This window comes from Myotis nattereri, assembly GCF_964212035.1.
Source record: "Myotis nattereri genome assembly, chromosome: 10".
Taxonomy (NCBI): Eukaryota; Metazoa; Chordata; class Mammalia; order Chiroptera; family Vespertilionidae; genus Myotis; species Myotis nattereri.
In genome coordinates this window covers 64,210,186-64,282,274 of record NC_138085.1, presented here as the reverse complement: position 1 = coordinate 64,282,274, position 72,089 = coordinate 64,210,186, and the positions used below count along the sequence as shown (strand labels likewise).

The following is a 72,089-nucleotide window of genomic DNA, read 5'->3' as shown; positions in this document are numbered from 1 at the left end:
GGAAGCATTTCGGATTGTCAGACAGGAGTCTTAAGTTCAAGTCCCAGGCTATACTTTTGATGAGGTAGGCATTTGGCAAGGCACTTTACTTATACCTCTGAATCTCGGTTTACTTATAAAATATGCAAGATCTTTTAGTCTCTGATATTTTGTGATTTTTTAAGAGGCTTTAATGCAATGCAGTGGTTAAAAGCAGAGTCTTTTAAAATCAGATAAAGCTGGGTGTTAGGCCTGTGTCAGCTGCTTGTTAGCTGTGTGATCTTGCAAAACTCGGACTTCCTTTTCTCCAATTTTGTCATCTGTAAAGCTAGTACAACAGTAATAGCTGCAGCCCAAACTTCTTATAAGATTAGCATAATGACTGGCACATTTATACTCTCAATAAACGGGATCTATTATAAGTATGTCTTCTTGTTACCCTTAATACCATATTCTACCTAACCAAATAGAGATACAGGCCGAAAAACAAAGCGTTTGACAAAATTTTATAGAAAAATGAAGCAAAATACTTATCCTCAGGTAACATTATTTTCAAAAGTACTTTGCTCTGATGTCATGCTAACATACATGAGGAAATGATGCATTAATAGCTCAGTGCCAAGACTATGGTTTATTTCTAATTTCATTCAGCATTCACTGAATGTCTTCTAGGTTCTGGACATTCTCCTGGCCTCAAAGATAACAAGGCAAATATGACATCTTTCTTGCTATTACAGGGCTTATAGTAGAGAGGGCAGAAGTGGACTTAAATGATATTGTCACATGACCATGTTCACCAGGTCTTTCTTTCCTTGTGCTTTGTGGAAATCTACTCAAATTTGGAACTCAGAGGCTGGTGCCAGTTTTTAAGGTTGCCCCAAAGTCAGATTTCTCTGTGATCGCCTTTGGTTCAGATGTGTCGCTGCTTATATTGTCAGTCCACACAACTTCAGATCTCCTGTGTTGAAGTTTAAAATTGGTAGAATTCTTCTCTTTCAAAAAAGAATTAATTTGAAATAATATTTGGAACAAACCTGGGGAATGTGCAGATGTCTGTACAGTTTTTTGAAACATGCATGCAAACAAACAAAAGGAGAGGGAGCCATTGGGTTTCACTTTTAAAAATAAAATGTAGTTAAATCCACTTCTGCCCTCTCTACTATAAGCCCTGTAATAGCAAGAAAGATGTCATATTTGCCTTGTTATCTTTGAGGCCAGGAGAATGTCCAGAACCTGAGCACTCACTATGGTAAAAATTCCTTAATCCTCACAACAGCCATAGTAAGTGGATTCTAGGATAATTTTCCTGGCAAGAAAAACCAAGGGACAGATAGGTTGAGTAATTTGCCAGTCAAACAACCAGTACATGGCTAAGTTGGGATTTAATCTCTTGCAATCTGACCAGAATCAGGCTCATATCCAGTAGTTTCTGAATGGCATGAGATACTTGTAGGCTCTTGCCGGGTAGTTCAGTTGATTAGAACATCATCCCGATACACCAAAGTTGCAGGTTCAATCCCCGGTCAAGGCACATACAAGAAGCAACCAATGAATGAATAAATAAGTGGAAGACAAATTATTGCTTCTCTCTTCTCTCTCTCTTTTTCACTTTCCCTTCCTCTCTCTCTCTCTCTTTAAAATCAATTAAAAAGAGATACTTGTAATAATTTTCTATTGTTTTATTAAATATTGAACTCAAGAAAATTAAATCACGGCAGACTGCAAATATAATTCAAACTTTTATTAAATGTCAGAATATTGGATCTTTGGAAGCATTTCACTGCTGGGCAATTATCCAGGTTTGAAGCATATATTTTCGTATTTGCTGCTATGATTATTGCATTGAGTTATAGTGACAAATCAGATTACACAGTGAGAAGAATCTCATTACTGACACTCACTCTGAGGAGGACACCTTTTGATCTTGGTTTGTGAGTTCAGATGTTGCCTTATAACCAGCAGGCCTTCTCCAAGCCTGAATATTTCTTTTGAACTACCTGCTCTGTTGAGAGAGCTGTCATTTCACTTGGAACTGGTGAGTTCTGAAGGGAAATTTATCCTTTTTTCCTTCACCGAGGTGCATGCCCACTGTAAATAAATGCTCTTGGTTTGTGAGTAAACCTGGAGATCCTATCTTAACAATTTTCTGTTTTGTTTGGAAAACCTACAATTGCTAACTATTCCACCATTTTTTCTTCTGGTCCCGGACTTAGGCTCAGGCAGAGGTCAGAGCTATCAGGGTCGACCAATTGGGGCGCCCACCAGGTGGGAACGTAGCAAGGCTTGACAAAGGTTGCCCAGGGTTGCAGGGAGTTCGGGAAATAAAAGCTCGTTTACTGTTGGTCTTACTATATTACAAAGAGTAATCTTTAAGTCTCTATCTCCTCCAAGACATCCACATCACTTACTTCTTGTACCTATCTTTCTTCTTCTGATGTTGTCCCCCCTGACTCCTTTAAGCTGGATTTTAAATGGTACCAATTCCAACCTCGTGTTCACTTCAGTTCCAAAATCAATTCTGGCAGGAAGTGTATCAGCCTTGCTTTCAAATTAGTTCACATCTCCAGCCGGGATTTCCAGGGACAGGCCACAAAGGTTAGGCTCTAGTGTTGGCTCTGAATTCTTCCTCATCGCCCAGTACCAAGCAGCAACCTCCTGCCTGACCTCACCGCTGAGCCTGCCCTAGGAATCTCTTGCTACTGTGTTCCTCCCTTTGGGCTGAAGTTCTGCGTGGCCACAAACTCTGACCTGTGCCTGACTTCATTATGGCCTTGGATGATTATGCCTCAAGAATGACTCTCACTGCCGAGAGCCAAGGGCCAAGTGTAAGCTGGGAAGGTTGGGCTGAATGCTCTGCTGCCAATGGGGGAAGTTACAGGAGTGAGTTCCAAAGACAGGCTTGAGGGACCACGATGCTCACAATTCTAGAAAAGTAGTTGAAGCATCACCAAATGAGGGAGAAGAAATGCCATCAGCCTAGAGGTGAAGGGGTGGGTTGCTATACAAAAGAACAGGTGCCCAGAGGTGCCCAGATTGAACCTGGGACTGGAGTGAATGGCTGGCAAGCACAGAAGGCAGTGAGAGATCTGGTGGGAGGTGGGGTGGGGTGGGGTGGAGATGAGTGGGAAGAGTGACTCTTGCAGCTCTTTGACCCTTTACATGTGGGCAAGTGTGCACCTGTCAGACTGGACTCAGGATCATCACGTTTGCAGCTGGCCCTCCTTGTACTCTGGCTCATGATGCCCATTCCTGCCTGCCCTTTGCTGCCAAGGTCTCAGCGAGCCTCTTGCCTGCCAGAGTCTGGGCTCTGTCCCATTTTCAGTTTAATAGAATTGATGTTACCCAGTGCTCCCAGGACACATGGCATTGCTGTGTTTGGCTCTGGCCCTGATTACAACAGAAGGGAAAGAGAAAAGAGGACTGCCAACAAGGCCATTTCCTTCGACTGTAAGTCCCACTGAGCCCCCTGCTTCTTATGAGTGACAAGCCTGAAAAGATTCTGAGTAGGATCTTTGAATTAAAAGATTTTATTTTATGTAGTCTATCAGAGAACATAGGTAGCAGAGGGATGAGATAATCTTTAATTGAATTCAGCAAGTGTTTATTAAATGTCTAGTATTTATCTGTATTACTTACATCTATAACCCTATTATAGAAGTCACAGAGGCAAAAATAATATAAAATGTGGTTACAAACTTCAAAGGCATACCCAAAAGTCATTATAACTTACAATCATCTGATGCATATGAAATGTAACTCATATTTCAATATGGTTCAAAGATGTTGGTATACTATGACTCCAAGGGAAGTCCTGCCTGACTTTATATATATATTAGGGATTTTTTTCTTTCTTTATTGATTACGGTATTACATATGTGTCCTTATCCCCCCCATGGTGCGTCCCCCCCACTCATGCCCTCACCCCCCTGGTGTCTGTGTGATAACCTTTGTTTTAGTCTTACTTTCCAGTATCAGTCTTTACAAAAACTCTAACTTTATGCTCTAAAGTTCAATGAGTACACACACACACACACACACACACACACACACACACACTTCTAACAAGTCGGATCGGCCATAAAACTGGCCAATGAATAGCTACTGACTAGCTGGATGATCAGCCCATACATTGTTTGGCAAATTGGATCAAGTCACAGAAAAGTAGTCTCAGATAAAGCGAATGATTTAACATAATTTACTTTCTCATAGTGAGAGGCTCTATTTAACTTTCACACCCCTGTGTCTGATGTCTTTTCAGGAAATATTGTAGTCTACTTTTCAAAACTTCCCTGCTGGTGAAAGACATGCCTTTATTTTTTAATACATTCTTAATTTCCGATCTATTGGAGTAAACCAGGCCTGTGGGAAAGAAATGCATCGCATGAATACACTTTGTGAAGGTAAACACACAGAGGCATTCTGCTTTCTGTTAATTAATGACAGCCATGCCAAGCTTTTATAGGAAACCAATTTTACTTTGAACACCAGGGAGATCTTTGAACATAAGGAACATTTCAATTTAGAAAAACTATAGCACAGCCAAAAGTCCAAATGTAAGAGGTGAATTACAGTTGGTCTAGAAAACTGGATCCATCGGAATCGGTCCATGAATGTTCAGCAAATACAAATGGACTCCTGAAAATATTTTCTTGAAGCTGAAGACTACTCTAAAAGTTGGGAATTGTTCCAGCATTTTCCCAGGCATTAGAGTTCAGATAAATAGGCTTGGACTGTGGGAGCTGAGAGGCTGGAGTTGGAGCAGCCCACGGGGTAGAAGTGTACTGTGGGCGGATGAGTGATCGATATTCTCTGTCTCCAAATAGACTGAGTTTGACATTTTTGCAGAATGGGAGTTTTGTCTTCCTCTTATTTTTATTCATTAGAGAGTTATTTATGAATGCGCTCTAACTGTGACATGACCTCCATGGTATATTTAAAGCAACTTAGGCTAGTGTTGTCAAAAGTTTCATTGTACACACAGATGCCACAAGTCAGCAGGAATGCGGAGTTGGGCAGGGTGAGAGGCAAATGATGTGAAGGTTGAGTCATTCTGCAAAGCCTGCTAGATAACCCCTCTTATGCAACGCGTTCTATTCTAGTGCCTTTATGGACTCTGCACCATCCAGACTGCATCTGCCTTGGGCTTGTGCGTAATTGTCTGCCTGGAGGCGCAGTGGGTGGGAAAAGACTGATAAAAGTCAGGCAGGACAGTTTCTTAAAATGAAAACAAATGTCTAGGTTCTCTGAGCCCTCCCAAAGGTGTCTACCCTCTGACTTCCAGGAATCAATTCTACAGAAATACCCAAACACGTGTCCACTAATACATAACAATGAAGTTAATTATCGCACCACATATAAGAATGATAAATTGGAAACAACTCTAAATGGGAGGGGGCCATAATGATGATTAATTCATGAAATGGAATATTATATAAATGGAAAAACAGCCAGACAGTTCTCTATAGATAAAGTTGTCCATCATAGATTGCTGAGGCAGAAACATTAAATTACGTATATGAAATGTGATCCCATTCCTCTGTGTTAAAAACTGTATATGTAGCCCGGCTGGCATTGCTTAGTGGTTGAGCATTGACCTATAAACCAGGAGGTGATGGTTCAATTCCTGGTCAGGGCACATGCCTGGGTTGTGGGCTCGATCCTCAGTGTGAGGTGTGCAGGAGGCAGCCAATCGATGATTCTCTCTCATCATTGATGTTTCTATCTCTCCCTCCCTCTCCCTTCCTCTCTGAAATCAATAAAATATATTTTTTAAAAACTGTGTATGTAACAGTGCTACCTTTGGGGTTTGGAGTTGGGGAAGTTGAGGGAAGGATCCGGCTTCCCATGTTTATGTTACTGGAAAGTTTACAATTAATATGTATTACTTCTGTAACTAAATATATATTTGCAAAAGGAGATAAAATAATTTAAATGCTTTCCATTCAAGATTCCCACAGTAATTCCGGGATTACACAGTAGCCAAAAGGAATAAATCCATAATTACAAACAGAGATTCTCTAGTAGCTCTAGGCTACTGGATGAAACTTTTTTCCAAGTGTATTTCTAGGATATGTGTTCTGTCTCCTGAAAGAAAGTAGGACTATGACTCTGCATTGTTTATTGGGGGCTCCTTTGTTCTAGTGGCTTCATGATACTATTAATAATATACATTATTCATTTTCTATTTTGTAGTTTACAAAGCACTTTTTGCTTGAATCTTGAATAATACAACAAAGCTGTGAAGGGGTACTATTATCCTCATTTTCAGGAAAAGTAATTGAGGTTTAGGGAAATTAGTCGATGTGCTCTAAATCACACAACTCGTTGGGGCAGAACTGCAGTAGAAGGCAGACAGGGATTCCATCCCCAATTAGCCATTAATTCTAGATACATTACTGTTTTTCTAGGTCTCTGGATCCTCAACTATAAAACTGGGGTGGGGAAGTTTTCTAAGGATTAAAGTATGCAATTATTTAGATGAAACCTTTTAGGCACTTTCTATTCCCCACTGAACTTTGGGAAAATTCCATGGACGTGTTTAAAAATACTTACGTTGTCACTAAAAAAAAAATGCTTATGTTGTAAAGACAGGGCAGACATTCTTTCTTTTAACACATTTATGTGTAAGGTAAAAGTCTGTATGTTTGTGGAGTGATTTAAAGGACAAATTACTGCAGATGGTTGAAAGGAACCCAAGGTGATATGGTCACATCATTCCTGCTGTGGCACAGACAGGAACCTGGGAAGCTCCCCGACATGGTCCATCTGGACTAACTCAGGTGGTCCTGGCCCACCAGAGGTGGATTGTGGTTCTTCTTTCTTGGCCTTGGTAGTTTCAGCTTGCTTATATGAAGATTCCATTTTAATTAGAGAGATGGCTTTACGCAGATCTAGTTGGTACATGGTAGCTCTAAAATGTTTGCCAAACAGCTGAATTTGCAGTGTGAATATTTGGCAATGGGTAAATTGAGTTTTTTTAAAAAAAGCTTTTCTTATGACATCACGTAGGCTTTCTTAGTACCATCTCCCAAACAACTAAATCCTAATCTTTAATCAACACAATTTTCTTGAACCTACACCCGCAGAGCTGTGTTTCAAGATGTTTAAGAGGTTTTGTTTTTATTCAGGTATGCTAAGGCCCATAGATCAAGACATGACTGTCATGGAAAAGACAGTTTGTTACTCACAGTTCCCAAGGGGAGGGCCTATGTCATGCCTTGGGGTGGATGTGGAGCATATAGTGCAGCACCAGGATCAGCCAGAAGGTAGAGGGAGCAAGGAAAGCTTGGGCAAGAGTCCTTGTTGTGGTTTCCAGGAAAGAAACAGGTGAGGCAGGGATACAAGTTTAGGATTGGCTAGTTTGAATAATACCAGTGGGTTCTGGGGAATAAGGGCTTTCTATTGGGTGGTACATAGCCCTTAAAGCAGAGTGATAGTGGCTCAGGATGTGAAAGCTCAATAAAGGACCGGGTTGGACTGGGATCTGGATTGGTTGGTTTGCATATGAAAGGTGTGCTCCCTGGGGAGTTCTGTACCATCTCTAGGAATTGATTAGCCATGGGAAGGGCAGTCAGCCCCTCCAGAGTCAAAGGCCCTAGATGTCAAAGCATCAGAATATAAAGACATGCTTAATACTGGCTGATATAAATGCAGTTAGACTTAAAAAGAAAGCAAAGAATTGGCAAGCAGGAGAGTTCATAAAAATTGGATTGCCCTGACTGGTTTGGCTAAGTGGATATAGCGTTGGCCTGTAGACTGAAGGGTCCCAGGTTCAATTCCAGTCAAGGGCATGTACCTTGGTTGCAGGCACATCCCCACTAGGGAGTGTGCAGAAGGCAGCTGATCGATGTTTCTCTCTCATCGATGTTTCTAACTCTCTAACCCTCTCCCTTCCTCTCTGTAAAAAGTCAATAAAATATATATTTTTAAAAATTGGATATATAACCTATTAGTCTGTATAATATTATGTGAACTAATGTATCACACTTATACTACAGATCACTGGTTTGGCATTAATAAGTATGGGAACATTTATATGTCTTTTTTTCCCTCCGAAATCACTAGATTATCATTTGAAACAGTTTATTTTTTTGGTTTTCCTGAAATTAAGCTATACAATTCCCAAGTGGCAGTGCATTCCTAATGGTGGGATTTCCTAAACCCCTCCCATCTCATCATATATATATATATATATATATATATATATATATGACATATGTTTACATATATAAACATATGTAACTCACTTGTCAAGTTGAGAAGCAGTATGTATTTACAAATGTGTATAACTGAGTGCAAGTTGATATAAACACACAAGTTTCATTGCCTACCTTTCCTTAAGGGACAGAAAGGTACCATGGAATTTCAACAAAAACGCATCTTACAGTTGAAAAAGATATATCACATTATTGCCCCTCCAACCCCACCCCATGCCTGCCCCTTCCCTTGTTTAGTTAGAGAGAAAAGGTCCCTGAAAAATGTACAGATAAGCACACATCTTTCATTTTTTTCAGGAATGATTTATGTTAAGATATCATTGGGATCAATAGATTTGTTTTCTATACCTTAAGGTACCCTTAAGCAAGTCTCCATCAAAAATTAGACAATGGAAAATTGGTTTTGTTTTTACAATGAATGATTATTGCCATTGACTCTGTTCTCTTCTATAGGCAAGTGCCTGGGTGGGAGCATCCTCCTGAACACCAGTGAGGCAGGGCAAGCTAGAGGCTGCCACCAATGCTTTGTTCCTGGGCTGGACTCTGCCAAGCACTAGGGCATTGAACGGCTTCTTGGCCTGTGTGCCAAGGATTTCCTTCCATGCAGGATGGGCAAGACAAGGCTTATATACAAAAAACATTTTTTAATACCTGTACCCATTTGCTTGTTCAACTTGAGAAGTAATAGGTCTCCAGGCCAGAAGCTCTCTCTGCTGGAAGGTTCCGAATTAATCCTTTATTTTTTTCTAATATATTTTTATTGATTTCAGAGAGGAAGGGAGAGGGAGAGAGAGATAGAAACATCAATGATAACAGAGAATCATTGATCAGCTGCCTCCTGCATGTGCCCCCCCATGACTTCCTGGTTCATAGGTCAATGCTCAACCATCTGAGCCACATATGCTGGCCCAAGTTAACCTTTAGATGTAACTGATTTCTTTCTCTCATGACCATATGCAATTCATCCCAAACCCTACTCAGATCTCCTCTCAGAATGGTGTTAGATACATGTAGCTCAACTTCTAAAAACGAATGTACTTTTTTCTTATCAGAACATCATTAACAAGGGGAATAAGACCCAATGCTGGGGCAACAGAGACTGGGGCAGGTGTAACTCAGCTTTAGTTGAACCTCTATGGTCTATGCTTAAACCTCAGTGGTGTTCTTGACACCTTTCACTTTTATGATGCTAAGAATATAAACATTCTTCAGTTTCTCCTTTTTGTGTGTGTGCTTTTTGGCTGTTTCTCCATAAGGCGTTCATGACCTCTCCACATTCCTCTAAATTTATTAACTTAGCTCCTTTTATTTCTACTAGTTAACCTTGATTTGTTTGCTATACCTTATGGTACCCTTAAGCAAGTCTCCATCAAAAATTAGACAATGGAAAAACAAACCTCTTTTCTTCCTCCTGTACAATAAATTCCTCCTCTGATCAATACACTCACTCAGTATGTACCTGCCTTAAGTAACTCTCAGAGAACTTGGTGTTGGTTTTTTGTTGTTGTTTTTTTGTCAGAGTCCACCTTCAGAGTCTAAAGGCGATCTCTAGGGCCATGATAACTTGGGTTCAGGTTAGTAGGGTGACAGCCACATATGCTTCATTCTGTTAACTGCCAGGTGGAAATTCATTCTGATTGAATTCAAAGTGAAGATGAAAGAAAAAAACACAATCTTTTCAGCTCATTGTTACAGGAAACAGCTCATGGTTCTGCACATCTGAAGAACGCACCGAAGGCACCTTTCCTGTGACTGTAACAGATACAATCACTGCACTCAGGCTTCTCTGTGGCATCCTGGAGCATCCACCGCAAGCATTTCTATTCCTGGATGGCAGATCGAGTAGCACCTTGGGCGAGGGAAGAGTGCTCGGCTGAACTAAATGCCTGAAAAAAGAGCAAGCCTGGAGTTCAGGAGGATTGGCTCAGACATTCACTCTCCAGCTGTTAGGAATTTTAATTGTCCTATCTTTATGAACTCAGTAGACCCTTGGAGCATGATTAAAGAGGGAGGAGGGGAAGTAGTGGTGAGCTGTCTGGGAAAGGAAGCAGTTTAACCACTGTATTTGTTTCTGATTGCTGCTATAACAAATTACTACCACCTTAGGGACTTTCCAGACAATTTATTATCTTATAGTTCTGTAGGTCAGAAGTTCAAAATTAGTCTCACTGGGCTAAAGGCAAGATAGTGGCAGGGTTAAATTCCTTTCTAAAAGCTCTAGGGGAGAATCTGTTTCCTTGCCTTTTCCAGTTTCTAGAGGCTCCTGTATTCCTCAGCTTACTTCCTCTATTTTCAAAGCCAGCAACAATGCATCTCTACCCTTTTTCCCATTGTACACCTCTCTCTGACTATAGCCAGGGAGGAGGTTCTCTATTTGATTTCTTTGTATGTAGAATCTAATGAACAAAATAAACTGATGAACAAAATAGAATCAGAGGCATGGATACATGGAACAGACTGACAGAGGTGGGGAAGTGGGGATGGGAGGGACTGAATAAAAGAACATATTAGCCAAAGAACGTATATGCCTAGCCCATGGGCACAGACAACAGTGTGGTGATGGCCAGAGGGAGGGGGGGGATGGGGTCTGGGTGGAGGTAGGTAAAGGGTGTGAGATGAGAAACATCTGTAATAGTGTCAACAATAAAATAATAAAAACAAACAAACAAACAAACAAATAAATGCTTGGGGTTAGATTGGCCCTACCTGGATAATCCAATATAATCTCATTTCAAACTTGTTAATCACATTTGCATAGTTCCTTTTGCCTTCCTATATAATAAAATGCTAATATGCAAATCGACCGAACAGAGAAATGACTGGTCTCTATGATGTGCACTAACCACCAGGAAGCAGATGCTCAATGCAGGAGCTGCCCCCTGGTGATCAGTGCGCTCCCACAGGGGGAGCACCACTCAGCCAGAAGCCCGGCTCACCGCTAGCAAGCGCAGTGGCAGTGGTGGGAGCCTCTCCTGCCTCCACAGCAGCACTAAGGACTGGGAGAGGGCTGAGGGACACCCGCTCCTGCCCCTCCCCCCCATGCACAAATGTCATGCACCAGGCCTCTAGTATAAGATAACATTTTCACCAGTTGAGAGATGAGGGGAATTATTCTATCCTACCACAAGCACAAAGTTGATGTCCTTACTGAGATAGCAAATAGAAGCTTCTACATTTAGACCTATCTTTTTTGTTTCCCTCATATCTAATGAGATATTCATAGATTTTTTAAAAAAATTATCTATTTGACAGCAAATCAGTCTGTGACAATGAAATTTGATTAAAGGCAAATAATAACATTAATGATACCATACTTTTTCTTTATTCAAATTATTTAATTTCAGTTTTAGGGATAACTTTGGTCTTTCCTTCTCTGTGTCTCTTCTTCAAACACACATGACCTTTCTCTTAAAAATATATATATTTTTTATCTTCCTGACCTCTCTAGGTATAGAATGAGTCCTCTCCTTTCTTTGACTGCCAAAGTTCTCAATAAATTAATCAACATGTATTACCTTTTATCCCCCTCACCTTCTGGTCATCCCTCAGACACTGGAAGTTTGATGTGTCCTAATCTCTCTATTGGCACTGACCTGCTGAAGGTCCCAGGGGTCATGTCACTAAGACCCAGTCTCTCCCTTCTGCTGCCAGTTGGATGTTCCTACAATTCTCAATACATTGACCAGGCCCATCTTGAAACTCCCCATTGCTGCCTTGTGTGGCTCTCCTGATTCACTCTCAAAATGCTGCCAGACCCTGGTTCCCCATCCTCCTCCTAGCCCTTGCCTCCACACATAGCCTCTGCTCTTCTTTTCTACACTAACTTTTCACAGACTTCTCTACATAGCTGCCTCTATGTGGATATCTACCAAATCTACTTTTCTAACTATCTGGTGTTAGCTTAAATTTCCAAATTTGTTCTCTCTTCTGTTTTATTTACATACTTGCTTATATGAAGGTTATTTATTTATTTATTTTTGTCAACAAATCCACCATCATCTTAGTCGTCTTGTCTGAATCTCCAGCATTTGTGTCTGACTCTCTTTTCCCCCTTTAGTTGACATATTCACTATTTTCATTCAAACTGTTTCTGGCAGCTTTTCCTTTCCTTGCAATGCTGCCATCATGACTCTCATCATCCAGGCCTGGGTGATCTCAAGTTCTCCTCACCAATTACCTTATCACCACTGCTAGATTAATTCCCAATCTCTCTTCTTCTGTTATGTCATTCTTCTTTTCTTCATTGCCTAAGACCCAGTAATGTTTAAACTCTCTGCAGTCTGAATCTAATCAATATTTCCAAATTTATCCTAAACTTTCCAATTTCTCCAAACTCTCTGTGCTCACTGTCTTGTGAACATGCCTTGTTCATTACTTTCTCTGGGTTCACATGGTTTTCCATTCCTGAAATACTTTCTTTCTCTCTACCAATTTACTCTCATAAATCTTTCAAAGCTCGAGTTCCAGTTTCCCCAATCAATACTTTTTTGGCCATCTCTACTTATAAAATTTCTCCTTCCTTTGAACACATTAACATTTGCTGCACACATTATAGACTAGCAGAGAATTTCTAGAAGGTCTAGTCATCTACCCAACCATCTTCCTGCAACTGTCACGATGTCCTCAATTCTTTCCACTGTTACTACAGAGAAACTCTGCCTAAGACAACTTCTCCACTAGTCTACCAGATCCCTTCCTTCTTGCCCATTCACCAAAGACCTCCACCTTGCTGAATTCAATGCTTAATTCTCATTTCTTACTTTGTTTGACCAATCAGAAACTTTGAGACCTTGATGACTCTCTCCTATTTGAAACCCTTTCTTCACTTGGCTTCCAGGACTCCCATCTCTCTGGCCACTCACCCTCAACTTCTTTTGCTGGTTCCTACTCATCTCCTAGATCTCAACTAGTAGCAGTTCCTCTTCTCTTTTCTATAATCAGTTACTCCCTGGGTGACATCATCCAGTCTCAGGGTTTAGAGTACCATTTATATGTAGATTCTGTTGGCATTCAAATTTATACCTTTAGCCTGAACTTCTACCCTGCTCACTCAGCTTCTCCACTTAGATATACAATAGGCACCTCAAATCTAGTGCACCCCTACTGAGCTTCTGTACTTTATAGAGTCTTCCCCATGTCCACGGAAGATACTCTATCCAGTCCCCTTTTTTTCCTCTCTCACCACGTATTGTACATATCAGAAAATCTTGTTGGCTCTACTTTCAATATATATCCAGAATCCAAACCACTGTTGTCACTCCACTATTATCATCTGATCTCTGCCATCTCTGTATAAATGATGCAAATAACAGTAAGAGTGTAGGCCCTGGAGTCACATCTTGTAGGCTTCAATCCCCCATCTGACACTTCCTAAGAGTATAACCTTGGGCAAGTTATTTATCCTCTCTATGCTTCAGTTTCATCATTTGTAAAATAATAACAACAATAATAATAATAATACCACTATGGTGGTTACAAGTGTTAAATGAGAAAAACATAAAGTGCTTAGTAGAGTGCCTGGCAAAAGTATGTGATCAGCAGTAGAGTGCCTGGCAAAAGTACTCAGCAAATGTTAGCCACATGCTATTAGTCTACAAAGCTATAAAAACTCCATGACAATAGGTGGAAAGTAGTAGACAAGAAGATCGGGGTAATGTGAAATGGCCATTCTCCTAAGCATAAGCCATCCAAATCTTTCAATACCCAAACCCACACTGAACCAGGTATGGAATTATCTTTCCAACCCATTCTGATCTGTGCCTACTGCTTAGTTATGTTGCTTATTTTTCACAGCTTTTACTTATAGATTTAGAGAATAATACAGTTGACCCTTGAAGAACCCTAGGTAGGGGCACCAACCCCTGAGCAGTCAAAAATTCACATATAACTTTTGACTTCCCCAAAAGTTAACTACAGTTATCCCTTGATATGGTTCTAGTACTCCTGTAGATACCAAAATCCGCAGGTGCTCAAGTCCCTTATATAAAATGGCATAGAACAATGCATATAGTTTGACCCTCTTTATCCATAGACTCTTAACTATGGATTGAAAATACTATTTCCAAACTGTGATTGGTTGAACCTGCAGGTGCAAGAACCAGGGATAAGGAAGGCCATCTATATATTTATTTTAAAAAATCCCCATTGTTTTCCAACTTGTGCTGTTCAAGGGTCAACTGTAGTGTAGCTCACATTTCTTGATCATGTATTATTTGCTATTGTCACCTCTTTTTCCTTTGTCTTAGGAGTAATTTCTATAGCTCCTCTTCTCTAAACTTCCTTTCAAGTCCCAGGAACCTCAGACAATCTTCTTCCTGATTCTGGCTATCTTCTGGGCTGACCTCCCACTTTCAGGATTCCATATTGAGTTTGCTGTCATTGTTGCAAATATATTATTTAAACGAGTGCTCTATAAACCCAGTTAACAATACTGGTGTGAGAGCTGTTTTAAGTTCTTACTTTATTGACACAAAGAAACTGGGTTTCTTGGCAAAAGTGGTTGATCTGGAATAGAAAAGGGTAAACTGCTGGGTGAGAATGGAAAAAACAAGTAATTAAAATTATACCCTGCCCTGGCTGGTTTGGCTCAGTGGATAGAGTGTTAGCCCGTGGACTAAAGGGTTTTGGTTTCAATTCCTGGTCAAGGGCACATACCTAGGTTGCAGGTTCAATCCCTGGCCCTGGTCAGGGCACAAATGGGAGGCAACCAGTCAATGTTTCGCTCTCTCTCCCCTCCCTCCTCCCTTACACACCCTCTGAAAATCAATGGAAAAAATATCCTTACTCCTAAGGTGCGAAATTTAAAAAAACAAAAATCGTAAAACCATGCCCACAAAATGTAGGACAAAAAAGAGTCAGACAGCTTCCAGAAAAGGAAATTGAGAAACTAAATAATTTCCCTAAATATCCAGAAAGTAACCTCTTGAAATTAGGATGAAACTTCAATGTTTAAAACTTTGGGGATTTATTTTGGCTAAATCCAAGGATCCTTAGGAGAAAATCCCTTTTTGTTGTACTTTTGTTTCAGCAGGATTCATAAGGGCATATGGTGATCTGGTTGGAAAACACTAAGAGACATCTCCCCCACTGCCAGCCCCTTCTCTGACTTGCCACTCAAATGATCTAAGGCTCTTGATCACATACAGATTGCAGACACCAGATAAATTAGGCAGATGAAACTCATACATCAAAGCCACCTACTTGGATTCCTTTTTGGCCATTGGTGCATTTCCTGTCTCTCTCTCTCTTTTAATTAACCTCATAAATCTGACCCTGACAAGGTCCTACCTCTCCATACCAATAGAGGAGGTGAGATGGTAATTTGTCCTCAAGCTTTCATTTACTTCTCCACTTGAGTGACTATCAATGCCCTGTGGCACCCATTCATTACAGGGGCTCAGGTGCAGCTGTGGGGAGGTGTGTGCCAAGTCCTGCCAAACTGGATACTCCTTCCAAAAGAGCAGGATGGGGCCTCCAAGCACTGTGCACATCAGATGATCACACTCCACGGGGCCTGCTGAAACCCTGGCATGCTGAGCGCTGTAAACAACGTAACACATTGTTATGTATTCTTCAGAGTATTTGACTTGCAATGGCTATTCACATACTGATGAATGATTACCTGGACTCAAGGAATTTTTCAAGAGGTTTATCCAAATCAAGCATTGAAGATAAAAACAGAGTTGTCCAGGTTGGGGGCCTGGCTGTGATGGGGGACCTGTGTTGAATTCATCATTTTTAGGGACATCTGACTCAATCTTTGTCTCCTGGTCTTGACAATGGGAATCTGGAAGGTTGACCTAGCTCATGTGGGCCAAGTTTGAATTTCTCATTATTCCTGGAGAGCTGCCTTCTATGTTCTAGTAGCTGCATCTTGGCTGAGTCTTGGGTCATTCCTGAGTCTTCCCCTTTCTCCCTGCCCTTGTAAGAAGGAAACTATCTCTTTTTCTTCTCTCAGGTGGATGCTATCCGCAGTTGGCTTGGTGCCTCCTTGTCCTCTCAGGGCTTCCCCAACCCCTTGCATGGGGAGGGGAAGGTCGGGCACTCCCTATATTCCCCTAACATGATTTGCATCCCCCAAAATGCAGTAACTATGAGCAGGCATTCTCTGCAGAGGCTTTTCTATCTAGTCCATTTAAAGTCCTTGAGAAATGGAGATACCTCATCGCACTCTGACAGCTTATTTCGGCTATTCACAAAGCAGTATTAAACCTCTTTTATGGGCTCATAACAGCCTATTGAGAGAGCATAATGGTTTCTCATACTTTAGAATGCCCACCATTCCACCAATACTATAGACAATTTATGTTTTTAGGGGCCTTATGGTAGGCCTCCATGCTTTTCATTAGGGCATAATTCTTGGGAGAATAATGTTCTATACTGCACCTGAGATCATGGCTGGCACATGTGAGCAGTCACCAGATATTGGTGATGATAAATGACAGCAATGACAACAGCTGCCATTTATATATGGAGCACTTACATGTCAGCCTTTACAGTCACTCTGTGCTAAGTGCTCTATATTGTTCTCACAGAAACTTTAAGAAGGGTAGTATTACTCTTATCCCCATTTCACAGACAAGAAAGCAGAGGCTTGGAGAGACTAAGTAAATCCCTCCCCCCACACTAAAATTTGAACTAAACTCTCTATGACTCCACATCCCAGACTTTACAGTGTCTTGTCGCTGTCATTATCGTATATCCTTAGACTCCCCTGTCCTGGCTTTGGGTACATGCATTTTCTTGGTTTTCCTCCTACCTTTCTTCCCAATCTCCTCTCGCGATAGAGCTCTAAGTGCCTCAGAGCCAGCCTTGACCTGAACCTCTTCGTTTTCTAGCTACACTTTCCCCTAAGCCAGTGGTCGGCAAAGTCATTAGTCAACAGAGCCAAATTATCAACAGTACAATGATTGACATTTCTTTTGAGAGCCAAATTTTTTAAACTTAAACTATACAGGTAGGTACATTGTTATTAACTTAATTAGGGTACTCCTAAGGCTTAGGAAGAGCCTCACTCAAGGGGCCAAAAAGCCGCATGTGGCTCGAGAGCTGAGAGCCGCAGTTTGCCGACCACGGCCCTAAGCAATCTCATCTAGTCCCGTGAATTTAAATATCAAGATACATATAACACCTTTACGCTGACATCTCTAAAATCTAATCTTCATTCCAGACTGCTTCCCTCACTCTCAGTTTCATAATTCCAATTGAGATTTCTAAATGGCATCTCAAACTTAAATTCAAAACAGATTTTCTTTTTTACTTCTCCTCCAAGCACGTTCCACTTCTCAGCGCATGATACCACCATGCAGGCACTCAAACCTGAGGTGTAGGCATGGTTCTTCATTTCTCCTTTCCCTTATGTGGAGTCACAGTAATTCTGATTTTGATCTCTACACCTCTCTGTTTCTGATGCAGGCTCTTTAGTCTAAACAATTAATACCCCTGTCTGGACTATTACAGTAGCCTCCTGGCTGGTGTTCCTGCTTTCCACCCCTGGTCCCAATCCATTTTTCACATAGTCTTCTGAGTGACATTTAAAACATGACTCAACTCATTCCCTTCCCCTGCTTAAAACTCTTCAAAGATTTTCTTTTGACTAAAGTCCAACTCCATCAGATGGCCTTCAAGACTGTGTATGATCTGGCCATTGGCTGACTCTGCAACGGAATCTCATACCTCTTGCTGCCTCGCTCACTGCTCTCTGCCTATGGTGGTCTCTTTTCAGTGGCACAGAGCTCCATGCCTCAGGACCTTTGTACTGGAGGTTTTCTCTGCCTGGAGTAGAACTCCCTGGCCCATGAGTGCTCAAATGTTAGTTGAACAACTGAGAATAGTAGATTGCCTCTCCTTATATGAATAATATAAATAATAAGCACATTAAAATGTTATTATCAACTTATTTAGCCATTTGTATTTATGACACTTAAATTATATGGGCTTGACATAATTAAGCAATGCGTTTTCTAAAGCATGTTTATATGTTTACATGAATGGAGTAGGGACAGGAAGGGAGCAGGAGTGGGAATGGGAGGAAACGTTAATTAGCCTGTGATAATCATGAATCATTAATCCTGTGAGACAGATGTTAATATCCATGTTTTTCAGAACCGAGGTGATTAGAAGCGGTTAGGTAAGTAACTGGCTAAGGGTGAGCAGGTCGGAAGCAGTGGGTCTGGAATTTACAGGTGGTCTGACTCCAGCAAACACGTGTGGTCCCCAGGTCCTGGAGCCTTGGAGCAGACACAGCTGAGAGCTGAGGTTTGAGGGTGAGAAAAAGGACACACACCTGGAAACACTGGCTTTTTTGTTCACATGGGAAGCATCACCGGCTGCGGTGAGCTGGAGAGACTGGACATCTTAGTTAAATCCAATTCTGCCTTGGTTGTCAAACACGGCCTCCATGAGCTGAATCAGGCCGCACCTTCAAGACACGGTATCCATACACACAGATAAGGTGGGAATACAGTTAGGTATGACAATTAATAAGCCACCATCTGCTAAACATCACACTCTGAGTGGGACTTAACATGGTTATGGGTTTCTTTGAACATTTTTTTTTCCACCATATGTGCTTAAAGTCTCTAAAAAGGAAACAGCTTAATCCAGGAATGTGAAAAAGAATGGTGACATTCTGTAGTGTGTCAGTGAAATGAGAAACTTATCAGGCACTGTCTATTTCGGGGGGGTGGGGGGGTGGGTTGTGGTATTTTATGGTTCCAGGCTTCCAGTTAGTGACAAAATGGCACTGCCAAGATGACTTAGCACAAGTGTGGGGTGGAGAAGAGCACTGCGGTAGGTGCTACTTCTAAAAGTTACTTTTGGCTTTGTCCTGGACTAATTTTGACACACGTACAGAAAATAGCCCTTTTCCTCCAAAGCCTAACTGAAATAACATCTAATCGGCTTGGCTTACACATATTCTTCCTGATGGATAGTATCTCTCTGTTGCATTGTGTTTGCACCTCTGTGCTAGCACTCATCCCAGGCCATCTCTCTTTTAGCCACTTGCATTTCTATCTTCTTCCTTCTCCACTAACCCACAGCTCCTGAGGGCACAAACCATGTTTTTTTCATCTTTGCATACGTCAGTGGGACTTAGCACAATCACTTACACTGGAGGTACTCAATATGCTTTGTTGAATTAAAAAATAAAATTATTTTAGGAAAAACAATTTAGAATCATGACTGCAACACAACATACCTCAATTATTTACAGATATGACACACTGTAGATCAGGAACATAATGGGCTATATCCTTACATTAAATGCTAAAACAATTTTACCAAGAAAAAAAAAATCTCCACTCATTATGAAAGCCGGTGTGTGGTTTAGGTTAAGTTGCATTGAGTAAATTTTGTGGAATCCAAATGTTTGAAATAAAGAGTGATGTTGCTTTTGGTCTTGGCCCTGGGGCAAAGGGTGAAAGCCTTTTAGAATATTCATGGTTAGCTTAGCATAGGTATGTCAATAAATCATGGCCATAGCTCTCTGATAATCAGGTCTCTCTCTCTCTCTCTCTCTCTCTCTCTCTCTCTCTCTCTCTCTCCCTCTCTCTCTCTCTCTCTCTCTCGACATTTTTATAGAGAAATTATTTTAAAACTTCCTGACTGTAAAGAGAAATACAATGAATGTCATAAAGCACCTATATATTATGATAAGTGTGTTTAGAGCAGGCAAAGTATTTTGTTTTCTAAAAATTTAAACATAGCCAACACATCAGTTGGGATGTTAAAATGCCATGGGAATACTGACAGCAACAAAGAAGGACTTTAGAGCAAGATAGCAGATAATTCTCTCTAACCTAGAAAGGAGAGTGGAAGATGAGGGATTACATAATCAAAGTCACATCTGAAGAAGATGCATTTGGCAACAGTATACAGGATAACTGCAGGCAGGGTTGCTCCTGGAAGGGTGGGGACCAGGAGGAAGCTGTAATAAGAATGCAGATATGAGGTGAGAGGGGCATAATGACAGCAAGTAGTAGATACGTAGAGGAAAATTTGGCTATAAAAGACTCGTGAAAGAAAAAATCCCCACGATTTTGTGAATGTGATAGATATTTCTAAAATAGTGAGCCTGAGTGACTTGAAGGATTTGTCAATACAGGAAGTAGGGAGGGGTAGCTGAACCATAGGGAAATATGAGTTTACTTTTGGACATGTTGAGTTCAATCGTACAGTGAGACACCCAGATGGAAATTCTCTGGCTCTCTCCTGTCATTTTAGGACATTGTTGTTCTCAGAGGGATGCATGGGGGATATCAGATCTGCAGACAGCAAAGAGATATTTAGGGCAAGTGAAGAACAAGCTAAGTTTGAAAACGTTGAGGTCACAGCACAGCCACGGCTGAGACATGCTACAGTGGTCTGGCTGGATATTTGATGTCACAGCATGCTGCCTCCCTGCCAGGCTAAATGCCCTCATACATTGACTGTATTTGGGCTAGACTTCTGTTTCTACTCGTCTATAAGTACTTAGCTTGTAGTCAGGCATTAGAACATGACAACTTTAGAATGTTTTAAATGTAGGAAAAAAATCCTTATTTTACGGTGGCCCGAAATATTGAAGCCTCCAAATTTGCAAGGTAGACATGTAAATCAGAGAGTTAATATTATGACTGTAATGACAAGATGCCTGATCTAATCCTCCTGGTAAAGTTTAATTCATCCTTTGAGAACTAACTCAAAGGTTACTGTCTCTAAGCAGTTTCTTGACTCCCCAACAGTTAATTTTTTTCCTTGTCCATAGTCCCACAGCTCTTGGTTCTTATCTCTACTAGAGCACATAGAACAGTCTATGTCTATGGGTTGCCACTAGACTGGTTGCATCTTGAAGATGGGAACTATTTATCTGTGTATTTCCCACTTCCCTAACAGAGTGGGGTTAGTGGGTGGCATTTCATTGTTGGAAATACCCAAAAGAGAAGTTTTAAGGACACGGATGGAGCCATGTGCAGCTGCCGTAGCAAAGCCTGTGCACGCATCATATGTCACATCCCTGCTGATGGCGTTAATGCTGCACCAGCAGAGGCAGTGCGCTCATTACATGCTGCTGGCCCATATTTGTAATGTGTGACATTTTTTAATGAAATACTGTCAAGGGTAATTCATCATATAGTAACTTTTGGATTATATGCTGAGACGGGTCTTACACATAGACACATTGCACTTGGAGGATAATGCTGTTTTCAAAGGAGGGTCTGATCCTAAGGGTCTGGCTAGGAAAATGCGGCTGAATATTAGGCTCTTTTAAGTTCATCAGATGTGCCTGAAAAAGAGGTTTCATTTTGTCTACTCCAGTTCAGGACGGTCATTGTGTAAAGAGAATCAGGTGACTCTGAAATGGGGCAGACTATTTCTTTCCTGCAGAACATCAGTGTTTGAAAAGGGAGTGGAGGCTTGCTATGGGTTTGTAATCACTTTATCTCAAGAGGCATTTTAAAAAAATAAAAGGACTCATGACAACTTGAGTGAATTTCAGATGTCAGCCGTTAAAGGTGTTCTCTCTGCGTATCCACACAGATCTAGGACTTTACGCCTATTACAGAGAATAAGTAAAAGGAAGTTTCTAAGTCTCATCATTTTTGTGTAAGTCCAGATAAGACGCCTTTGATGAGCTTAGCATTTCCTTTTAAGGGAGAGCTTATAGGTGAGAGGAACACTAAAATTATAATTCTTTGTCTTCCTTAATTAGACTGGAGCTTACCATAGATCTTGCTGAAGCTGTGAGAAAATCCAAGCAATAATTCACATTGTCAGGCCAGCAGAAATGGGCACGGGGGTCCAATATGACTGAAAGATTTGCTTAAGTGATCTGTCTGTTAACTGAACAGCTCAGAAGGGGTACGAGTCTTCATTGGAAATATACCCTCTGAAGATAGTACAAAGAGCAATGAAAAAAATCTGAGCAAGATTCTTATACCACCTTTACAGATGTCATTCCAGAGGAACTGTGTAAATCACATTAATACCAATTGATGTGGGGGCACTAATTAATAAGTCCCATTAAATGGTGGAGTAATGACATTTAGCATCTAATGACTGCCTCATAATCTTTTGATCATTAATATTTCATAGCATAAGAACACAAGAACTGGCATCCCTGGGTTCATGCAGCATGGCTCTCCAATCTCTGACATGGCCCCAAGAGGACTAAGTGGCACAAGGACTAAGGGTATTGCACCTCTGATGTAAGGATGCACAACACAAGCAATTAACTCTTTCAGTTCCGTGGGTCCTAACATTTCCTCATGTGAGAAAACTGTGCATCTGCCTGCCATTCTCAGAATTAACATCTGTGACTACTGGGTGCCCTGAAGAACAGCAGGGAGCTGACATGTGGACTTTGGGGTGGAGCATTGCTCTGTTGCTGACCCTCCCAGCTCATGCAAGACACCTGCACAGGAGAAAAAGGCATTACTTTGATTTATTACCAGGGCTTTCCTTATTCAAAGGCAATGATCACCTCACAGAGCAGGTGCCATAGCAAGGGTTTATTGATCCGATGCCCTCCTAGAAATTCCAGGAGGATGCCACTCTGGCAAGAGATGGAGATGGTTAAGGAAAAGGAAGCCCTTCCCGGAGCAGGCTGCAGTGAAGTGGAAGAAGCTCTCTGGCCATGGGTCTACCGCTCCAGGGACACCCGGGCTCTTTTCTTTCACAAGAGGGGCTGGAGCAGAGAGAACTCAGAGCTTGCAGTGGGCAGGTGAGAGGGAAGGAGGAAGGCGACAGAGCTGCCAGGGGCGGGAGAAAGGGTCTTCAGCTCCAGATCAAGATCCCAAAGAGTTAAATGCTACCAAGCAGCGCGACCTGGGTGGGATTTGCTTCTGGGTATAAAACAGGACGCTGATCGAAATCAAGTGGGACAAGTGACAAGGCTGAGTCTGATGTTGGTGGATGTCTTTTCACGTCGTTGGAGGGCAGAGGACCGGAGGCAGGCAGTGGGCTCAGCCAGTCCAGGGCAGGGACCAAAAGGGACGCGGAGCCGGTGAAAAGAGGGACACATGGGAGGAGAGAAGAGGGAAAGAGTTGAAGAAAAGTAAGGGGAAAGTGGGAACCGGGGTAAGGGTGGGGGGGCGGGGGGAGGATGTGAGAGAGAAAAGCGAGGGCGGCGAGGAGGCATTAAGAAGGGAAGGGGGGTCGTTGGAGAGAAGGACCGACAGTTCGATCCGGAGGAGGGGAGAGGGGCGAGGGGCGTGAGCGCGGGGTGGGCGCAGAGAGTGAGCAGAGGGGCTGGAGGAGGAGGAGGGTGAGAAAGTGCGATCGGCTCGGCAAGGCGCGGGGAGGGGGGTGGGGGCGAAGATTCTGGGCGGGGAAGGGGACAGGAGGGTGGTGGGGAGGAGAGATAAGAAGGGGAAGAGGGAGAGCGCGGGGCCAGCAGCCGGGTGGGCGGGGAGGCCGCGGGAGGGAGCGCGGAGGAGAGCCGAGGCCAAGTGCATTGTGTCTGGCGGCGGCGCGCGAGCCCACCGGCGGCGGCGGGGCTGCGGCGGCGGGGCTGCGGCGGGGCGGGGAGCCATGGAGCCGCGGGCGCTCGTCACGGCGCTCAGCCTCGGCCTCAGCCTCTGCTCCCTGGGGCTGCTGGTCACGGCCATCTTCACCGACCACTGGTACGAGACGGACCCCCGGCGCCACAAGGAGAGCTGCGAGCGCAGCCGCGCCGGCGCCGACCCCCCGGACCAGAAGAACCGCCTGATGCCGCTGTCGCACCTGCCGCTCCGGGACGCGCCCCCGCTCGGGCGCCGGCTGCTCCCCGGCCGCCCCGGGCACGCGGACCCCGAGTCCTGGCGCTCGCTGCTGGGGCTCGGGGGGCCGGACGCTGAGTGCGGCCGGCCGCTCTTCGCCACCTACTCCGGCCTCTGGAGGAAGTGCTACTTCCTGGGCATCGACCGGGACATCGACACCCTCATCCTCAAAGGTGAGCGGCGGGCGCGCCTCGCTCCCCGGGCGCCCACCCTCGCGCGCGTGCTGTGCAGCCCGAGCCTCCCGGGTCACCTCCCCACGCGTGCCGGTGCCCGGGCTCCCTCCCGGCACATTCTTGCCTCCTCCCCAGCCGCCTCCTCTCCAGATCCTTTCCCCCTTCTTCCCCGTTCTCCTTCCTTCTCCCACTCCCGCACTTGATTCTTCCAGAACTCTCTCCTTTCCTCCCCATCCTGTTCTTCCTTTTCCCCTTCCCTCGGTCCGTGCTTTAGGTCCCCCCCCCCCCACGCCTTTCTCTGCCGCTTTCCTCCTTTGCCCTCTGAGTTCCCTCCGCTTTCCCTCTCCTCCGCCTCCCTGTCTTGTGCACCTGCCGCACTTGGAACGCGTGTCCATTTTCTGGAAGCGGCTCCCCACTGGGCTCCCAGCAGGCTCCTTCCCTCAAGTTGTGCTTTCATCTTTGAAATAACGGTTGGAAGAAAAGTGGTGCAAACCTGGGGAGCCGGGGAGAGGGGCTTTTTCCGTACGGAGCTGATGCTGGCGGCAGAAGGAACGGATGTGGTAGCTGCCAGGCTGGTGGGGAGCTCAGGAGGCCCGAGGAACCGGCCCCCAAACCTCCTAAACTGCTGGGTTCTTAGGGATTAGACCTCAACGATAGCCTCAAGGCGTTGGTGGAACTCAGCCGAACACAGATCGGACATCTGCTAGTGCTTTGTTCCACCTCGGCGAGGACGCTGCACACCATCCTCAGTGTCTACTCTAGACACACCTGGGTGAGGAGAAGAGAGAACCTGCCCAAACCCTTGCCAGTAGAGCTTTCCGGATTCGCGCGTGGAATCTCTGCATGATCACTCTCTGTTACTTTTGTGCCAGCTTGTAAGGCTGCTTCGGTCGTTGTTTTGTCATGTGGCACTGAGTTGTAGAGCATCAGTTTGCTCTTCTGAAATCTATGCATCACCTGGGTCCCATGCATGGAATCACATAGTTTAAAAAAATAATCTCGTTTATTCAATGTGACAATCCTATTGGGGAAGCTCATTTCTAATTTTCAGAGCTCCGGCCTTAATACAACATTTTTGGAGATGCAATAAATAAATAAATAAACCTTTCTCTTGGACTAGCAAAAAAAAAAAGAAAGAAAGAAAGAAAGAAAGAAAGAAAGAAAGAAAAAGAAAAGAAAAAGTCTAAAATCAGTACATGTTTGTATTTAGTAGCCATTCGGGAAAACAAATGAACAGACTTGTGTTGAATTCCACTTTGGAATGGAATTGCTTAGAAAGGAGGAGGTTAATAATATTTTGGCCTTCAGAACCTTGTTAGTTGGCATATTCTTCATTTCTCAAATGTGTTGACTTCCAGCTTCCCATGGCTCGCTCAGCTGGGGTCTGCCATCTGAAACCTGTCTGTTCATGGAGGGACTCCAGAGCGTTGGGGGATCAGACACAGGAACCTTCCCTTGGAGAGTGCACCTTTTTCTTTCCTCTCCTAACTTGCATCCAAGTCTGATTTCTCCTCATGACGATGCTGCATAATTAATTCTGATAGTAGCACAGCACATGAACAAACTGTAAACGCTGGATTTGGAGGCTCAGTTATGGAATGCTCATTTAGGCAAGGCAATTTAGAAAGATAAGCAGTGTAGTCTGTCTTTGGAAATGACAGAGCTGCACTTCCTTGCACTCTTTCGATGCCTAGAGTATCTGGTTGCAAGTAGATTGCATATAGAGTAATGCCTGTACCGTCAGGCAGAGGCCAACCCAACTGCAGCAGAGGGACCCCTCCAGGACACTGCGCATTCCCGCCTCTGCAGGCGCCCTGGCTCCCTGAGGTGCTTAGTTCCTGGGTAGTCCAGCATCAATAATCCTAGAGACAGAGGGACTTAGAGGTCATTGAATTCTACCTCCCATCCATTGTTCAAACTCCCTTCTTCTGCCATCTTTCTGACAAATGGTTGTCTAGCCTAGTGCTTTCATAAGACAGAATTTATGTACTTTAAAGAATTTTATTGTTCTTGGTATGATTGTTTTAGGTTAAAACAATCTCGGGTTTACAGTATTGATGGTGTGTAGCTAATCCTTTATGCAGAACCCTAAAAAGTCCTAGTTTGTAGTCGAAGACATGGGCTCAATTGCTGACTCTGCTGCTAAATTGCAGGATAGCCTCCAGCAGGTGGCCTGGCCTCCTTGGCCTTCAGTTTCTCGTCTATAGTATTAGGAAGGCTGTCTATTCTTTAGGTCACTTTCTAGTTCTGAAAGCTATCACTGATGTAATAATAACAATGTAAATTTAGCTTCCTGGGAAATTAATGAGCTGACATTATTAAGACATGAGGAGTTTGGAGAAAATGACAAGACATCAGCACATTATAGAATCGTAATTTGTTGTTTGGGAGATGGCCAGAAATGCCTCAAGGACTTTCAACATTGCTACTAACCTACCTTAGGCTACCTAAGTCAAAGACTTAGGTAACCTAAATCTTAGACTTACTAGTAGGTAACCTAAGTCTTCTGGATCTCAGGCTCATCTGTGAAGTGAATGGGTAAAATGAGCGCTTTAACATTATATGAATATTTTGAGAAAGGAAAATATTGCTGACATTTTCCTTTCTCAAACAGATGATTTTGGCACCTGTATTAGGTAAACAGTATTACCTTTGTTTTGACATCTGACATTAGTGGCTGTGGTATGAATTTCTTTAAATGAGTCATCTATAATTAGAAATTGACATCACATCCAATTAAAAAGTTGGATAAGTAGGGTCTCAAGTTCCATTCTTATTTTCTTCTCTGAAGTACCTTGTTTATGAGTTCTAATATTTAAACATTTTAATAATAGGAATTCAAAAGAAATAGACTCAGATGGCAGAGTGGGGAGGGGTGGGAGAGGGCTTCAAGAACCACCTGGAATATTTAGTGAGCTTTTGAGATAAAAGGAGATCAGCCTTTCCTCATTTGGACTCAGAGGGCAATGCCAGGAGGTGAGTGAACATTGCAGAGGAAAATGCTGAGTTGATACTTTGAAAAACATTCTCACAATTGGAATTGGTTGCATTTCCTGTTACTGGAGGCAAGTATTTTTGAGAGATGTATAGTAGAGTAGATACAAATAGTCAATATGGACAGTGAGAGGTTAGTTTAGAAAGGAAATGTGGAGACTCTATAGCAGCTGTTCTCAACCTGTGGGTCGCGACCCCTTTGGGGGGTCGCACGACCTTTTCACAGGGTTCGCCTAAATACATCCTGCATATCAGATATTTACATTATGATTCATAACAGTAGCAACATTACAGTTGTGAAGTAGCAACGAAAATAATTTTATGGTTGGGGGTCACCACAACATGAGGAACTGTATTTAAGGGTCGCGGCATTAGGAAGGTTGAGAACCAAGGCTCTATAGTCTTAATCCACCTACGAGAAATCACATGAGCCAGAAAAGCATTGATCTTAATGGGACAAATACAGTAGTTGGGAAAAATCATCAAATCCTGATTGTTAGCCTTTCATTATGATTCCTGTTCACTTCTAGCCCAGAGTGACCCTCGAAGGTCTAGATTGGGCCTTCACCCAGGACCTTCAATAAGAATAGAGGTGCATGAGTTTGTGTGTGTGTGGGGGAGGTTGGGGGTTAATGGGGGGGGATGAGGACACATTTGTAATACCTTAACTAATAATAATAAAAACAAAAACAAAAACAAAAACAAAAAGAATAGAGGTGAAATTATTGATAAACCCATAAAGAACCAAGACTAGAACCCTATGTTACTCTACCAGGCTGACTTTTGGTGCTAAGGAAGTTTTGCTGGTCAAAGTAAGGACTGTCTCTGATAAGTATGCAAATGAAGTTATCCTCTACTCAGCAAGAAAAGGGTAGAAAAGTTGAGGGAGCCTAGTGGTAGGAACTTGAGAGAATGGACTTTGGAGCCACAGGACCCTCAGTGCTTCTGGGGCTGTCAGAAGAAGCCTTTGAAAGAAGCCTTTATATATAAAAGCTCAGAAAGGCAGACAAGTAGGAAGGTGGTATGGATTGTATAAGGAGCCTAGGATATGAGAGGAGGTGACCTAAAATTAGGTTCTTTATTCCACATCACTTCCCTATCCTGAAGGTCAGGTTAACATTAAATTATGGCCTTCCCTTAATGAGATTCCCTGAGTCTTTGTTAATCTGTAAACTGGGACTGATAATACTTATTTTATTTCATTCATTCACTCACTCAATTTAGTTACTCAACAAATATATATTGAGTGTCAGGAATTGTTCTAGGCATAAAAGATACAGGAGTGAACAAAATGGATAAAAATCCCTGCCCTCATAGAGTTTATGTCAGGTAGTGGAGTTATTATACTGTAACTACTCTTAGTAGGTTATTGGATGAGCACTTTGGGAAGGCTGCTAGCACTGGTAGGCAAATGACAGAAAATATAGTGCAAAATGATGGAGTGCTTTGAGGGACGCTCAGTCATTCTGTTCTAAGTGCAATTCTTATGTTTAAACTACTGGATAAACAGTAAAATAAGAGGACAGATGGAAAGAGACTCAAATGGAAACATTATATAATGCTTCTTTCAGTTACTGAAAACACTGACTTTAATAAATAAACATCGATGAGACTAGTGAGTAAAGAAATTAATTTTGAATAGGAATTTGTCATTGAAATTATATCAAAAGTTCCAACTGTTCTTGCTAGCCTTAATATTAGACTTTAAAAATTTTTTAATTAAAATTTTTCATTAAAACAATTAACATTACTTTTCAAATATATGTACCTTATTTATGTAATTCAAATTCTAATATTACATATTGCCTGCAATAAACAAGAGGAAAATTAATGCTGTAGTATTTTGTTTTTATGAAGTTTAAAATGAAAGCATTCCAGAAATGTGAAAATTGTAATTCTGTATGCCTCATGTTAACTTGTATAAATCATTTGGGATTGAATTCTTGAAACTTGAAATAAAACATGTCCTTGTAGTTTCCGAAGCATTTTTCCTCTAATGAGATAAACAGAGATGTCAAAGACAGTGGGACATGAATACTTTGTCATTTTGCTCTCTGCAAGAAAAGGAAAGGGAAATTGGTAGGAATTCACTGGGTCTGCTCTTCACTCTGCTAATGATTTATCTGTTTCCCTTGTTGCTTATTTTCCATGAAATTAATAGTCTGTACAGGACCCACCAAGTTCTACCTGACATGGAAATAGATTGATGATTTTCTTCAACTCATTTGTAGACCAAAGTCTCATTTGTGTTGGAATAATTATCTTCTAAGAGCAGATCTATCTGAGAGGCGAGGCACTGTTCTCCTTTCTAATCCCCTCGTTCATGTACTGTTCTCTAACCTTCTCTTGGACCAGAAGATGCTGCTGACAACAGTGCTGGGAATACCATTCAGAGTTCCTTTTTATTTCTTTACTTCTTAAGGCAAGTGGTCTCTGAAATTATTATTATTTTTAATATATATAGTTAATTGATTTCAGAGAGGAAGGGAGAGGGAGAGAGAGATAGAAACATCAACGATGAGAGAGAATCACTGATCGGCTGCCTCCCACACACCGCCTATTGGGGATCGAGCCTGCAACCCAGGCATATTCCCTGACTGGGAATCGAACCGTTACCTCCTGGTTCATAGGTAGATACTCAACCACTGAGCCATACCAGAAGGGCTCTCTGAAATAATTTTGAATATCATTTCTTATGTTTAACTTATATTTTATTCATTTTTAAATCATGTGTATAGACTGTGCTAACAGAGAAATCATTAAACAGAAACAAAAGCAAATTTTGAAGGGATGTGGTCATAAATAGATATAAGTGGCAGTTCAACTATCTCACCCCCATTCCAAAGGATTGCTTGTGTACTCTCAGGCAGGTACACACTTTGAAGATGGCTTCTCTCACTGCTTATTAGAAGAGCCAAGTTCTCATCTGAGCAGAGGAAGGAGTGATTGTTCCTATCATGGCTGAAATTTATAGTGGGTCCCCCAGTGCACTGTTACATCATACACATTTATCTTGCACAGGGGAGAGAAGAAGATGCATTTTATTTCTTTTTGACATTAGACACAGGATTAAATGAACCCTTTTCATTTAAACAACTGCCAGCTCATAGTACAAATGATTAGATTTGTAGCTTTGTCCCGCAGTGTTTTGAGGCTCACTATACCCATGTGTGATACTGTGTTTCCACACATTCTATTGTCACCACTCCTGAAGGTTATGTTGAACAGAAATTAAATTCTTACTTGCCATTCTGTGCTCAGAAGACAATACTTGCTCCCATTCTTTCCATCTGAATACAAGAATTGTCTTTTAAAAGTAATTCATAAACACAAAAGTGAGTGGTGCTTTAAGTGGTTTGTGATCTCAATTGCCAGAATAAATGACATTTGTATCCTGCATGGATAACACTCAACCATGGCCTTGAGGGGAAAAGAAGAAGAGTTTTTGCTATGTCATAGAAAGTTCACATCCAATTATACCCAAGTTGCTATGTGTTTTTTTTCCCTAGCTACTGATTTTTCTTCTTCAAAGCTCAAAAAAGAGCCCTCAAACTCCATCAGGCAGACTGCTCATAATTGCAAGTGTTCTTGATTGCCATAGAAGATAGGCTTTTGTTGGGGGAGCATCTGGATGTTACATTCCATTGAAGGAATGACCCAGACTCCCAATGTCAGTGCAAAGTGGGAGGCCGTGAGGAGTGGGAATGTTGAACGAATTTAGGCTGGTCATAGGGTTTTCACACTAGTGACTAAGAGTCTTTGAGTGCACCTGCAGTATACCCCAGATTACTGATCTGTGACCTCTGCCAAGAAAGCCTTGCTTGACATCAGACGGACTGTCTCCTTATTTCATGAGCTCGTCTTTCTGTGCCCACCTATGTTTCAGAGACAATCCACTCTCCTTTTTTAATACTCAATTGTGTGAACATCTGGGGCTCTTTTTTTTGTATTTTTTGTTGGTTAAGAAGAATAAAAATAATCAGATTTGGTCATCCTCCTCAATTCCCACCCTCTTGCAAAAACAACTGGTGAAATGGAAGGAAATAGTTGAAGACAACCAAACTGGAGGATTGGCAAATATACCTATGTTGGAGTAAATCATTAGCTCACTGTTTTGGAGGAAATTCAGATGAAATCATTTTAACCATGTAGACGTGCTTTAAGCTAAAAAAAAAATTGTTTTCCTACAGTTATTATTTTTTAAAACCATCACACCATTGATATACAGCTTTGCACAACTGGTTGTAAAGATTGTTATCAAAATAAAGAGATTTGTAAATAGAAAATGGTCTTTATCTTCAAAACCTGGTAAAATTCGTGACAGTTCATTCCCCCCCCCCCCCCCCCCCGCTCTTTTATAGTGTTTCCCTGTGGTTAAAAGTGATTGCAGTGATTAATCTGTTTTACAGCAAGTTTTAACTAAAAGGAAGTAACTGAACTTGGAGCATGAGCGAGCCAGCATGAAGCTGACAGCCTTTGTTTGCTGCAGAGTACTGGGAAACTGCATGCTGCACTCCATCTTTCTTGTGACTCAGCCAGATAAGCTGATTGCAGACCAAACAATAATGTCATGGGGACACCCATCAGGGAATTCATTAGCAAGTGAAAAAAGGGGAACACTGCAAACCAGATTTTAGTTCCCATTATTTGAATTACTGACAACACACTGAATTATTTTCTATAACTTGCAGGATGTCCCCCAGTGTTTAGACTTTTTATTATTTTGTTCATTGGTATATAAATCAATCAATTCATTCCTCCTTGAAGGATCTAAAGGATGTAATATGTTCCCTTTGGGTTCTCCAAGTTATTTGACACTATGCAGGTAGACTGGGAAGAGATTCCAGAAATACAAGTGTATCGGTAATTCCAGAAGGCTTAACTGTCCCTTTAGAACAGGTCGCTCAACTACAAATTAACTCTGATGCTTCCATCTGCCTTGCCAATAAGCATTGATTTGCAGACTTAGGGTGCATAACATCTGAACCGGGAGGGTAAAGGGAGCTGGGGGGAAGGAGAGGCTGTACTTGATTTGGATCTCTTTGGGCTGCATTTTAAGGAATTTTTGTTTGGTATAGGGCAGTGGTTGGCAAACTGTGGCTCGCGAGCCACATGCGGCTCTTTGGCCCCTTGAGTGTGGCTCTTCCACAAAATACCACGTGCGGGTGCGCACGTACAATGCGATTGAAACTTTGTGGCCCATGCGCAGAAGTCGGTATTTTGTGGAAGAGCCACACTCAAGGGGCCAAAGAGCCGCATGTGGCTCACGAGCCGCAGTTTGCCGACCACTGGAGGGGATGCAAGCCTTTGCTTCACTCAGCAATCAGCCAACCAGTGTTACTGCTGGGTGTTGGAAAAGAAATGTTTTTGAAAATAAAAGGCTGTGTAGTGAAAAACGCGGGTGCTCTGTCCTTCTCCTGACCATACACAGAGCAGTGAGGAAGGGGGTCTGAGTAGGTGGCAGAGGGCTGTTGGTCAATTTGAGTTTGAATGCCATTTCTTAACTTCTCACAGTTTTAAAAGCTGCTTACAGTAATGGGTACAGTTGTCATGGAATTTTAAGTATGTGCATCCTGTTAAAAGGTACTCAATAAAATTATCCTGAAAAACAACAGATCATTTTCCATGTGGTTGAAAAATTATGGAGCAGGTCATCAGAGTGACAATTTGACATAGAAGATAAGCTGTCGGGGGGAAGAAACAAAAAATATAATGGCCAATGGGAATAATTGAATCTAGGCCAATTGAAGCGCAGTATTTGTTTTATGGCATTGGTATTTAAATATCACTTATCTCAGGTGATTTAATCCTTAGCATCTAACATATTGTAGGAAAAACTTTTGTTTGGTGTTCAGAGAGCCAGGGTAGGCCTGACCAGGTAACTCAGGTAGTTAGAGCATTGTCCAAATATGCCAAGGATGTGGGTTTGATCCCTGGTCAGGGCACATATAAGAAACAACCAATGAATGCATAAATATGTGGAACAACAAATCAATGTGCCCTGCCCCTACCCTCTAAAAGAAATATATATAGACAGCAGGGGTATTGATTGAAGGAATCTAAAACTAACAAATTCTAGCAAATAAAAGCTAAGCTGAACTAAAGAGTGACAGGAAAAACAACAACTACTCACATGAACATTTCTGAAAAATGCTATCTTTTTGTTCAGGTGTTTGAAATAAACCAAAAGACACAAGGAAACTGTTTACTATTCAGCAATAAAAGATAAAATACAGCCAGAAGATGTCCACCAAAGAAGCATCGAAGTCATGCTATGTTTCTTTCCTCTATTTTCTCAAGGATTACGTTTTCTTCCTGAAACTTAAATTGGTAGGAGGAAAATGGGTAAGCATATATAAAATCAAAGATATATGCAGTGATCCCTACCTGATTTTAATTTATAAAACAGAGTCTATCATTTGGACAGGGGTGGCCCTTGAATCTTGCACAGAAGGGGCTCAGAGACAGCAGTCTGATTGGCAGTGTGGATGGGACTTTATCCAGACTGTGTCTTTTTTAGGGGTGGGGGTTGTAAGAGGGGGGTTGATGGGTATTGTGAGTATGGGTGCTTCACAGCCCAAAGTCATCCTCAGGTACCACTGATTTGGGAAACTGGAAGCTATACAAATAACTTATTACCTATTAGACTTCTGATCCCAACATAACTGATTTGGGGGCGGGGGATAGGAGAAATCATAAAAGGTCACAATTCTGTATGCCCTCCAAACATGACAGAGTTATTGAACTAACTGTGTGTGAGAGGCATTAAACAGAGTAGTTCAGTCATATTTTGATTATGCCATGAGGGAAATTGCTTCTTACTAATAGGCTCCAGATTTTCATCTTGGAAATTTGTGGCATGGGTGTTCTTTAAGAGCATATTTTTATTTCTAAATTATCACAGAGTCCTTGTTTTAGCGCTCTTCTAGTTCTGTTTGCAGGTATTCTGTATATGTAGTTTTCTGGAGTTGTTATTATTTCTGGAAAAGTCAGGTACAGCAGCATTTCTGATTAGGTATGAAACATTATAATTTGGGTTGTGGGTCTAACTTTTTAAATGCAATTAATAGAGTGCTTGACAAACACTTATCCACTCATGTGGGTGAGTTTATCAGTGAAGGATCTTTTAATGCCAAATAACAGAAAACCCAAATAAAAATGGGCTTACAAGGAAAATGTATTATCTCCCATAGCAAGAAGTCTGGAGGAAGCCTGCTCTCAGGCTGATTAAAGATGAAGTGCTGTTGGGCTTTAGTAGTCCTAACGTGGGTGATTTGCCTTCAGGCTTGTCTCTTCCTGTTCATAGCAGTGCCATGAGCCTCTGCCTCACGCAGCAACAGTGCAAAGGCTAGGAAGCCAGCGAGGCCATGCCCCCTTTTTTGTGAACCTGTTTTATAGCGAATCTAATTTCCCAGAAGTCTCCAAGCAAACATCCCATTGGTCAGAATTATGTCACATGACCACTCCTAAACCAATCCCCGATGAGTGGAATGAAATCATCATAATTCCCTCATACCCATCAAGCTTCCCTCCTAGTGCTGGGGAAGGGCCCTGTCTCCCCAGGAAGCACTTGGCTGGCTGCCTGACACCTGAACAAAGTCTGGTTTCTGTTGGCTAAGGAAGGGAAGCATGACTATTGTGTACAGAACCCTGGTGCTGCCTCCACAGGGAAGCCCTCATGGCAGTCCTGTCCTTCCTGTGTGATTCCACAGGTAAAACAGAACTGAGAGGAGAACCCAGATTTCCTGCCACCTATTCCAGATTTACTATGTTCTCTCCACATCCTGCCCTGATACAGGGGAGGAAAAACATATTTTCCCTCCATACTCCCCGGTTCCCTGGCTGGAACCCTAGACTTTATAGACTGACAAAAAGCAGATTAACAAGAGGAAAACAAGACACGTGTATAGGGGAGCGGTCAGAGATGAGTACCTCAAAGAGGTGGTTAAAGCGTGGGCTTTTGTAGCATCTTAACAAAAGACCAATACATTTTTAGAGAAGTGACAAGGCAAAGGAAAAGGACTTTGAGTGCCTAGGGCTGGCCAGTTTTGGGAAGGTAAATCTATGGGGGAAACTAATAGTATAGGTAAGGGTGAATTTTAGCAATGTTTTTTATGTGGATTCCTCTGGTACTCTCTCTGGGCTGTTAAGGGTCTAGAGTTGTCTCCAATGATTAACTTCTATCTTTACTGTAGAGAGAGGAGGTGGGGCACCTTTTCACATTTATGTCCTGCTTTTAGCCAAGGAGGAGTGGGGCAGAGAGCTTTTGTACCTACTTCTTCTCAGTCGCTTTCAGCTCACAATAACACTTATGTCAAAATGGCCTATTTTGGGGTGGCATATTCTGCTACCCTTCGTGGGTACATGGATGTTCCCTGAAAGTCCTGTGCTTTGCTTTTGTGACTCTGTAATCTCTAGTGACCAGAGGCTGCATGGCTGTTTCTAAGGAGACTTATTTATAACTGTACTTTTAAGTTTAAATGGAACGTAAATTGTTCTAAATTGTGCATTTTAAGGGATATCAATGTACTCTACAATTTGGTAGTGCAGCTACTGTAAATTTAATACACCTGGTTTGGTGAGCTCACATCCAGTGCGCCCTGGTTTGGTGAGCTCACATCCCAGCTGCACATCCAGGGTCCCCCAACCTTCAGGGGCAGGGCAGTGCACTCCAGGGATAGCTTCGTGGAAATGATTATTCTAAACATGTCCCCCCCACCCCCACCCCCCCAGCCTCAAGCCAGCTTATAAAATCTGTTTACCCCACAATAAGACTTGTTTTAGTTTTTTTGTAGGAAAACAACAGTGACAATACCATATTCATTCCCATCCCTTAACTGGTAACTGAGTGACCATCATAATGACTTCCAAGTGCACCTATAACTGTAACAACTTTGAGATAGAACATTAGCAAATCGCTCTTTGCTATTGCTTGATGTGTAGACAGAGTCACATATTCAAAATCTGAGAAACTAACCAATTCTAGTTGGAAGGAAAGCCACGTCACTTGTGTCTGTGTTGGGCTTGAACAATACTTGAAATTTCTATAAAGAACTGTTTGCTTTCGAAATTACAAACCTGGAAGGCCACCTGAGAAAGTGGTTGTTTAGCAGTGTCTGATTCTGTGTTTGGAGCAGTGGGATGGAGGGGGAAGGCATTAAGATGAAGCCCAGACAGCTCAGCAGGAATGCTCATGTTAGACCAGTCCAGGGCACCTCACGTTCCCTGATGGGACCTCCATTTGAAACTGAGAGGCCTATTTATTAAAGCTTGATGCCTCTTTAGAGCCGGGATATCAAAGCAAGAAAACAATCTGAGCGTCTGCAGATGGGCTGAGCAAGCAGGACTTTAGCACAGAAGCCTCAGAAGATGGTGTAGAGCCACAAGGTATGTGGGTGGACATATATTTGGGCCACCAGATTGCATGCCAATTTGAAGGTTCAAATAGAAAAAAAAATACACCAAGAAGAAAACAAGAGAGCAGGCAGGAAAGAGAGGAAAGCAGGAAGGAGCAAACGAGCAACTATTTGGTGGATATTTGGGGCACCATTTCTATGGGATCTTATTTCTTTAACATCTATTCAGTACATTGATATTTCTAAAATACATTCAAATCTTTCCTTTCATTATAAATCTATCTGATGGTTTCCTCAGTAAGTTAAACAGAGGATTACCAAGTGATCGAGCAATTCCATCCCTAGGAATATACCTAAAAGAATTGAAAACAGAAACTCAAACAATATCTACATAAATGTTCATAGCAGCACTGTTCACATTTGCCAAAAGGTGGATACAACCCAAATGTCCAGCAACAGATGAATGGATAAACCGAGTGTGGTATATCTATAGAATGGAACATTATTCACCCATGAAAAGGAATGGTGTGCTGACACAGGCTACAACATGCATGCACCTTGAAAACATTATACTAAGTGAAAGAAGACAGACACAAAAGGCAATGTGTTATAAGATTCCATTTATAGGAATATCCAGAATAGACCAAACCATAGAGGCAGAAAACAAGGCGGGAGGAGTGGGAAGTGACTGCTTAATGGGTACAAGGTTTTCTTTTGGGTTGATAAAAAATGTTCCGAAAATAGATAGTGGGAATGGCTGCACAGTGCACTAAATAAAATTGACTTGTACACTTTAGAATGGCTAAAAGGGTAAAAATAAAAAAAATAAATCTGTAATGATTTCCCACTGCCTACAGCTACAAGTATAAATTTCTCAACAGGTCATAAAATAGCCTTCACTGTGTGGCTATAGCTACCTTCCTGGTTATATACACCAATCACTTTTTTGTGACATCTAGGATCAGGCTACACCAGCCCATTTGCCATTCCCTCAGAGCATATGCCCTTCACTCTCTATGTCATCTGTGTTCTATTTCCTTTGCCTGGAATTACCCTCCCCCCGCCCCCGGCCCTTGTCCATCTGGGCACTCTTCCTTGAAAGCTTAGTTCTATTGTTATTTTCTCTCTAAATTTCCTTGACTCTCTCCTTAGCCCCTCATTCCCTGCAGAATTAATTGCTTATTAGCTGGGATCCCAGTGTGCCTTATATATACTTCTATTACAGTATTTTCTACATTGTACTGTGGTTTGTTTTCTTGTCCATTTTCCTCCCTTAAGGCCAGGGACAGATGCCAGTATCAGACACATGGCTATCTTTCTATAGATTGGCTGCTGAAAAAATTACATTGGATTGATTCAAATCACAGTCGTACCTGGTCCATTTTCTTCTCACTCACTTCAGTTTTTGGTTCAATTCCAGAGCAAGGAGAAGATAGAATTATTCTGTTTTCAAAGAGTAGGCCATTAATAATTAATTCAAAAAAGATAAAGTGCTTGGCATTTGAAAAAAAGTAGCAATAACAGTAGAAATAAAAAAAAAACAGTTGGGTATACTTTTAGTTTTGAAATATTAAAAAAAATTGGTGTAAAATTAACAGAGTGCTTCTTAATGGGGGATTTTCCTCATACAATGTTCTGAATCCTTAACTAAAGGATTACATTCTTACTGAGGTTTTCTTGTCTTCCTGCTATCTCCATAGGAAGTCCCTGCCTTGAAGGAACTGCTCCTTTGTCTCTGTTCTCTCACAAGCCCTAGTGGGGTGGTTTTTCAAATATTGGTAATTCAATACATAGGAGGTGTTTTGTCAGGTTCATGCTAAGTATTTTCATGTGCAGTTTTGGCATATTAAATAGTCTCTATTTTCAATAAAATTGTTGCACTTCCAATGGCAACCTTTGGCCAGAGAGCAGCATCGCTGGGAGGAATGCCGGAAGCCTCCGGTAGCTGCCTTCCTCGGGCTCTTCCCTGAGCTGTTCTGCGGGGTCAGCCTTGTTTCTGGGGAGGCTCTCCTACGCTGAGAAGGCCTGGAGAGTCCCGTGGGGAGCCAGAGTGCTCTTCAGCCTCTTCCAACAGAGCCAGCTCTCCAAGAGACCCGTGACTTTGCTGGCCTTCTGAAGTGACCTCCCTCCCAGCACGTTTATTTTGCAGTTTATTGAGGTGACAGAAATCAGCAGACTTGGGGCATCTTCATCCCTCCGCTATTAACTAGCTCTGTGACCTTGGGCATGTCCCCTCCCCTCTCCAGATCTTCGTTTTCTCATTTGTAAATATAGAGGTTGGATCCGAGTAACCTGTTGGGTCTCTGGCAGCATTAACCAGCTGTAATTATAGAATGCCCAGAAAACAGCAGCTTAATTAACTCTGCAAAATGTAAGGAGAGAAAAAGGTCAGTTCTCTGTTGGAGCAGGTAAGCATTAGCACAGTCCAAGTTTGAGAGTCTTTTCCTGTTTTCTAATTGTTCACCCCCATGCCTTTCCTTTGCCCTTTCAAATGTGACATGATTTCTTATTGCTAATTTTCTTTTTCATTTCCTGAGGGTGTCCAAGGAGAAAGCAGGACTCTCTACATTATTCCAGCAATTCTCTTCTGTGGGAGCAAGGTTTGCCATTTAGTTGGAAGGACTCAACTGTATAATTTTTTTTTCTTCTTAGATGATTTCATAGGGAATCAGTAATAGTAAGTTATGTCTGGTTTTAGGAACTGGAGTTTGAGTTTATAATAGAGAGCAAAAAGGAGTATCCTTTAGAAAATTGCATAGTATAATTTACATTTTGCTTTACTTGCTCATTTTAAATTTCTTTGAAGAAGTTTTGAAAAGATCTTGATGAAAGAAAGAAATCATACACTTTTTTTGTTACTACAGGAAAAAAAAAATTCTAGGTTTACTTCTTCTTTCCTTCTTTAATACGCACAATCTACGTGAGGTAAATGTGAAGTCTACAATTATGTGTCAGGCTTCATTTTGTTCAAAAGTTTCGGAGATGTGCCTTCTGAAGGTAATAATCCATTAGAAGTTATATTTGATCACTTTCCATTTAATTCGTATTGTGAATCTGGATTATTCATCTTAGTTTCTTCTTTGTTTCCTTAAATGGTATTTTAGGTGGCTAGCCCCATAGTGTAATTGGCATAATCATTAATTTTATTGAAAGCCCTATTTAAAAATTTTGAACATGCTATATCTTTCTTGACCCCAAATTTCCTCCTTTATGCAGAGGAAAGGATTTAACCCAGGTAGCCTCTTCAGTCATCGCTGGTGATGATTATCATGTTAGATCTTTTGCTCAACTTCTGATTCTTGAGAGGACCAGCTGTTTTCACTTCAATCCCTCCACACAAAGCAGAGATTCAATAGACAAGTCAGTCACCTGCATCATCCCCATCAGGGCTGGGCTGGTTCTTACTGAGAGAGCAAGAGTGTGACTCTCAGAAGACAGACTGAATAGGGTCAAGGTTTTGAGTCTTTGCCTGTCATAAGCATTTTGGTCATTTGGAAAACTTATTTAGAAAACTATCGAAGAGAAGGAAATAAACACGTTTAAAGAAGATTAACTAACCTACACTGAACAGTGATGGGAAAGATGGGGAGAGGCAACTCCATGGAGAATGAGAGGAGAACATCACATAATGGTCTTAACTTTGGTCTCTCGATATGGAATATATTTTTCTTACAAAGTTTCTTCATTCTCAAGGGATTTTGTTTGTTTGCTTCCTTTAACAAACAGTAATAATAGGGACGAGCCTCACAAAATCCATGGGAGATTATGAACTAGGGAAGTGAAATTGTTCTGGAGTGGCCATATGACCAGGAGTGCAATACTCATGGAATATAAGAAGAGCACCTTAAATGTACACAGCACATTCTTCCGCACAACTCAACCCAGTTTTTACAAAGAGGAAAAGGAGCCCTGCTCCCTGACTAAGCCTGTGTGATGGAGAAGAATAACATGGAAACTGCTAGTAATTACCATTTTTATACAGAGGGTCATGTGTCCATGTGGTAGGGTGGGGGGACATGAGGCACCCTGGGCACTAGGAGCTACAGGCCTGGTCCTGGCTCTTCGTGCTTGGCAAATCATTTAAACCTCTCTAGATCTCAGTTTCTCATTGTAAAAGTGGAAGGTCCGACTTCACGATTTCTAAGAATTTTCCAAATGATTACAGTGATGATTTATGTAGAGCATCAGGAAGTAAAGGGTGAGTTTTCCAGATAGCTAAAACCTACCTTCTCTGTGTCAAAACTTGTCATTGCCTGAGGCCTTTGGGGTGTTCTTCTGTGTTGCAATAAGTTGTATCAAGGAATATGGCACTTCCGATTTACCGAATGATGTCAAGTTTGTGACCATCTTTACTAAAGGAGAAAATGAGAGAGCAGGGTAAGAATGACTTTGCCTAAGGGACTGCAAGGAGGCTCAGAAGTAGAGATGGGTCACCAGGAGGGCAGATGGGCGTGTCTGTGGGAGTGCCTGGGTGATTGACAGGCACAGCCAGGTCTCATTTGCAGGGCATCCCACTCAGTCATCCTGTTCATGGCCTTGGCAGACTCTCCCATAACATCCTATTACTCCCTCCTTTAGAAAAAGCAAATACGGGGGATTGGCTGTAGCCCGGTTGAATTAGAACCCATGGACGCTGAACTTCTAGTTAATTGTTATCCTATTGATCCTCAGGGCCACTTGCAGTAGATTAAGAACATGTAAATTGGTTATTCATTTTCTGTGTATTTACATGTAAATGCCACTTTATTGACTTGCAAAATACAGTATTGTCCATTTCAGCATAAATGTGGACACTGACTAATTTGCACTTGTTTAATCTGCAAGCTTGGCAATTTGGGGGAGCCTCCTACCTCCTCCTTTCTCCCTCCCCATAGTCTCACCTCACCCATGCAACAAAGCCAAGAGTGGTATTTTTAGGCTATAAAAATACCACTAGATTCCTCTCTAAGCTTTTCTGAAGTTTTAAAATAAGTAAATAAAAATAAGTATCACATAGTCCAGTCTCCCAGGGGGGCCATCTTTGCTGTGTTTTCTGGGTACACGTGGAAGAAAAGCCTTGTGCTCTCCTGGGACCACAGCTTCCTTGTCCAGGAGGGAGACAGGAGGGTCTAATATCTGTGGCTGCAGCCTCATCTGGGATTGTGTTTATGCAGCTCTTGAGGGTGGTGGCAAGATGTGGGGAAATGGCCAGGAAGTAAAGAAGCAGGGCTGAGTGTACTACGGCTTCTGGCATGGGAGTGAAGTGTGCCACGACTATCCTCTCTTTGCACCCGATCACCATGGGTGAGGAGGGGCAGGCACAGGTGGAAGCAACTTCTGCTTTCTTCCCTTCTCATGCTGGCCACTCTTGGCGCCTATAAAAATGCTGTCATAATTGAGCCGGGGATTCTGGAATTACAGTCCCCAGTGTAGCAGTGTAGCCTGCGGCCTTATTTATCCAAGGCTGTGGATTGACTTCTTTTTTATTGATCTAGGCCGATAATCAGGCAGTCTGTTGGGCTGTCTCTAATTATTTTGGCTCTCTTAATTATGGGATTGGACATGATCTGTTCTGTTCAAATAATTTCTCAGCAAAAAGAATTGACCCAGCTGAGGAGTGCATGCATCCGCCCAGTTCCTATCTGCTCTGCCTTAGCCCTTCGTGTCATGTTAAATGAATCATTTTGCTTCCCTGTTTTTCATTTTCCTCTCTGTGAACACAGAGAGGATGATATTTATCTTGTGGCTTAAGATTTAGGGTGACTAAATATCAGGCACTAGCAAAATGTGAAATTGTTGCTATCAGTTCGATAGGGCCATTCATGCTGACTTCATGTAGTTCAAATCTTTATTTTTTCTAATTATGAACTTCCATAAACACATGCTCATTGTAGAAAAATGCAGAAAACTGCAGAGAAGAAAACAAAAATCATCTAAAACCCTGCAAATTAGTTATATAACTCCGTTAAAAGTTTGATTTATTTTCATCCAGTCTTTATGCAAATATATACACAAACACTTATTTGAGACAATACGATATATGCTGCTTTGAATCTAGGATTGCTCCAAAAGAATTTTCCAGTTTTAATCATGTAACCACTTGCATAATATTTTAACTGTGGATGCATAGCCTTCTAGTTAACAAATATTTCCTGCTTCCATATCTCCTCATAGGCCTTTTTTTTTTTGCCCAACTGACAGAACATCTATCTGAAATGAAACTTGATCTTATCACTTCTCTGCTAAACCCTTCTGTGGCTCCTGATAACTTCCTGGATGAGGCCTTGTAGTGTAGGGGAAGGGGCTCTTCCTGCCTGGTCTCTGCCTGTCTTCCCTCTTAGAGCTTTAGTTCTTGCCACTTTCCCTCTAATACTTTATGTACCTGCGCCAGCCATACCAAACCTCCTGCCCGCCAGTCCCTGTAAACACTCCTACACCTTCCCTTTTGCTGTTCTGTCTGGAATGCCCCTTCCTTTCCCCAACACCTCCCACCTCCTGCTCCAGACCTGGCTAATGACTCAAATTTCAAATTCAGAGGCCTTCTCTGACCTCCCCTCACTGGGAACCCTGCTCTCAGGGATTGCTGTTCAGGAGGTGGTGGTCTGCTTGGATCCCCATCACTTAAATGACTTCCAGCCCTCTCCAATCTGTTCTCCATGATGGGGCAAGAACGAAGTGTCTTCTATGTGTGTGTGTTTCTAAAAATCAATTTTGATCATGTCTTCTCCTCGCTAACAATCTGTGGCGACCTCCATTGAGGCTCACAAGAGAGAGTCTCACCCTACCTTCAGGCCCTCTGTGGTCTAGCCCTCATTTCCCTCTCTAGCACACATCTTCCCTGACACCCCCTCATTCTCTGTCCCCCAGTTCTGCAGGCCTTCCTCTTCAAAGCCCTGTACCTGCCCTTCCTCCTGCCCCTCAAGGATAATCCTGTACATCCGAGGGACCTCTGCCTTCTTGCATTGACTCCTGTTCTGTGGTCTGCTTCCCATCAGAGCTGTAATTTTACATCTAATATTGCTATTATTTCAATAATGCCACTGTCCTTCACTAGACTACGCTCTCTGAGGGCAGAGAGTTCCTTTTTCATTCGATTTGTAGGTGGGACTGGACGGGGGGAAATCACAAGATCCAATAACTGAGGTTAGACAAGCGCTTCAACCAGTCAGGCTGGAGAAGACCGGTTAGTTCAAGTGCAGAGATACAGGAAGCCTGACTAAAGGTGATCATGCATAAAGAGTGCCTGGTCTCTCATGGTCCCCGGAGTGTCATTTGAAATTAATATCGCCAGCCCCATTTTACAGATTAACTAAGAGAGAGTTTCATAAAGGTAGCAGTGGTCGGGCCACAGTTTAATGTTAAACCAACCTCCAGGATAGGGAGGTGATGTGGAATGAACAACAAGCTGGTCCAGACTGTTTGTTAGGAGGTGGTGGGCCTCCTGGTGTGGGGCTTGTAGAGTCCCACATGTTCATTTTTGTGTCTCGGGGTGTATTTTGGCAGCTGGTTGGCTCATTGCATGGCCTTAAACCAGCCAGGCAGCCACGTGGTGCAGCCAGAAGCAGAGGGCACTGCGGAGCTGACTTCATCTCTGCACATTTGTGCTCCTGCTAATGAATGGCGCTCCCTGAGGCCTTTTGCGTTGCTCTGCACAAGTGGGGACAGCTGCTGGCCGGAGTGCCAGGGTCCTCAGAGGGCACTGTGCTCAGTCCCCAGCAGTCACCAGGTGCTCAGACATCAGAAACCCCAGGAACTTGAGCTCTGCAAGGAAATGGAGGTGCCCTTTGCCTTCCAGTCCAGGGCTTTTTAAGTTACTCCCAGAGTTGGCCCAGGACTGTGGGATGCCCTGGAACATCAAATATCTAGCCCCAGGCTTTGAAAACCAAACAAAGCAAAACAAAAATCGCTGGTGAAAGAGAATAATCCATAAAGGATGTTGCCAGAGAGCTTAAAAGAATTTCTTCAGAAGTTTCTTAAATTAGATTTTTTCTTTTAATTACCTAGTTATCCTTCGGAAACTTGGAACAGTCCCATTTCTTATCAACATATTCCTTGTCAATTATGCACAGGCTCAGGCTTATGGTGCCGAGGGTGATGCTTAAGTACAAGGCAGCTGGAAGTTTTTCCCCTTGGGTTGAGGGGAGTGATAAGAATGCTAATGGGCTATGCTGGGCTGAGCTGGTGGCACAGAGCCTGGGGGCCGGGTGGGGAGCAGATGGGGGCACCTGAGGGGCCGCTGGGGCAGGGCTGCTACCCCACAAGGTGAATGGGCGCTGGGTGAATCTTAAATTTTTGTGATTTTGTCTGCCCTCAATTCTTTGCCCTGTATCCCCAAATAGCTGATTTACTACTAAGTGATGCTGAGTAAAACTGCTTATTGGCACTTTCTCTTCTTTCTGCTCAGTTGCCTATATCATTCATGCTGCTTGATGTAAAATTAGGGCTGGAAAACATTTTGTGGGCACTTTCTGATGAGATGTGGGCTGAAATGTGGTGGTGGTGGTGGTGTGTGTGTTATAAGATGCAATGAGCGGTAGACAGTATAGCTCTGAACTATATGCATGTTATATCGTGCTCTCTTTGTCCTCCAGCAAGGATGTGATAAGCACAGGAGGTAAACAGAAAGAGGATTACAGCTCCCCTTCATGCTGTCATTGGAACCAGACCAGGGGTACATTTGTATTTCAGGCTCCAGCACCTGATGGTTATTTTGACTGTTTGAACAATGTGGTTAGGTTAGTAGGAAGAATGGGGACTTCAGTTCAGAGTATGCAGTTGTGTGGGTGGGTGGGGGAGGTTCTTTCCCCACGCGTGGTGAGATCTCCACCAGAGATGGCAGCTCCAGTTGGTCAATGGTGAGGTTTCCCCTTCCTGTCCTCACTTCAGGGTTAACCACTTACCCATCCCACCCCTCCCCCAGCCTGCCATCTGGGGCTCATGTGTGTCCAGGGCTCTGGGGTTACAGAGAGGTGGAATCTCTTCCCCTTGTGTCCCTCTCCCCGCTCCATTCTTCCAGCACCTTCTTCTCTTTCCAGAGCCTTTCCTCTGCCCCTTCTGGTTTTCCTTGGCCTCAGTCAGGGATTTAGGCACCTGAAAACCTGTTCAGCCAGCAGGAAAGGAAATCTGCTTTCCTGGAGTCTGTTTCTGCTTCCTGGTGGGTGGAGGGCAGTGTGAGCACTGGAAATCCACAGACTGATATGATAGAAGCAATGCCACATGTCAATCCACGCCTGCCTGCTCTGTCCTTGTCCATTTAAAGGGACTAATTAGGCATGATCAGATACAGTCATAGTGATTCTCATCTGACAAAGTCTGATAAGATAGCTGCGAATTGGTTTTTGGAGGCAGATGCAAGTTCAGTGCCAGCTCAGTCACTTGTTAGCCGTGGAAGCTCAGGCAGGTTATTTGACCTCCCTGAGCCTGTTTCCTCCTCTGCAAAACAGAGGTAATTACAGAACCTGTCTCTGGGAGAAATGGGAGTAAAGCTTTCGGCACAGAGTCCGGCATGTGGCACGCCCTCAGTGGATTATCATTACTATTCAGATCAGCGCTGGCCAACCGGTGGTCCTTGGACCACTGGTGGTCCCTGAGGTCCGAAAGATTGGTGCCTGCTGATTTAATAACTTTTTAAAAATATATATATATTATTGATTTTTACAGAGAAGAAGGGAGAAGGATAGAGAGAAACATCGATCAGCTGCCTCCTGCACACTCCCTACTGGGGATGTGCCCGCAACCAAGGTACATGCCCTTGATCGAAATCGAACCTGGGACCCTTCAGTCCGCAGGTCAGTGCTCTATCCACTGAGCCAAACCCGTTAGGGCGGCGCCCACTGATTTAGATCACTCAAGAGGTCTGTACCTTGTTTTCCTTCTATGTAAAAAGGGAAGAATGTCTGCCTTTTGTAACTTACAGAATGTGTGAGAAGGCACTTTGAATACAGCCTACGAGGCTATGTAATAAATAAAAGTGTGATTATCCTTTTCCTAGAACTACACTAATGCAATTCTGGTGGTCTCCAAAGTGTGCTTATCTGCTGCAGATTTCTGTCATGATTTAGCGATGCCCGTGGATCAGTTGGAGGACGCAGAGCACATGGGAAATAGTGATAAAGGCTGCCAAAGACAGAGGGCCCTGCCCCGGAATCTTTTGCAGCTGCTACAAATGGCTTTGGGATCTGGCTTCCTCCTGCCATAAGGTTCTTGCCACGGGAAGGTGGTGAGTGCCGTCCTCTGCTCTTGTTGGAGTGAATTCTTGGTCAGCCATCCAATTTGGCAGTTTTACTTCTTGTCTCTGGAACCTGTCAGACCACCTAATCATGAGAGAGTAAGCTGAAGAAGCTAAAGAAAATGAAATTCGGACTTGTCAGTTTTGCTTGATGATGGCTTAGCCTTTTTCATGACTTAGAAAAAGTAGAGAATATTGTTTAAAATCCGTTTATATTTTTTTAAATGGATTTCCATAACCTGTCAAAGCCCAGGGGTACGACTCTATCAATTATGGAGCCAACTACCACACAGGCTCTCTCCTTAGATCCTGCAGACTGCCTTAAAGGGCTCCCAGTTTCCATTTATCTTGATATGTATCTGTGACACGTCCCCTCATAAATCCAGCAGCCCATCTGGTGAAGGGGACATGAGAACATTGTTCACAGGAGCAAATGTGTTTACGTTTTTTCCCCAGCCTGAGCAGAGCCATTGCCCTTGCCTCTATTTCCATGCATTAGCTCTACCAAACATTGCTTTCCCAATCTCTCTCTACAGGAGTAATTAGTCAATTCAACTTGATCCAGGGCTCATTCTCATAAAGGGAACAAACTTCTGAAAGGGAAGCTCAATTAGAAGGATTCTATCAAGATAACCTGGAAGGGGCTAACAGTGCATTGTTTTTAAGGATAATTGGCCCGGGACACTGCCAGCCCATTCTGAAAGGGGCAGCCTTTCTCCACTAAGTTGCTCTTTTTTGAGTGTTTGGGAAATTGCTAACTCCCTCAGTTTTTAATAGGTCATAAAGGCGCAGGTGGGACATCCATCTCTCTCCCTCCCTTCTTCCCATTTCAGAGTTACAGTTTTTGTTTTGTTTTGTTTTTGTGGTGTCATAGTCTAGATGTGGAAAGTATGTCCTCTGTCTAAAAGGCACTTGCTAAATAAATGTTTGTTGAACAAATGAATAAATGAATGCGTGAAAGAGAATAAATGATTGACTTTTGATGGCAAAGAGTAGTGGTTGAGACCTGGCAACTTACTTCCTCCCAAATGCTGGAGATGAGGATGAAATTACAAGTACAGTTGACCCATGAACAACTCAGATTTGAACCGTTCGGGTCCACTTATATGTGGGTCCCCCCCCCATATGTACATTTGGCCCTGCGACCCATGGGTTTCCCATCTGCAAATTCAACCAGCCTTAGATCGAAAACAATATTTTCACATTCTCAAACGTGGGTTCCCAACTGCAGGTGGAAAATACTGTTTTCCCTTGGGTCCGAGGTTGTTTGACTCAGGGATTTTAAAGGCCCATGGAGAGTCAACAGTTAAAAGAGGATTTTCAAATGGGAGGGGATCAGAGCCCTAACCTCCCCCCCCCACCCCCCCACAAAATTGTTCAAAGGTCAACTGTACATTCGGTCCTCATGACAACTCTGTGAGCTTGTATTACCCTTATTTTACAAATGTGGAAATGCAGGCTCAGAGTGGTTGAGTTTAGTGCTCTAAGTGTTTCAAAGCCAGTATTGTAGTTTATACCTTTGCCTGCTGCTTCTTATACACACATATTACATGCAGGAGAAAAAAAACCATATTTCCAAGTTTCTTCTAGTGTTTGAGGGTATACAGGCTTAATTTTTTAATTCAAAAAACAGCCTATATTCACTGATGGTCACATTCATTGAAAAAGTCATGCTGGAGAGAGAGGACAGCTTAGATTTGTTTCCCACGCTGACTAGATGCCTCCCTGAATCCAGGAGATTTGAACATCAGGTGTGTATTAACAGCAGCTTTAGACCCGTGTACGATTAAGACAGCTTTTGTTCAGACTGTATCGATCTCTCTGAGGTCAGCATGTTGTGACCAGACAGACCTAGAGTAACCAACAGCCACTGTGGGTCTGTCCCTGTAACTTGGTATCCCCTATGGGAGGGAAATACCACAATGTGGTTGAGCATCCACTGAGTCGATGACTGTATTCGATTTCACATGGGTTGGGGCTGAGGGAACAAGGTATGGGATGGGGTGTCTGTCTGTTCCTGCCTGTGTCTGCCTCCCACAGAAGGAATGACATAATCCAATGCCATAATTATATCCCCTTCCCCAAATTGGCAACTTTGAGATGGAGAAAAAGAATAGGAATTGTCTCCACACTGTGGTTCTCCCATCTCCAGCTAGAGAGGGAAGGTAAAAGGAAGGAGAAAAAGATAATGGGGAGGGAGGAAGAAGCAGAAAGCAATCTGCAGAGCTGAAATCCCCCATAGGCCACATAAAATCACATCCTCTCCAGTGAAGAATACCCATCCCATCAGCTACGTCACCGACTGTATGTGCCGTGATGGTTCTGAGAAGCGGAGAATCTCTGGTTTTAAATTTTTTATTATGTTTTAGTGTAGATACAAAAAAAGTGCATTAAAGGAAATGTGTAAAACTTAATTCAGGGAAACCAGTAGTCATCCAGAGAAGAGAGAGTGAATGTAGATACTAAAGCTCCACATTACTAAGAAGCTGGTTCTGCATTAGTAATATGAGACAATTCTTGACAATTCTTGAACAAGATAATATATTGTGGAGAATCTAAATAAAGAATAACTTTCACATTTTTTAGGTACTTCTTATACCAAACATTCTTGCTTCTCATTGCTTTTACTTGAACACCTTCTCCTGGAAATCTCCCCTTTTGTACAATAGCCACCAGCCACACGAGACTACTGAGCACCTGAAATGTGACTTATCCAAGAGATGCACTATAATTGGAAAACACACACTCAATTTCGAAGGCCTCGTATGAAAAAGGGATATAGAATATCTCAACAATTTTCAAAATATTGATTGCATGTCAAATGAAACTATATGAAACTTAATCTCACTTGGCTTTTTTTAGTGTGACATTTAGAATATCTAAATGTGACTTGCACTGTATTTCTACTGGACGGCGCCATCCTAGAGTTACTCATTTTGTACCTCTCCCCTTTCATTTCTGGAAACTTGTTGATGGGTTTGCCCTTAGGGGTCTTCACCTTCAGGACTCATTTCAGTCACTTGAGGCTTAAAAGACTGCACTAAGCCAAGTACACTGACTGCACTTGGTTTGTTTATTGTAAGTGTGGGCTGTTCATACCCATGAAAGGAGATGATGAGGAAAACATTTTGTTTTGCCTGCTTAGCACTGGATTCCTCTGAAATCAAATCTTTCTGACCAGAGCATGGCAGCTACTTTGCCCTGTGACCCCCACGACTGATCTTTCCTTTTAAACTGGGGGGTTTGCAGACAGAGCTGGTGGGAAAAGCGTTCTTTACTCTTCTGCCCACGGGCCAGTTCTGGAGTTCCTAGTGGCTTTTGAAATGTTTAGGAAACTGTTCACTGACCCTTCCATCTGCCGGAGAACCCGGAGCCTCGGTTACCCTGCTGTTGTCAGCAACTGTTGTTGACATGTCTCTGAACTGTCACGAACCCAGGGAAAGGTCACAGTCTCAACTCTTAAGGAATCTGGGAACTCCAAAGGGAGGCCAACTTTCTGATCTATGAGGAAATGACCGACCCTGAGTGCCCAAGCCAGAAGGTGTGGCTCAGCCTCTAACAGCACACTCAAGCCAGAGAAGGGAGAAGCTGCATGGGCTGCTGTGTTTGGGGAAGGCTTTTTGAATGTAGACAGTGGGCCTGGAGGGACAGTGGGTTTTGGATTGTTCTAAGGTGTGGGTGTAGGTAGAGGAAGAAATGGGCACCACCTGGCCAGAGCAGGGGTCTGGGAGGTGTGGGGTAGCCCCTGGGGATCAGTCACAAGTAAGTGTAAGGGAAGGGGGCGCAGGGCAGAGACAGATGCTAGGTACCTGCAGCCTGGGTTTGATTCAGGGGGAAGCCAATGGTGTGTTCTTGAACAGGGGTGAGGCAGAGCTGGACGATGCAAACCCAGGCTTACTGCTCCCAGGGGCCAGCAGAGAAGTCCTCATCTTCTCTTTGCCTAAGTGTGGAAACTGGCACATTGGCAGGACATTAAACTATTCAATGAACCATTATGTAGCACTTACTCGGTGGCACTTTATTTTTTAAAAAATACATAATTCTAAAATAAATACATAATCACATATGGCGAGAAAACTATTTCCCACTTGTAGTAGCCAATTTAAAGAAACATGGGAAGTTAATGATACTGGACAAGGCGGGTGGATGTTGTAAAGCCTAACGGTGCTCCCGCTGCACATAGCAGACGAGTGACGGAGGCTCCAGAGACCCCAAGTCTGCACACAGCAGGTTTATGAAGCAGAGGCACTGCAGGGTGGTCGGAGGGTGGGGAGAACAGTGGCAAGGAGGCCAGTTAGCCAACTTCCAGGAGTGAGGATGGAGAGGGAACAGGAGAGGGAGGCATTGGTTGGGCCATTGTTCAGGCGGCGGTTGCATGTGTCTGCCTGGGTTCATCTGTGATGCCCATTTCAGGTACAGGCGCCTAGTGTGTGGCAATGGCTCTGTACAGTGAACATGGACAGGTCCCACGAGCTAACTCCTGACTGAAAGCTGACACTTATTTGACGGTGGACCACACCCTATATTCTAAGTCCTTGCATTACCTCTTTCATTCCTCACAATAACCCTGTAAAGTGTCTGCCATTATTCCCGCTCTTTTACAGATGAGGGCACTGAGGCTCCGAGAGGTGAAATGTGCCCAAAGCTACACAGGTGGGACTCAAACCCAAGTGTGTCTGACGGCAAGGCCTTTCGCTAGCACATATACCGCCTCCTTCTTGATGGGCACTAACGACGTTTTACGGCATGCCCCGTTTCTCACATTTCTCCCTCACTTAACCTAGAATATGGGTTCCTATGACTAAGCTTGGAATTGGATTCATATCTCTAAGCACCAGAAACAACAGAAATTCTCCAGCCCATAAACCCCGTTCCTAACCCCTGTGCAGCATATTAATAGATCTGATTCTATGGTTAATGTCGTCATTAAAGTGGCTCTCCTTGGCCCTTTAAGAAGCTCATTAATCACTAAATATAGACCACAACTCGTTCTTTTCCACCCTCCGCATGCTGCTTCCCCCCATTGTGTGATGCCATCTGGTGCTATGAGATCATGCTTTTTGTGTTCCTTTTCAGAGAGCCAGATTCATTGCTCTCTACACCCGGAAAGCCAGTTTAATTCCAACTGCACACATGGCTTTGAAAAAATTTGAATCTAATGCCTCCTTGTGGATTTTCACAGTATCACTCTTGACCGTAACATCACATGGAACTTCTGTCTTTACCACCATCCATGTACACGTGTACGCTCGTCTTTTTATCAAAAGGACCTAATTTGTCTTGGGTAAGCCATCCAGAAACTACAGGTCTTTTCCTGTGTGATTGGTGTCAAGCTTCATGCGTCAGTTGTGCGTGTGTGCTGGAGGAGGCCAGACCTTAATCATACGCTCTCCTCTTGTAATCTGTTAGACTTTCGGCTATGACAGTGGAACAAGCTTTTCAGAACAAGGAACTAAAACAGTGAATGGCAGGCGTCTGACGCTGCTGATCTGTCCTTCACTCCCACTTTCTCTTCTAATTCTGCCCGAAGTCTCTAATCGTCTCCAAGGGAGGGGAGCATTGGAGCTGTAGAAGATTTTCTTGCAAACTCAGCTGAGGAGCACTGGGCTCACCACCAGACTCCCAGTCTTAGGGGTCTTTGAGGACTGCTTGTTACTTCTGTCCAGGGCAGACCTTGCCACTCTCCCCACCTCCTTTCTCTTCTCACTTCAGGGGATCCTGGCAGTTTAAATTTAGCCTGGGAGCCTGGTGGGAAAGGAACGGGAATGGTAACGTGATGATATGTGCACTGCTTACCTCATTCCTGGCACCGGCTGGACACCCCTGGGGGAGTGGAGGGGGGCAGGCTGGGCAGGCTGCTCCCTTCGTTTCTGCTACTCTCCCTGCCCACTGGGGTTGTGCCTGTTCCCAGCAAGGGTCAGAGGAGAAGATGGGCCCTGAGGATATTTGCAATGATGTAAAAGGGACCCACTCATTTCCTTCCCTAGCACAGGAGTTGTTCCAGAGCCAGCCCCGCTGAGTCTAGAACAATTTCTCCCCAGTCCACACCCCATTGTCAGCATTAAGTATTATACTTACTGAAATTCCACTGATTATTTTGCATTTATAAGGATTTTTTTTTTTTTTTTTTTAAAACAGCTGCCAGGATTAAAGGATGAACATTCATTCACATCTCTTTTAAGGTTAATCTAATTGGATTGCATTTATCCCAACGACTGATCAAGATGATTTACAATGGAAGAAGGAAGTCCTGTTGTGTTTTAATTTGAAGGGAGGGTAGATACTTTTATAGGATTCAGAAGACTTTAGGGGGGAAAATAGGCCCATATTATTTTATGCAGTGAAAGTATGGGTTGGAAGGGAGGATAGTAGAAGGTACTAGATAAAGTAATGGATACGCTTGCCCATTTCAAAATATTGTGCCTCAGGCAGGGAATTTTTCAATATCACCCTTTCTCCCAGGACCCAGAGCTCAGGTCAGTGAAATTCATGTGTAGGAATTACATCAGGTGGCCTGGGGTTAAACAGGCTCTTGTGGTTGCCTGGAGACCTAATCACCACCTCCACCGCCTCACAGAAGGTTGTCTTTATGGAAAAATGTCTTCTGGTTTCCAAAAAACACACTTCCTAATGAACTCTTCGATGCAACCCATTTGAGAGTCAGAGGTTGGACCAGATTCAGACCTATGCAGTTTATCTGTGTTAACTTACTATTTCAAGCTGATTTCTCCCAACCATCTGTATACTTTTAGGCCATTTCCCCTGAAGGAGTTTTGCATTTAGTCAACACAAACTCAGTGTTGAAATGCAATAAACGGAGTTTAGATCTTTATCCAATTGAATACATTCAAAAGTGAAACGTGGATTTTTTTTTTTTTTAAAGGTAGCACACTGTAAAAAAAAAAAAAAAAGAAACATGATTTTTAAAAATTATTTCATGTTTTAGGTTTTTACTGCTCTGACTGGCCTCTATTAATGGAAATAATCCAGACATTCCTACGCCCTCCCCCATCCCACTCAGTTTGGAAGACGTTATTTGGCCTCGGGCCTCCTGAACTCTATTATAGATGCAACTAGTAAATCACATCTCTTGTTTGCCTCAAGGTATTGCGCAGCGGTGCACGGCGATCAAGTACCACTTTTCTCAGCCAATCCGCTTACGAAACATTCCTTTCAATTTAACGAAGACAATACAGCAAGATGAATGGCATCTGCTTCGTGAGTATTTCTGGGAAAGGGCCAGAGAGGAAATGGTGTCTTTCTGAACAACATGTATTCGTAGGGTTGGACTGAAAGATGCTGTGTGGATCCTACATGGGCCTCGGGGCCCAACTCGACTTGGTCAGAGACTCAGGGAGTCATTTCCCTGTGCCGTGGTCACAACTCGTTGACACATCAAATGTGTGAAAACCAGGCACAAGGCTTCGTAAGACAGTGCGGCATGCATGGTGCCCAGGTGGCTTCCCGAGTCCTTTCTTTCCCGAGTCATCAGGTAGAAGGACCTGCAGGTAGAAGGCCACTGGTCTTGGTAAACCAAGGCGGTTACACCTTAGGTCCTATTTTTGTTTTGTTTGTACGCTGTGCATTGTAGCTACTGTGTCTGTCTTAGACCTTGGTGTTTCTGCTGCACCATTTTTATGAGCGTATGTCATCGTCTTCTCAGAGGGTGCCTGTTACCTCTACATTTCAATGGCAGATGCTACCGCTTTTCACTGTTAGGGAAATGTGGAACTCTAGAAAGGATCATGCAATGTGATGCTTCAGAGGGCTGATGTTTACCTGAAAACTGTTGATTTATGCTGCCTGGTGATAGTTAACCTGGGAAAGCAAAAACCAACGTATCTAACAGTGGGATGTGCCCCTCATCCGGGCTCCATGTGTGCACAGGTGTGCAGACCTGTTGCCTGGCCCCAAGGGCTGCAGATCTATCTTTGGGACCTATTCTTTTAAGAAGCTAACAATTTTAAAAACTGGCTTTGTTATTTTTTTTTTAAAAAAAAGCAGAGGGAAGGAAGGAAGAAAACAGAAAGAAGCAAAGCTAGCAGGACAATCCGAGTGCTGCTTTAGGGTAGCAACCAGAGTGGAAAGGGGTCCAGGTACATGTAGACAGTCCGTCCTTTGGTTTTGCCCAGAAGGTGGGGGAGGGGCTGTGTTCCTGGCCCAGTGATCTCAATTGTGTTTTTGTGAGAGACCAAACCTGACAGTTGTGGATACAGTGGGAATAGTCCCTCCTTAACCTGGGGCAGTGGGTGCTTGGGTTGCAGGGCCTGTGTTTAAGGGGGGAGGGTGGCTATGAGCAGATGTCTCCTATGTGCACTTTGGGCCCTATTTCAGTCACCACAATGGCCTTCCCTTTCTCCAGTCCTTTTTGAAAACAGGCAGGAATCGATATAAATGAAAAAGAAAATAGCTGGCATCCGTGGTGCTCGGGTGAAACCGTATTTCACTGTAACTCGCTTTTTAGGCTCTTTCTCCAAAGTCAGATTAATCACAGCCATGGCCATGGTGGTAACCTGCATTCCTGTCGCCCTTGTAAAGATAATGAAGATATTTTGCACACCTGCCTTGCTCTCAGTGTACTAAGTGACTTGCTATCTGTTATCCAAGTTGACCCTGGCGCTGTCCTCTGGCCCGTTCTCTAGTTGGTATGGACTTCTCCACAGCCTCTCAGAGGGTAACTCCGAGCCCTCGGGGTGTTACACCCCATCTGTCCTCTTATGAAATAGGAAGGAAGTGCCCTAAACATTGATCTTGTAGGCCCTAAGCCTGTCTGTGCAACTTACTAATTTTCATAACATATACAAAGCTCTTCTTTCTCTAATTTTCAAGGACTCTCCTTCTGCTTATTATGTTGATGTCTGTTTGTGTTTCGAGATTAGATTTGAGAAGAATCACGGCCGGCTTCCTGGGCATGGCCGTGGCCGTCCTGCTCTGCGGCTGCATCGTGGCCACGGTCAGCTTCTTCTGGGAGGAGAGCCTGACCCAGCACGTGGCCGGCCTCCTGTTCCTCATGACAGGTACGTGAGCCCCTCAGACGCCTCTCCCGGCCAAGGTGAGGGCTGCCCTGGAAGCAGCTGGCTTCCCTTTGTTATCTCTTCATTTGTTCTGTGTTTTCACTTGTGAGACAAGTGGCCAGAAGAAGGTTCGTTTGGCATTGGTGGGTCATACAGAATTTAAAGAAACAACAGTGTTCAAAAGGCACCCCGGTTTCTTCATTGTGGCCCATTAGAAGGTTGGATGGAAATATCTTGGGTTTTAACTGCATATCAGTCAGCTCTGATTTTTCTATCCCATTTTTGCATACTGCACCCCAGCCCTGGCCGGACTCAGCAAACAGGGAGCCCTGAGAAGAGAGAGCGTCATAGAGCGGCACAGCCCATCCTCCAGGCTGAAAGTCAACTCCGGTGACATCCCTTATGGGGTCATCGGCGTCATGTTTCACACAAATCCTTCATTCATTGCATCCCACGCATGGTTTTTGAGGACTCACTATGTAACACACACTGCTCTAGGTGCTAGCGCACACAGTGAACTAGGCAGACAAAATCCTTCTCCATTGTTGTTGTGGGGAGACAGAAACTATTTGTGAGAGTGATGAAAGCTAGGAGGAAAGTAAACAGGGTGGAAGAGGGGAACCCGGAAGGCCTTGCCGAGGCAGCGATTTCTGAGCTGAATTGTGAGGAGCACCCTTGGTCAGGAGGGTGCTGCGGCTGAGGAGAGCGGGGTGGGCGGGTGTATTTTGTGCTACGGAAAGCACACTGGTGTCGCTGGGGGCAGGGAAAGAAAGGGGAGGATCACATGAAAAGCAGGCGGTGGCTTGGAATTTAATTTACCGGCGATGGAAGACACCAGAAGGTTTTAGGCAGAGGAGTGGCTTGATCTTAAAGCAGGAGATTGGAAGCCGGTGGGGTGGAGGGTGGAGGGTATCAAATGAGTATGGCCTTTTGATAAGCAGGGGAGGACATTTTTGTCTAAAAAGGAGTCAGGATGTAAGTTGATGGCGAACACTGAGTGCAGGGAAGAAATCTTTCCTTCTGTTCCTTATCCTCTATAATAAAGAACTAATATGCTAATTAGACCAAACAGCAGAACCACCATCCCGACGACTGTCCAGACGCTGTTCCGGACAAAGCTGGAGCTGCAAGGGCTGAGGCAGCCAGGGCTGCGAGGGCCAAGGCAGCCGGGGCTGTGAGGGCCAAGCCCCTTGCACAAATTTCATGCATCGGGCCTCTAGTTATAGAATAAGTGGGCTAGGACAGCAAAGAATCACAAAAAAATTAGTGTATGCATGATTCATGAATGCCAAATTAAAAGTTTCACAAAGGATGCTCAGTCTTAGAACCAGTATTACTCTAGATAAGTGGCCATCTATAATAATAAAAGCATAATATGCAAATCGACTGAACAGCCAAACAGTGGAACGACCATCCGGATGGCCTTCCAGATGACCTTCCATACGAAGCTGGGGCTGTAGCCACAGGATTGAGGCAGCTGCTGCGGCTGTGAGGGAGGGATCGAGGCAGCCACCCCTACTGCAAAGGCCTACTCTTACACAAATTTCGTGCATCGGGCCTCTAGTTTCAAGTAAGCTTATTTCTGTTAACCTGGAGTTCTGTTACCCAAGTGACCACAACTGGGTTTTCTAGCACTTCTCAGGGTAGTGGTTACCCACCCAAGCCTTGTTAACTGGAGGCAGCAGCGCCCATCTGTGGCTGACACTGGTTTCTTTCTGTCCGTCCTCCAGGGCTGACAGGTAGGTGGCACTTTGCTTTCTGGTGTGCTCCACCAATCAGCCTAGGAACCTCCCACCTACCCCTTTTCCTGCCCTGTCAGTAATGGGGGTCATCATTCAACATCCTGACAGAGCATTCAGAAGTCACTTGGCCCCTGAGTAGTTGTGAGCAGAAGACCAACTTAGGTTTTCCCGATTTTGTTGAATACACAGCAGAGCACAGGAGGCTAAAATTCTAGTTCCTGCGGTTTTGGAGGAGGATTTGAACCCTCAAGACTAGTCATCGGGTGCCTGCCTGAGGGATTCATTTAAAATCCAAATTATAGAATAAGATTCAGAGGCCCGTGCTACCCAGAGAATTCCTTTATGCCTCTGCTGCGGCTCACTGGTCATAAAAAAATCTTCCCCATTTTCTTCCTTCCCTTTATTAGTTGAGCCCCCATTTTCCTGACTCTAGTTCCCATATACATGAAATAAATGCAAATTACCTCCTCCCTCTCCCCAACCCTGGGAAGGCCCACATCACATACCCTGGTCAGGAAAATGAGAGATGCCTGAGTAGTAGTCCAGGCATACCTCGTTTTATTGTCTGTCACTTTATTGTACTTCATGGATGTTGCTTTTCTTATAAATTGAAGGCAAGACCCTCCACTAGCAAAGATGATTCACTTTATTGTGGCACTCACTTCATTGTGATGCTCACTTTATTGCGGTGTTCTGGAACTAACCCGCAATATCTCAGAGGTATGCTTGCAGTTTTTAAAGGACACTTTTAATATGGGTGATACATGGATAATTTAGCATATAAAACAACTATTAGCAATAAGATAAATCACAGGGCCATAAAAGCCAGGCCTCGTGGATTTTCCTTGGGAGACTGAGGGGCTGGTTTGGTATTACATGAAAGAAAGGCAGGAGTTCAGTATTGGGTTGACTCAGAGGAGAGCTAGGAGTCAAGTTTCCTGAGCCGGCTCCCCCTGTCCCTGCTCCGCCCTTATTTCTGATCCACATGTGGACTGTAACTTGGGGCCAGACTAGCTCAGGGATCCTCTGGCTTTGTTATGGAAAGCCCCTGTGCAATTGTTAAATAAAAACAAAACAGCAGCCACAATAATAAAAAGCCATAACAACCAAAACAACAACAACAAACGTATAAACTTGAAGTTTGATTGCCATTCCTGAAGGACAGAGAGACACAACACAACACATTGTTTACTCCTTGTGCTTTGGGTTGCCCAAACAACATTTTTGGAATAAAGGGAAAATTCACTTATAGATCCCGTCCCCTCAAAAATTAGATTGTTTAATTATTTTTCTTGCTCATGAGTTTGCCTCATTAGAGAGAGAGTGAGAGGGAGAGGGAGGGAGGGAGGGAGGGGGAGAGAGAGAGAGAGACAGAGAGAGAGAGAAACGTTTGTGACCATCATCACATGGAAAGTATTTAGTCCTCTGGGCTACCACTTAACATCATACCCTCACCATTCCCCATGTCGCTACATCGTCCTCTACTCAGTGTTTCATAGCTGCATGTTCTTCCATGGAGCGGCTATGCTGTACTGTAGTCATCTGCTTCTTTACTGTGGGATTCCTGGAGGTTTGTTTTATTTTTCTACTACAAATGCCTCTTTGTTATCTTTGTGAACACCCAGATAACTATGTGAATCCACTGCAGAAGATACATTAGTCACAGCAGGACAGGAGAGCCCTAAGGGTTAAAAGAAAAAATTGATTTTAATGAAGCAGAAGTGTCTTCAGCAGCCCTTGTCAGAATCACCCCCACAGATTTTTGATGCTAAACTTAGCCCCTTCTAATGTGCTGGCGTCTTCATTTTCCACCTGAACTTATTAGCCAAGTCTTCAATGAAGAACATCAGCCATGTGACAGTTTGAGATCTTTCTCCTTCTGCCTATTGCATACAGACAGTCCTTGATTCCCCACAAATGGAACAGCAGTGCTGCCGGCTGTCAGCTCTTCCCGGGGAGCCAGTTCTCCCCCTTCCTCTTTCCTGGGGCCTCTCAGCGGGTGCTGCAGAAGGACCAGGGCCAGGCCTCACTCTCCCAAGGGCTTCAAATGTAGCCCTTTGACTTCATGTCCTGTGAGGCGACACACGTGGTCACAGAGGCATCGAGGACGGAGGGAATAAGACACATGCCTTCTAGCTGTGAATCGCTGCCCATCATTAGAACACACTGCTTCCAGGGCGCTGGGAAGCAGTATTTCCCTCCACATTAAAGGATGCCTTCCATTCGGTAGCCATAGTCACATTATTATGAGGATAAGTTGTTATAAATATTTTAAAGGCTTCATTTGTTCAATGCAAACATTTCTTAATTTTTCAATGACAGTTATATTCCAGATTATTTTGTATTGGCTTCAGGTGTACGATATAGTGCTTAGAGTAGTAGACAGCCATATGCTTTACAAAGTGTTTCCCCCAATACGTCCAGTATCCACCTGGCACCATGCATAGTTATTACAATATTAGTGACTATATTTCCTCTGTTGTACTTTATATCCCCAAGACTATTTTGTTATTACCAGTTTGTACTTCTTAATACCTTCACCTTTTTCACCCATTTCCCAACCCTCCTCCCTTTTGGCAACATCAGGTTGTTCTCTGTATCTATGAGTGTTTCCATGTCAATGCCAACATTTTTAAATACAATTTTTAAAAAATACATTTTTATTGATTTTTAGAAAGAGAGGAAGGGAGAGGGATAGAGAGAAACATCATCAATAGGGTGCCTCCTGCACACCCTCTACTGGGGATCAAGCCCCAAATCCCATCATGTGTCCTGACTGGGAATCACCGGTGACCTCTTGGTTCATGGGTTGATGCTCAACCATTGAGCCACACTGGCCAGGCTCAGTTCAATTTTTGTGTCTTGTTGTTGGGTCCTTATTATCTTCTAGTGTACTGGTCCTCCCTTGATGGGGGTCTCATTGCCCCACTGGGTCCATTTTATGCCCTGAGTGACTACAGTAACAGCAGATAAAGGGGAGACAGAGCCCAGGCTGCCCCAGCAAAGCTCAGGAACAATTAAAACGTCCATTAAGCTATTCATTGCTTTGCTTCAATGTATTGAAATAATAATTTTAAAAGACTAATTCATTCAAATCAAAAAAAGACTTGACTGCAGTGGCTGTATTGAATTATCTAGGTTATCCATTGATTATAACTTAAAACTATAAGTTTTCAATGCCTTATCTGAAACCCTTGGGGCCACGTAGTTTCTGGAATTCCGGGTGTTAAAGTTTTCCTTTAGAAAGGTAACATGGTGCATATGTTATCTAACACCTTCAGCAAGGTCTATAATCAAATACATTAACATGTCTGCAGCAAAACATATCCTGAGCTGGATCCATGTGGACTATAAATAGCCTTATGTCCCATCAGGTCAGGCTTTGCCTCTAAATGAGATTACTACAATCTTTCAGGAAAAGAGTGGGTGTTTGGGGGATTTAATAGTTGCAGATTGTGGATTTTTTATTTACTTTTGTGGTTTTTTTGTAAAGTTTTGTCTCTATTACTCCTGCCCAGTCATTCAATCTGTGGGAAAAATAGCATGAGGCATTTTTTTTTTCTTTCTGGAAATTGCAAAGAGACCAGGATGATGGGCAGGTCATTCTTTGAAGAAAGGGTGGGGGGAGGGCAGGGAGGAGGGCAGGGGAGTGAATGTTTATGCCTTTGGCCATTGCAGTTACGTTATTTATCAAGCAGGCTAACAAGGGTGAAGTAACTTCTACTTCTTTCAGCCTTTTAAGCACATCAAAGGAGGATGGTCCAAAGAATGGGCCCAGTTACCCTAATTACATCTTACCAGCTGGCCACAGGCACCATGAAAATGTTAGGGAAGGAAATTAGGTTGATGCTCTGGGATGGCCGCATACATTTTCTCTGTCTCAACCCGAAAATATCCCTTCCAGCCCTATAATTTTGTGATATCATGGTATTTTCTAATTAAGAATATTGGCAGAAACCCTTTTAATATTTTATAAGAAAAGTAGCTGCATGCAGGGCTTTTCAGAACCAGTAATTATTCACCCTTTTGAAGATGCTCTTGGCAATAGCCAGGACTGAGCTTGGGACTCTCTCCCTGGGCGCCACCAGCTGGGCCGAACGGTACCGGGGTAGCCACAGGTCACTCCCAGCTGGTCAGGGGAGAAAGAAAAGGGGAGGGAAAACCTACGAGAAGAATGGAGGAGAGGCAACTTCTCTCCTCATGGATTTTAGGAAGGACCATTAGATTTGGAACTTTTGAATGCAGGGATGGTACCTTATCTTCTCATGCCCCTGTCCCATTAACTAGATTGCTACTGACAAAAAGGCGGCATTATTTAAAACTACAGCCGATGCACGAAATTCATGCAAGGGGCTCAGCCCTCGCAGCCCCAGCTTCGTCCAGAAGGTCATCCGGAAGGATGTCCGGAAGGTCCTTCGGCTGTCCGGTCTAATTAGCATATTATGCTTTTATTATTATAGATATGGAACCAAAATGGAATTACACAGTATAAAAACTGACCTAGGACTAACAATCCAGGTACAACAAAGGTGTTTTCATCATTTAAACAACACTTTTTCTTGGTGTCTTTTAAGTTAGATGGTTTTATTTTTACTTTTTAAAATGCCTAGAATGGGTCAGGCCTCTTTTTACAAAAGCTTTGGAAACTTTGGAAACAATGCTTTGTCTAGTCTCAGTACCTTTCCTTGTAATATTCAGAAACAGTCCTGCCCATCCCACAAATGCTATATTTGGGGACTTCTTAGAGATGTGAGCCTCTGAAAAGGAGGAACTCTTAGATACCCTCTTTTGTTAATCTTGGCTTTCTTCTCACTCAGAACAACTTCCAGGACACCTCGGAAAGATTAAAAAATGTCACTAAAGACCAGCCTGGGGGAGGGGGGGGGGCATTTGTGGGAAGGGGGAAGGCCAGACGGAGGCATATTTGTGGGCTCATGGTAACCCTTTCTACCACTGTCAGCTGAGTGAGTAAAGGCCTCAGAAAATAAAGCAGGCTTTCATCAAGGTTTGAGGAGTGCCCTATTCCACAAAGAACTTAAGTGGAACAGAAATGCATATAACATTTTATGATAAAATAAATACAACTAAGTCACAAAAATAAGATGAGCAATCAGGTTTGCAAGGCACAATGGATCCAAGGGTGAGCTTAGTAGCAAAAAAGCATGCCATGAAGTCCCCAGCTTTGGCTTGTGGTGGGCCCCTGATTTAGTTTTAGGGAGTGTCAGCTTTCTGGCAACTCAGTCCAAGAATTTATTAGTGTCACATTCACAGTGTCCATGAAGTAAGCACAAACCAAGTGCCAGGGAGAGCACAGCCACTCCGGACACTGAGGGCAGAGAAAACCAGCCTCCGTTAAATCTGCAGGTTAGGTGGTTTCTCATCATCCCTTTCTCTTCAGTATGAACTGGAGGTGTTAATGCTAAACTTCATTTCACCAAACACAATTTTATGGAGTTGGCAGGGGAGAGGTGCTAAAAAAAAAATCAACCTTTAGTGCAAAATCAAAGGGAGTAAATACAGAAAGAAAAATCCATGACAATCTATTTTTTATGTAGGTGCACATTACCAGATACTAGATTCGCTAGGACGTTTTGGGAACTGCGCCACATTTTGGAATAACTGAATTACAGAAATTTGACACTGTAAGGGACTTCAGGAACCAGCTCCCTCCCCTAACCCCTCCTTTTTTTCCTAGATGAAGAAAGGAAGGCTAAACCAGGCTAGGTAATTTCAAGGTTGCACAGGGATGAGCAGTAGGTCTGCAGACCAGAAAATGCATTTCCTGCATCTCATCCTATTGCATTTGGACATCAAAGGATGCTTAAAAGTCTAAGTTTGGACTCGAGCTTTCAGAGGTCATTAAAACCATGTTACTTGTAAAAAAGACTTTTTTAAAAAAATCCTCATGCAAGGATATATATTTTTTATTGATTTTGTGTGTGTGTGTGAGAGAGAGAGAGGAAGGGAGAGAGAAAGAGAGAGAGAGAGAGAGAGAGAGAGAGAGAGAGAGAGAGAGAGAGAGAGAGAGAGAGAGAGGAGAGAGAAACATAGATGTGAGAGAGACATCCATTGGTTGCCTCCCTTATGAGCCCTGACCAGGGATCAAACCTGCAACCTAGGTATGTGCCCTGAACAGTCACCTGAGCCACCCAGCCAGGGCAAAAAGCTTTGTTTTAAGCATTTAGCTGGGTGCAGACAGTTAAATGCAGAATGGAGTTGCTTTTCCTGGGAACAGGTCATTTTTCTATTATTATCTTGTACCTATTGAAGATCAGACTTTTTCTAACTGCCTTATTGTTCTATTCCCAGAATTGGTTAGAAGGACCTTGTTATATATAAACACTGTCTCTGTGGTGGTGCCAGGGAGAACATTCCTGTAGATGTAAGGGCATTTGCTCTTCAGAAGATTTGAAAAGAGCAGAGGAGTATTCTTTGTTGCCTGGTTCATTCCTTTATGAAAGAATTACTTCTATGATGATCTTTCTTTGGAGAACTCAAAGTGACATGTTTGCCTTTATATTCCGGAGCAAGGACTCGGAAGACAAGATTTTATCCTTTGTAGAAAAGCAATCACTTTAGAGTTTAAAAACAGAATTAGGCCGGGTAGAAAATATCAAATTATCTCAGATCACGCATCCTTTTAATTGAAAACATTTCTTTTCTAAATGAACATTTGGAAAAGGATTCAGGCGATGTGCTCTTACATGATTTGAGTGGAGGAAGAATTGCAGCACTTAAAAAAATTGCATTCAGGTGATCTTTATTTCTTCCCTCTTGCTGCCGGCTCTGAGCTTATTTTTCTGGTAGTGTTTCTGATCCTCAAAGCTCTGTTTAAAAGGGGGCGTTATCTTATTCCCAAATCTGTGTCTCTGTTTCCTATGGAGAGGCTGCATAGATTCCTAAAGCCACCCAAACAATTTCCCTGCAAATAGGTGTGACCTCCACTGTACACAGGATAAACCAAAGAATGAAGGAGAGCTGCATAAGACTTGGACCAAGGTGGCATTTCCATAGGTCAGAGGGGACCAGATTTGGTTTTTACTGCCCATCTTCAGCTCAGCAACAGTCCCATTCTGATCCCCTCCCCACCCAAAGAAGCATCCTTGGGGGTCCATTGTGGTGAATAGGAGCATCACTTGATCACAGGCTCCTAAAAAGCCTGTGTTTGGGGGATTTTTATCAGAGCCCCGATTTTAGTGGAAGGACAATGATACATGTGTTGGTATAAAAAAGTAAAATCTCAGGTCTGTCCATTTATATCACCCAAATCGCCTACATTCGGAATAGTTGAGGTATATGACCTGCTTACTCAGCTATTTTTACATCATTTCCAATTTCCTGGATTTAATTATATTGTTTAAAAGTTTTTATTCATTCATTTAAAAAAAACCAACAATCCTCACATGATCTGTTGAGGCCCTAGTATGTACCAGGCTCTGTAACTTAAGAAATGATTTAGCACTTGTAAAAATTAATTTAAAATCTTATTTACAGGCAACATGACAAGCACTATTGCTGGTGGTAATTCAAAGAGAAAGCAGGCTTATAGGATGATTGCAACTATATAAAAATGTGGCAAACCTAGATATGGAACAAGGGAAATGAAAACTTTTACATTAGGTTTGAGTGGTTATAGAAGAGTTTTAAAAATAATTACAATTTTTATTAACTTTTAAAGGAAACAAATATAAATTTAAATATACATACCATTCAAGCAAGGTAATTCTGAATAATTCAAATTATTAGAATTCTCCCCTGTGTTCTTCATTCCTGTATCTCCCATGCTTAGCCTACAGTCTGGCACATAAAGGGTTTGCCAATCTTTGTTGAATGAAGTAATTCAAGTCAAAAAAAATTATAGATCCTTCCTTAATTTGGAGTGATCGCCTCATCGGTTGGTCTGATTTTCACAAAGGCCGGTCTGGCATTTGCCTTGCATGTCGCCGGCAACACTGTAACTGATCCTTCGTTCTCTTTGTATTATTTACAGGAATATTTTGCACCATTTCCCTCTGCACTTACGCTGCCAGCATCTCCTACGACTTGCACCGCCTCCCGAAGCTCGTTTACAGCCTGCCCGATGGCGTGGAGCACGGCTACAGCTGGTCTATCTTCTGCGCTTGGTGCAGTTTAGGCTTCATTGTGGCAGCTGGAGGTCTCTGCATTGCTTACCCACTTATTAGCCGGACCAAGATTGCACAGCTAAAGTCTGGCAGGGACTCCACGGTATGACTGTCCACACTCAAGTTCACTGCTCGGTGGCCCGTCCACAGTGCAGACGACTCCTGAGGGGAACGTAGTGGAGTTCGCATCAGGATCCCAAGCACAAAGCCGTCTTTTACATTCCAGCCTGCTGCCTGCCGGCCGTTTCTGGATGACCGATATAAAGTCATGCAAAACCTCCCCACCTTCCTAAGGACAAGACTACTGTGGGTTCAAGTGCTTTAATGACTACGTATGCTTTGACTGTGAGGAATAGGGAGCCAGTGCCATGGAACACTTCTAGGTTTTAGACACAGAGGAGATAGATGGCAGTGGGAGAATGTGTCTGATTGCCACTTATTGCAGAAAGTTTGTATATAACAATTACCTGAGAGTCATTTCTATTTGCAAAGGGATTCGTAACAAAGCAAGTATCATTTTTTTTTGTCCTCGGACCATGCTTGTTACATTTTCATACAGCATCTTCAGAACTTGTCCTGATGGTGTCTCGTTGTGTCAGCACCAAATGTCTGTGGATGTCCCTTGTCACAGGAGGATTCTTCTTCTGTTGCCTTATTTATTTTTTAATTGAAGTCTCTTCTCGGTCTTTGTACTGGAATCAAATCCATAAGGGAAACAGATCAGCTGTGTAAGAGCTATTCCGTGACACTATGCAGTATTGTTTGAAGTCCTATCTGTTGTCCGCCCGCGGTCTCTTCACGTTAACTGATTTCTGCATTAAATGGCTGCCCCCTTGTTCATCTGGGCTGTTTTCCAGTCTTTCAGCCGCGGCGGCATGCTTCCCAGCCAGACAGAGGCGAACCTTGTTTTAATAAGGCTCACTAAGCCTTTCTAATCACTCCATTTCCATTAGGTTGGCCATTGTGATTTATCTTTTGTATGTAGCAACCACGCACTTGTTATGGAAAAAAGATGTCATTAAAAATATTTTTTAAATATGTTTTTTATTGAGTTCAGAGAGGAAGGGAGAGGGAGAGGGAGGGAGAAACATCAATGATGAGAATCATGGATTGTCTGCCTCCTGCAAGTCCCCTACTGGGGATGGAGCCCAAAACCTGGGCATGTGCCCTGACCAAGAACTGAACTGTGATTTCCTGGTTCATAGGTCGACACTCAACCCATTGAGTCACACCAGCTGGGCTGAATTTTTTTTAAAAAAACCTTACCATAGTATTTTAAATCACGCCTCCCTCCTCCCCCCCTTTACTCTCTCTCTCCCTCTCTCTTCCTTTACCATCTGCCTGGTATTTGGCCAGTATGGAGGCTACAAGGTCTCTCTGCCTTTCTCCCTGGACCACCTAGGCCATTAGATTTCAACCTTGGCCGCTCATCAGCGTCATCTATTCCTTCACCTGCACCTACTCTGGACCCCACCCCAGACCAATTGACTCAGAATGTCTGCAGCTGGGCTTGAGTATGATTGAAAAACATCGCAGATAGTTCTGACGTGCAGGTGGGATTGAGAGCCACTGCTCTGTGCCAGCCGCTGACATCTATTTACCTCTTACGCAGTGCTAGTAACCGGGCTTTGTTTTTTCCAGGCGTAACTTCATGTAATCCTCTCCATCTCTAAGGTAGGTACTCTTATTCCATTTTCCTAGCAAGGACGCTGAGGATCAGACTCAGAACACGCGCTCCATTTTTTTTCCTCAGTCCTCCCCCTACGTGTGAATGTAGGACAAACAGTTTAAGTCCTTCCATTGTGTTTCCTTATCTTTAACTGGAAGGGTGGGCACTAGCTCACTTCTAAGCTTTTCCTCTTAACTCCCACATTATCCTCCATGCTATACACAATGGGTAATAAAAATGCTCTTTCAAATAGGAGAAAATGCCATATCCAGAAGTAAGACACTCTGAGTTTTTAATTTCAGAAAAGATACATGTTTTTCCTTTTTTTTAAAAAAAAACCGATTGGGTGCTCATAAAAGGCTAACGATGATCTACCCTCCTCCCCTGACAAATAAAGCCTGGTTTTCCAGCGGCAGTGTTTGGAAGAGGTTAGATGACCCCAGAGACAGCACGCGGGCTCGCCGAGGCCTGTGGGTATGGTCCCTGGCCATCTTGCAGGCCTGCTTAATAAACCCGTCCCTGGGTGAGATCAGAGATACACAGCACGGAGCAATATTTTTATTGATGGCTTCTATGGGAAATTCTCAAAGCAGGAGAGCTGCTTCTTTGAAGCCTTCTTTACAGATCCCCATCGAAGATGTCGAGACTCTTGAACATTTATATTCCAACCACCGAGGCAGTGTCTGAGTGACTGACTTTTGAAGTGTCTGAGGAGCTTCCTAGGGGCTGGGGGTGAGGCTGGAAGAAAGCCTCGGAGGGACGGGAGGTTGAAGGGTTCACGCACCAGAAAGATTTGCCCAGAAGCGGGAGAGTTCAGTTGGGACTCAAACGTGCGCTGGCAAGAACAGAACCTCGCCGCCTTCCAGCCAGAGCGAGCTCCGAGCACGGGGCGCGTGCCCACGGCTTCTGCCTCTCTATTCACTGTCAGGAAGTGTGACCAAATGTTGCCAAAGTCTAGCGTTTGGCCCCCCAGTCCTTGGGCTTCTCTTAGGGTCATTTTCTTAATTAGCTTTCGAATGAAGACGATTGAAATGGCTGCTGCGGTCCTGCGTGGGGCAGAATAATTTATTGAGACGATTTGTTTTTCTCCTTCTGTTCTCTCTGTCCCACCGCTAGTTGCATGCCTGTAGCCAGACTGTGTTTCTTTGCCTAGCGGTTTTTTGGGGGTTTTGTGTGTGTGTGTGTGTGTGTGTTTGCCGGATAGAAAGCAGAGGCAGCTGAGTTCATTGAAGTGAGGATGCAGTGGGTCCAGGAGGGTGGCCAGGCCAGAGGACTGACTGTGGGCTAGCAGAGCTCAAGGGCATCCCAGAGACTGGAAGGAGAAAAGGGTGGCAACCTGTGACTAGGTGGGCCTCACCCCCTGTGACCTGATGGTATCATCAGGTTAGAATAGATGCTAGGAGAACTTTTGACAAGTCAGAAAGGGGAAACTGAGACAGATGGTTAGACAAATGGGGCCAAACAAGTCAAACAATTGACAGCCAGTTAGTAAATCACAAGATCTTATCTTCCCTAAACCAAGAACACTTGAGAGCAAATAATTTGCACTTCTCCTCCCTAATCAGAGCGTAAATAGCTTAAATCACCCAGTCAGGGACATAGATTACAAAGACCTAATTAGTGCCATTCCTGGCAGCCAAACCCATGGACTTCTAAAGACAGGGGAAAAATAATAAACAAAAAAAGAAAATTAGAACCAAACAAATTCAAGATATAGGCAAAGCTGACCAGAAAATGACCCTGGTCCCTCTATGCACGCATTTTGGTATATCAACATATTATTTAAAAACACACCTGGAAAACTGATGAATAATCTGCTAAAACTCTGCCCTGAGTCTCCCCCTAGGGTTCCTGACCAAAAAAGGAAGATAAAAGCCCTTAAAACAAAGGATGCCAGTGTGGGCTTTCTCTGGAGCATGCTCACACCTTTTCTTTCTCCTAAACTCTAAGGGTCCCCATGAGACTTGCAACCAGGGGAGCAATGGGCAGTGGTAGCTTGTCCCGGGCTAACCCACTGAACCTGTCTTCCAGGCCCTCTTCTCTGACGTTTCTAGAGAGCCAAAGCAGCCCCACGTAGGCTCTCTCGTGTTGCTTTTCTATCTCAGGCCCTTCCTTTGTTCCCCCCTCCCCCACTTTAATAAAGGTACTCTCCAAATCACCTGGACTCGTGTTGTAAATCTTTCCTGCACACAGTCAAGAACCTACACATCACAGGCCAGTCCGAGGCATACCTGCTCTGGGCCTGGTCCCTTTCTGGGGACGTCAGGACCTCAGAGAGAATGGCTGTGTGGGGTGTCCAGGGATGCTGGGCTTTTGGTACAAGGGCTCTCATGCCCCAACTGTGAGCAGTGAGTTGGGAGGACCAAGCCTTGAAATAAATGATTTCTCAGTGATAGCCAGTCTGACCCTCAGAAGGCCCAGCTGTGTGTGTGTCCTTAATGATAATTGAGGGCAAATTCCCCCAGTGCTGCAAGATAGAGCTTTGACTAGAAAGTAGATTTACAGAACTCCTGGGATTGTAAACTAAGAATCATGTCCATCTGCCATATACAGACAACATTTACCAAAAAAAAGGGGGGGGGGGCGCTTTCCTATAGGCCCACAGGCCCCTCCTTTATCAATGTCATTCTTGGTTTGTTTGCAATGTTAGAACCATTGCTGCCTACTCCGAGGGAACCCTACGACCTCCTTCTTTGGAGCACATGGACCTTTGATAGTCCAGAATCCAGGATGTGGGAAACCTACATAGAATGTCATTTCTCCATAAAAGTTACTGTATCTTTCAACACATATTTACTGAATGTCTAGTATGTGCCAGGCACTTGGGAAATAGCCAAGAAGCAAAACAGATAAGGGTTCTTGCCCTAGTGAAGTTTATTCTAATATCAAATGCACTGAAGTACAAGTGAAAAATGAGATCTTTCAAGCCCTAAATGTTTTCATAAATCCAGTATTCAAGTAAATTGACATAGTGAAATGTTTCTTTTGAATGACATTTTTATTGGCTGTACATTTTATTTCATATATCCTCAGCAACATAAAAAGTACATGAACTTTTTTTTTTTTTCATTACTCTTTTAAAGACTTCCCATTTGAAACTTAAACCTGAGAACGACAAAGGTATACTGCACAGGTAAGCCTCAGTTACCTGAGCTAAAGGTGAAGAGGAACATGGGATCCTGGAGGCTCAGGAGGTCACAAGGTAAAGATCAACAACCCCATGGAGGCCAGTGCATGCGGATACTAATGCTGTCTGACCACTGCCTCCAGGGTGTTGCTCAGGCTGTCTCCGCTGCTGGGGTCACCCACTTCTCCTCTGCCTGGCTCATGCTGACTTTCCCTTGTGCCTCAGCTTCAGCACAACTTCAGCTTCAGCTCCTGGAAGCCTGCCTTAAACATGCTGCACTATATCCTAGTCACCTGTTCACCCCTAACTGGGTCAAAGTCCCTTGTAAGGTGGAAACTCTCTTGTTCAGATATTGTCTCCAGAGCTCAGCTCTGGAAATCAGTAGGTGCTCAGACATCTTTGTGGAACAAGTGCATGAATTCAGAGTCACAGAGATAAACTCTCCTCTTCCCTGGGCAGAGCTCACTCCCTTAGCACCGATTTTAGGGAGCCCATAAAAAAATATACAGTAGTAAAATAGGCTAAATGGAATGAGAATATAGCTCGGTAAGCAAGTAAGCTTCGTTGGAATAATTAAAGGGGCTATTAACCCAAACTAACCCAGATATAACTTGAAATGTGTTATGAACTAAGCACTATGGAACATTTATTTGATGGCTCAAACAGCATTAAGTTAGTAACCCCGGTGTGGTTTTACACCTCAATTGAAAAGCTTTCCCATTTATGTTCGGGTCTGTTTTAAATCTCTAATTGGAATTCTGAAAGGCCTGCTTCAAAAATGACTGCCTTTAAATGCAAAAAGCTCTTCTGACCAAGAACTCATTTAAATTGAATTATTTGAATTTCTCTGGGCCCCTGTCCTTTGACCAGAAAAGAGAGGAACTTCTCCTTGCTGCAGGGCAATCACCAATGCTCGAAGACACTCGGGGCACCCCATTGAATACCGGGAACATGGCTAGCCAATATATTTCCTCTCTATATACAACCTATAGTTTGCCAGCCTTCAAAGCAAGATTTCTAATTGTTCTGGAAACTATTGGAATATGTCTTCTTGAAGCTTCCGAGAGGAAAAAAAAATTTCTTGGCTATAAAATAAGATAATTTTCTGTCTTTATTGCCTAATTTCCCCCCATTAGCATGTAAGTTTTGTAAAATACTCCTTGCTATGTGTAAGGCCTTGGGCTACTTGTGGGTTGCCCTCGCCGCTCTCCTAGGGTCTCTCTACAGAAACTCAGAGGAGACCATGGGCCTGGAGTGGACAGAGCAGGGGCAGTGGTACAGGTGAGGTTGCCAAGATAGGTCGAGCCTTGCTGACTGCTGTAAGAAAGCTGGGTTTTATTCTGGCAATGGAAACCAGTGAAAGTGTTTAAAGAAGGACCATGATGTGATCTGCTTTCCACTTTAAGAAAGTCCATGTTGCCTGACTGGTGTGGCTCAGTGGTTGAGAGTTGACCCATGAATCAGGAGGTCACAGTTTAATTTATGGTCAGGGCACATGCCTGCGTTGTGGGCTCTATTCCAAGTAGGGAACATGTAGTAGGCAGCTGATCTATGAATCTCTCTCATCATTGATGTTTCTCTCTTTCTCCTCCTCCTTTCCTCTCTCTGAAATTAAAAAATCCTATATAATAAAAGGGTAATATACAAATTGACCGAATGGCAGAATGACCGATCGCTGTGAGGCGCACTGACCACCAGGGGGCAGATGCTCAGTGCAGGAGCTTCCCCCAGCCCACAGGCTCCAATTGC

At 43.3% G+C, this 72,089-nt stretch overlaps 1 protein-coding gene across 3 annotated transcripts; it reads left to right on the top strand.

Moving 5' to 3' along the window:
- Positions 1-22,744: 22,744 nt before the first annotated feature.
- On the top strand, positions 22,745-66,382 carry TMEM178A (transmembrane protein 178A). Of its 3 annotated transcripts, none has more exons than XM_081100812.1 (4): positions 22,745-22,899; positions 53,770-53,883; positions 55,545-55,682; positions 65,412-66,382. In XM_081100812.1, exons 3-4 carry the CDS (start codon positions 55,577-55,579, stop codon positions 65,651-65,653), a joined length of 348 nt encoding a protein of 115 aa, XP_080956938.1. In that variant the 5' UTR covers positions 22,745-22,899; positions 53,770-53,883; positions 55,545-55,576; the 3' UTR covers positions 65,654-66,382. The 3 variants fall into 3 exon arrangements, with proteins under 3 accessions (XP_080956938.1, XP_080956936.1, XP_080956937.1); XM_081100810.1 differs by lacking the exon at positions 22,745-22,899 and adding an exon at positions 23,534-24,108; XM_081100811.1 differs by lacking the exon at positions 22,745-22,899 and adding an exon at positions 23,964-24,108 and having other exon boundaries at positions 55,540-55,682.
- Positions 66,383-72,089: the final 5,707 nt, after the last annotated feature.

What these genes read in the sequence shown, in the direction of transcription:
- TMEM178A (XM_081100810.1), top strand. Translation starts at nt 23,709, where the DNA reads ATGGAGCCGCGGGCGCTCGTCACGGCGCTCAGCCTCGGCCTCAGCCTC. An exon ending in CGACACCCTCATCCTCAAAG is followed by an intron (nt 24,109 to 53,769) that starts GTGAGCGGCGGG and finishes GTTTGCCTCAAG; the next exon opens with GTATTGCGCAGCGGTGCACG. An exon ending in AGATGAATGGCATCTGCTTC is followed by an intron (nt 53,884 to 55,544) that starts GTGAGTATTTCT and finishes TTTCGAGATTAG; the next exon opens with ATTTGAGAAGAATCACGGCC.